The sequence below is a fragment of the Magnolia sinica genome, chromosome 15 (assembly GCF_029962835.1).
Source record: "Magnolia sinica isolate HGM2019 chromosome 15, MsV1, whole genome shotgun sequence".
In the NCBI taxonomy this organism is placed as follows: domain Eukaryota; kingdom Viridiplantae; phylum Streptophyta; class Magnoliopsida; order Magnoliales; family Magnoliaceae; genus Magnolia; species Magnolia sinica.
Genome location: NC_080587.1, coordinates 68,197,916 through 68,270,004, shown reverse-complemented (window position 1 = coordinate 68,270,004; position 72,089 = coordinate 68,197,916). Strand labels below are relative to the sequence as shown.

Genomic DNA, 72,089 nt, shown 5'->3' with positions numbered 1-72,089 from the left:
CTCGGCGTTGATCCCAATGGTGAAGCATTTTGTGATTGAGCAGCCTTCTACTTGTTGTCCTTCATATTGAAATAACACCACACATCTCTTGCTAGGCTTTCTGCATAATGATTGAAATCTCGAGCTTGAAAATGAAAGAAAGAACACATTAGAGACGAGAGAGGGGTTGATGGGGAAACTTGGAATGAAGAACTTGATTAACGTGGTTTCTCAACAACAAACTTGGATGTTGAGTGAAGGTTATCACAACATTTACAAATTTGAAATATAAGGGCCTGTTTGGATGACAGGCCAAACTCATCCCAAATGATTTTTTAGACCTGACTGGTGTCAACTTTGCCGGTGCTAGTGCATGTCATTATTCAAATGAAGAAGCCCTTCAACAATGCATCTTGACTAATGTTAGGAAACATGTGGGGTCCAACAAACAGTTTGTCAGACATGAAACTTTGGGGCCCAAATCTTTGTCGTAGGCTTGGTTGTTTATGCTTGCATTACTCCCCACAGGATGGAAGTAACTTGGCCTAAAGTTGAACGATGGTGGATCTGCCACTTCCTTGGTGGCAGTAGTTGATGGTGAAGGCCCACGTGTTGGATAGGCACCATTGGCATCGGATGGTGTTGGAGATCACACACCTCTCCTTTCGTCTTTGTGCACTTTGACTTCTATGAGTAGGCTCCCACTTCTATATTAATCTAGTTGTGAGTCTATCAGCTCAGTGTTACCCGTATCATTGGTGGACTCTGAGTTATGTGCTCTGATCGTTGTTGAGAATCTTGAGATGGGACAAACATGCCCATCTCAACTTTGAGATATACTGTAGAATGCACCTGCCAATTCAACCTTTTGAGTTATTCATCTCTTCCTCTACCAGTCTAAGCAGAGTATTCAATAATGATGACGGTGGCCATAATAGCCACCGTCAATAACATTATGATAAGGGTGGCCATAATAGCCACCGTCAATACCATTACGATAAGGGCTGTAACAGCCGTTACGCCCCCATAACAGCTGTTACAGCCATTACCAGAAAAAAAAAAAAAAACTGTGATGGCCCTGTAACAGGCTCATACGGTTATTTTTCCATAACAGGCTGTAATGGTCCCGTAAATGCATATACTATTACTGTTATGTAATGGCTGTTACATAACTGTTTTTGGATACCTTGAATCTAAGTCTAACCATAGATTCATTTTATGCTGCATCAACTAATACAGCTGTTGATTCATCTACAATCATCGATGGACTCTTTGCATCTATCTTCTTGGATTTTGGTGCTTTTGCCAATTATGTTATCCATCAGATCGTCAAGTACTTATTTTAATGAATCTTGGATTTGCTCTTTATAGTTTTTCAGGATCTTCTTAGAACTTGGGCATCTCAAGTTTTTCATCATGTGTAGTCACGATCGTCCAATTGCTCATCTCTTCTACAACAATGATGATTGAACTGAACACTGTTAGAACTGCTAACATCTGATTCCAATATGTTGCCGTATTCTTGTGCACGGCATTCTTTGATTGTGTGGACAATGTGAAATTATCTGATTGATGCAAAATCTCATGGAACATTCTCCCCATTCGAACACAAGTAATTATCCCTCCAAGACATTCCTCTCATCATTTGTCAGTGATCTCATACAAGCCCACCGATGAACTCGCTCTAATAACAATTTCATGCAGGATGTATAAGATAGAAAAGAAGGGGAGAATAACAAACTTTTGCACACACCACACAATTCAAAGGGGTCGATTATATAGGGTTTTCTCTGTTTGTAAGAGAATGCTTTACCAATTTCATGCAGGATGGATGAGCAAGAAAATAAGAAGAGGAGAAGAACCAATTTTTGCATGCACAACACAATTTGAAGGGGTTGATTCCATAGTGTTTTCTTCCTTTGCAAGAGAATGCTTTCTCCCTAATGTCACACCTGTTTTTTAATTCCGATCTTTGTTGCCTTGTGACAACTACAATGAGATATATATAAAAGACTCAATTATTCTAAATTAAGAACCACACATATATGGATCTACTTCTCTCCATTCCTTCTATTCTCTCATGCTTATCATTTTTTTTTTTTGGAAATCTTATTAAGATCTCCCCAGATGTTAACATATCTTATTAAAGATCCTTTAAGATTTTAATTTATTCCATTGAAGATTTTCTAAGGAACAACTCTCAAAATAGGAAACCATTAATGACTTAACATCCTTTTGAAGATCCTTCAATAACTTTAATAAATAAAGATCTCAAAGAATCAAGCTAGTACCACAAAATGATTCATTTCTCTTAAAAGTCTCTGAGCAAAACTCAACATGCGGGGCCCAACAAATGTGCTGTAGGAACTGCAAATTGGGCTTTTGGGTCCACATCTTAATTGCAGGCTTCTTGCAATCGTTTATGCTTGCATCAATCCACCAATGGACTGTTTGCAGGTATCTTCTTGGATTCTAGTGCTTTCGCCAAGCACATCATCTGTCAGATCTTCAAAGACTTCTTCTAATTAATCTTGGATTTGCTCTATAAAGTTTTCAGATTCTCCATAAAGTTCAGCATCTCAAGTTTTACATCATAAGTGCTGTAACAACTCATCCTCCAATCGATCATATCTTCTACAATGATGATGATTGAATTGTACACTGTTAGAACTGCTAACATGTGATTCCAAGATGCTGCCAGCTTCTCAAGCACAAGGTTGATTTTGTGTGGACACTGTCAAATTGTCTAATTAAGGGAAAATCTCATGGAGCATTCCCCCCATTCGATCATAACTCGTTACTATTCCCTTCAAGACATCCTTTCATCATCTATTGCACAAGCCCATGGAGAAACTTGCTCTAATATCAATTCAATGCAGGATAGATGAGAAAGAAAATAAAATGGAGAAGGACGGATTTTGGCACACACCACACAATTCAGACAGATTTTTGCACACACCACACAATTCAGAGGGATTTTTTTTTTTTTTTTTGGGGAGGGTTTTCCCCCTTTGCAAGAGAATGCTTTACTGATTCGATGCAAGATGGATGAAAAAGAAGATAACGAGGGGAAGAATGGATTTTTTTTTTTTTTTTTGCACTCACCATAATATTCAAAGAGGTTGATTTTATTGGGTTTTCTCCCTTTGCAAGAGAATGCTTTCTCCCTAAACTTACACTCATTTTTCATTCCAAGCTTCATTGCGCTGTGAATCTACATGACATACACATGAAGAACCAAACAGACATGTATGGACCTAAATCTCTCCCTTACTTTTATTCTCTCATGCTTATTCATTTTCTATCTTACTAAGATCTCCTGTATCTTATAAGGTTCCCTAAGATATTAGTTTATTCTATTAAAGATTTTCTAAGATACAATTATCTCAAAATAGAAAACATTAATGCATAATATCCCTTCATAGGTTTTTCAATATCTTTTCTAAATAAAGACCTCAACGAATCAAGCTAGGAAAGCTTTCCCATCTCTTAAAAATCTTTACAACTCAAAATGTGGGGCCCATGGACGGGCCGTAGTACCCACGAATTGGGCTTTCGGGGCCAACATCCTCATTGTAGGCTTCTTGCTGGTCGTTTATGCGTGCGTTCTTGTTTATGTTTCTCTAGGCAGATAATGGTTGTTTCATGGTAATATCTAGGTTTTGAACTAGGTCAAGTCAAGTCTATGTTGGTGATGGTATTTTTCTCTTAAGTTGTTTCCTTATATCTGATAACAGAAAGTTCTTGATGTAGTTTGGTTTAAGGAAAAGAAGAAACATCATGAGTTTGATCCTAGTTACATCCTTTGAAAATTTGAGACCCAACAAAGCACCCTCCCTTTCAAGGTATGCAATAATGGTTATGGCGGCCATAAGGCCAGCTTTATGCCCTTTATGTTACAGGCTGTAAAGGTCAAAATTATTTTAAAGCAAGAAATGTATCGGCCCTGTACCAGACCATTACAAACCATTTTTCCCCCCTTCAGAAAGGCTGTTACAACCCTGTATCACATAACGGCTGTTTCTTAACTGTTTTTGAATACCATGCTCCCTTTTGCCCTTTTGAAAGGTGCAGCTACCACTTCTGCTGTGTCACAAAATGTCCTGTTATTTTATAAGCCTGAATCATCCCTGGCATGACTAATACAATCCTGGATATGCAGAAGAGTTTGCCCCACACCTCCCATATTCACGAAGCAAAAACAAATGGTCCACTATTTCTTTGTTATGAAAGTAGACTATACACACATTTGTAATGGGGATATTTCTCCTTTGAAAGTGGTTGATGGTGATGATTTTATCCTTCCGACCAAATGAAACCACCCTAGGGGGCTTTTATGATGCCAAATGTGAGTCATTGGGTCCACATGCCTCTGGGCGCACCCTCCACTCTCTTACAGTGCAGGGACTTTACCGAGGTCAGCTTGCTCTTTTCTAATCCCTTCTTCTGAGCATCAGTTTCCTCCAGGCATGGGAACCTTCTATTTGGCCACTTCATGAAGCAAATGAATTCCTCAGTTTTCTCATCATTAGGGTTCTTTCAAAATATTGGAATCCACACCACCTGGTCACACAGAAGCTCGGAGCATTGGAATATCTTCACCTCTTTATGTGGCACCACCTAAAATAAATGAGGGTAAACTTGACCAAGAGTGCTCTTTTCACATCAAACATCCTTCTTGGATCCTGTTCAAGTTTCATCCATGAGTTTGTGAGTGACTCTTCTGGAGAAAGTTTCTTCCACACTTCCCACTGCTCTCCACAAACCCAAAGCATTGTACAAGGACGAGCCTTTGGTGTACCACGTTGCAACGTGGATCCTGTATTTGCTTGCAACAACTTGGCTCCAATTTCTACCGTAATTCTCCATAGCCACTTTTCAAGTATGATGTATTCATTGCTTTTAGATATTTTATTTTTAGCCCTCCCTGCTTTATTGAATGAAACCTCTCGCCACTTAACCAAATAAAACCTGTGCTTCTCTTCCCTACCTCCATAGGAAGTCTCTCTTTATTCTCTCATACATGTAAATCATGCTTTTTGTGCATTGAAATGGATCTATGATTAACATTTGGTGTTACAATTGCCATTTGCGTTTGTTATTATCCATTGGTAAGTAATATTGGTATTAGATGGAAAAACTACCATTGACCATGAATTTGATGGGAAGTACATCACTATGTTATTAAAATGGTTTTGTCAAATCAACATAAAGGAAAAACAATAGTTTCAGAATCTTTGAAGCAAAATAATGAGATTACTTATTGTATTGGCTAATATGGGCATATCCTATTTGTATAAGCTTGATAGGATACTCGATATAGGTCTGTGTTGGCCTGTATCGGTTGATACAGGCTGTATAGGAACCAATACGGCTGAAATGGGCTGATTTGGCCATTAAGGCCTAAGTTTGATGTTTCTTTGTTTTCGAAAATCATAGACAAAAGAGAGAGAGCTCTCTCTTCTCAATGTGAATATCGGACTAAGCATACATGTGAGCCAGGACCTTCCCTTAGGCCCACTCCCAGCAAGGCCTCTTGTTCAGACACAATAAGGCTTGAATAGTAGAATAAGCAGCGCTGCACTTGCATTTATTCATAGCTAGTGCTATATCACCAATGTTGCCACAACGCTGGGATTTGGTAGGGTCATGACTCTGGGACTCGTACCACCAACATTGTGTTGGGGGTTAGAGCTAGGTCTCTAGCATGGTGCCTTTAAGCCCAAGTTATACAACAACGGTTATGTAATGGTTGTTACTAATATTAACAACACGGGTCGCTATACGATATGGTGTTGTGCCTGTGACTAGTGTTGTCATGTGCGACCGCATATGTGCATATGCAATCGCATATGCGCGTATGCGATCACATATGCGCATATCCATATGCAAATCGCATATGCGATCATGGCACATATGCGATCGCATATGTGGCATATGCGAAAATATGCGATCGCATACAACATATGCGATCACATATTGGCCATGACACTTTTTTTTTTTTTTTTTTGCAGGAAAAAAACAACATTTCGCTTGTAAAAAGGTTTCCAAATCTCCTCCATTTGCAATATTCTCACTCCAAAACTCTCCTACTCTCTTATTCTCTTACATTTCTTAATTACAAATGGTCTCTCTCTCTCTCTCTCTCTCTCTCTCATATTTCCTAGTTCCAAGTGATCTTAATCTCTCTCTCTCTCTCCCCCCTACATTGCCTCTCTCTTGGAAGTTGGAAGATCAAGATTCAAGCACTTTTAAGTTTCAAGGAAGATAGCTTGTTGATTTTCTACAATAAATAAATAAATAGCTTGTTGATTTTGTTGTTACTTCTTGTTAACTATATTGTTGAATGTCAATGATTTGATGTTTAATTCATTGTTTAATTGATTTTTTCTCTCTCAAATGTATTTTAAATATGTAAAATTAGTTATCTATTAACTTGGAAAAATTCCCCTTAGTTTCTTATTTTTTTAACATTTTTTCTTTTTTTGAAAATTTCCCTATATATATATATATATAATTTTTCAACACCCACTCAAGGGTTCGAGTATCCATAGGTGGTGAAAGCCCACTACGGCGTGAGTGTGTGGGGGTGTGTGTGCATGTGTGTTAAAAAAATATATATATTTATTTTTTCAATTTTTTTTATAAAAAATATGCGGTTGCATATGCGCATAGGCGTATGCGATCCAACATGATCGCATATGCAATTCGACAACATTGCCTGTGACGTTTGAGGGCTGTTATGCGTATGTAAGTTCTCTTTTACAGTCTGTTTTTCATTTCTTCCCATTTTTCTTCTCTTTTTGATATTTTTGTTTATTGAGAATATTTCAGCCATTTTGACTAAATTCATGCATTTTTTAAAAAGATTAGAAGATAAAATTTAAGCCATTTTTTAGGAGTCGAAGATCCGAGGTTGAATACGGGGAAAATCAAAAAATACAGAAAAATTCAAATTTTTTGTTTTTTCTTGATGCAAATGTATTAATTCAACGTTACATTACCAAATCGACCCAATCTTTTTAGATGTGTCTTCGACTTAGCCATGTTTGTATACTTTTTTTTTTTCCATGTATTTCAGTTGATTTTTATATAATTTTCAGCATTTTTTTTTTTGTAAAATATTTGGAGTGTAGATTGTTCAAATACATATATGGAGTTTGGATCTACACATGCATGCATAAAATTGTTTTTTTTTTTTTCTCTTTCCTATTATTTTTTGTATTTTTGGTAATTTCGGGCCATTTTTGGGATAAATAATGTTTTTTTTTTTTTGAAAAATTTCCCTCAAAATTCTTGAGGGTAGTGATGTCAAATGCTTAGGGATATGCATTAGTAGGATGAATCCTATGAATCGCATGAATTTTGACCTATTTTGGGGGCATTCGAGTGGTCCTAAATCGGCCTGCTATTATTTATTCGAATGTAATTTTTATTTTTCTTCAAATTTCTTGAGGATAATGGTATCAAATAGTTAGGGATAAGCATTAGTGGGATAAATTGGACAACACAACTTGTATCTAAGGAAGTTCTTCGACAAGTTGGACTTTCCACATCTCGTGAGGTTTGGATTCCACAACTTGTGTGAATTTTGGGCCGTTTTGGGGAATTCAAGTGTACCCAAATTAGCCCAACACTATTCATCCAAATTTAATTTTAATTTGTTCCTCAAATTGATTGAGAGAAATGTGCCAAATAGTTAGGGACATGCATCAATGGGACAAATCCCACGAATTGCATAATTTTTGGTCAATTTTAGGAGCATTTGGGTGATCCCAAATTGACTCGACAATATTCATCCTAATTTAAATTTAAAATTCTGGTTTGTATTTGTTTGAGATTGTTGTTTTAACTTTATATGTTTATATTTTAATAGGAGTTTGAGGTTGACGACTTGAGTCACTTAACGATGTGCGCGCTTTCAACTGGTGACAACCTTCAAATGCTCCTTCTGTTGCTAAAGGAGGAAGGTCTCTCATGCCACAGACTTAGATAATGTGAATGTGGAGCAATGGAGACGTTCATATGATCCCATTTTGTTTAGAAATGAGATGGCAAAGCAGAGGAAGGCTGAAACAAATGCGGAGAAAAATTGCGGTTGAGAAGCTTGGAATGGCAACAACCAAGTCATTCATATGTGTGGCAACATAGCTCCAAATGTTAAAATGTTACAATGTCTCCCTATTGGCAAGTGGTAATAGATGTAGCAATGGAGGTAGGTGAAGGAGTTCGTGCATCCATAACTCGTGAGATTAGGGAGAAATGGACAAATGAGGAGCACAGAGATGTTTGGGCGTATGTGGCCTCTTTAGACCGATATGGCATGGTAGAGGATGTGCTATCATGTATTATGGTTGGATTGGCTGTCCAACCAGAAAGAGCATGATAAACTTTATAGTGTATTGCCACTTGGGAATAGCGTTCCAAACTATCATTGGTGCATTCGAGGAAACCACTAAACTGTGTAAATTGGGGAGGAAAACGTTATGTAAATTGTCAACGACAATAAAACATCATATAAATCAATTGAAAAAATGTTGATGGAGAAGCGAAAGCATTCTTTTAGTCACCATGTGGTGCAAACTGTATGAACCTCATATTGGAAGATGTTGGAATGAAGAAAAATGTTGTGAAATTGGTCGAAAAGGCAAGGCAAGTCACCACATTCATTTGTAAACATAACCAGGTAGTTGCCATAATGCGGAAGTTCACGAAAGGGAGAGTTATTTAGGCTTGTAGTGACTTAATTTGTTACAATTTTTGTTGCCCTTGAGAGTTTATATTAGCATTTGGGAGAATTTAGTGAGATGTTTGCTTCTTCAGAGTGACTTAACACAAAACATGGCAAACGACATTATGTACACCAGTTGTGGTTGTGGAGATCATTAAAAACAATAAATATTGGAAGAAAGTCCAAAACATCCTGTAGGTAATGAAACTACTAATGAAAGTTTGTCGTATAGAATCTGACAAGATACTTATCATGGGCTCCTTCTATGAAGCCATGATAAAGTGAAGCTTCTATTTGTTGTGATTGTGACAAGTACAAAGATTATTGGAAGATGATTGATAAATATTGAATGAATCAACTTTATCATGACCTTCATATGACAATTAATAATATAAAAGTGATGCACAATAATTAATACTCTAATAATGTCTCATTCACGTTCATTATGCACTTATTACTAAGTTATTTTTATAATATAATCATTAGTTCTTTATTATTTTCATTATTGTAAAGTCGGCTATTGTTTAAATCCGAGCTTCCAATGTGCTGCATCATTTTGTTGAGGACAAAGTGGTTCTTGTTGAGCTAAAAAGTGTGATAAAAAGATTAGATCCTGATCCTAACTTAGATATGCGAATAAGGTTGTTAAATGTAGTGAGTTGAACTCTTTAATTATTGGTCATTATTCATTAGTCATTCATTGTGTACATATTTTGTTATTTTGGTGCTTAAACAATGTGAATGTTTTAGCATATTGTCCATAATTGGAAATATAGACTTCACTGGTGTAACTTTTGATTCACTTGCAGAAAGGGTAATTTTCCAAACACTTCTGTGTAAGAAACTGAGAAACGAAAAAATTGTTTGATCAATGATGTAAAGTGGTGCATTAGACAATATATTATTATGCATATGACATAATGCTTTTTTATATTTTTATATTTTCTATTCTATATGGTTGATTGGTGCTTCATTTTGGAGACAATGCAAAGGCTCTCAAAACCACAACAATAAAAGTGTTGACTTTGACAACTTCTTCCTCTAGCTGTGAGAGGAGCCAGAGTTGTTTCGCATTAATTCATTCAACACAAAGCAATAGGTTGCAGGCTAAGACATTGGATCGACTCATGTACACACATTCTAACATGAAGTTGAGATTACGAAATGTGAAGTGTGTGATGAACCAGATTCAAGAAGGCAGCTTTTTGTCTACTAAGACTACATGTATGATGAAGATGACTCACTTTTACATTGGTTGGAGCAAAGGGAGAAATAAATAGAAGATGATAATGAGGAAGTCGATGTGTAGGACCGATCGTTATGCACAAGCCAACAAGAGAGTTGTGTAGCTATTTTGGAGAGTGTTACTGAAGATTTGACCCAAGAAAGAGTAACGGCGAAACCGAGATGGATGGTGATGCACTTGATTCTACTTTTGGTGTTACTTAGCACATGGGGGTACAATCGTCCATATAGTTTGGGGCCAATGAACATCAATGGAGTAGAGGAGGCTAGACTTATGAGTGTATCAATTCACGATACCACTAGTTAGGGGAGGTTGGCATTAGTGGCACTGGAGGAGATGGCACACCAGTAAGACATCTGATGGCTTATAGATATGGATTTTATGGACAGTTTAGGGAGGCTTCCTATGCACTTTCTTATTGGACTAGTCATGTATATGTTCCACATGGAGAAAGATATCCAGGGGAGGTCGACATTAATGGCACCGGTGGAGATGGTGCACCAGTAAGACATCAGGTGGCTTATAGAGATGAATTTTATGGATAATTTAGGGAGCTCCCTATGCACTTTCTTATCGGACTAGTCCTGGATATGTTCCACATGGAGCAAGCTATGTGAGATATAGATATCGAGATCTGAATCTGAGTCATTCTCGTAGGCATAGTTGCAATCGTAGGTACGAGCAATACCATTATGGTTATGGCTATGACTATTGCTATGCGTCTGGCACTGACTATTCTTATTCGAGTTTGACAGAGCAAATGCCTAGTGGCAGTGGTGATAATGACCAATTAGTTATCTTTGGCTTTCATTGATATGGTTTTTCCCTCTAGTTATATGGATATGCAACATCCATTCCATAGCCGAATGATGACGACATTGACATTGAGCAACCATAGGCAACATAGTTTGCTTTTTAGTGGTGACATTGTGAGTAATGTTTTTGTGTTTATGTTTGACATTCTTTTATCGCATATGAATTCTTCATAGTTCATATATTAATATTTTATGGACATAAAATGGTTGTCTTTGATAAAATAGTTATATGAATTTATAATTTTCTCATTATTAGATTTATGCTCATATAATCTTATTTATATTGAATAATTGATATTAGACATTTGGAATATTAAATATAGGAGTTTTGAAGTCGTCTAAGCCTCTTACGTTAATAACATCATTAGGCAGCCCAAGACAACATTCTACCAAAGAATGGCCCGTTACACCACCATAAACATGTTGAAAACAATAAAAGAATACATATTTGGAATCTTCTCTTTGTTTTTTTTTTTTGGAAATATTATATTATCTTTTCACATTTTTCTTTTTTAAAAAATCAACTGTCACGGGGGTAGTAATAGCTGTTACAACTCGTAATATAATAGTCCAACGCTCGGTTGGATGTGCTTCTTATACTATGGGCAGTGCTATGTCAGCATTGGCCTTTATTTTTATTTTAATCATAGAGGGAGCTTAGAAAGTCATTTTAAACTTAGATATGGACATATTTTGGATCAAAATAAAAGATTTTAGTGGGATTCAACAAATCGAAGCAAAATGATCTATTATAAGAAAAAAATCCGAAAAAGGGTAAACCATCACTTCTTCTTCTTCCTCCTTCGTGTTTTCATCTTCGTTTTATTGTATTTCAGTATAATAGGCCCAAGGCATTCCATATCGATAACAGTGGCTGTAACGGTCACCACCGTTACCGATACGATCGACCATAACGGTTGACATGGGAGTGTTACCACCGTTACGACTCCTGTTATGGTTGATTTTTTTTTTTCCTGAAAAATTCTGGAAAAATATTATAAAAATCTAGACTAGTGTAAATATTCCAAATATGTATTCATTTTTTAAAACATGTTTATGGTAGCGTAACAGTCCACTCATTGGTGAGAGTGTTGTATTTGGCTGTCAGTTGAATTTATGAACATGGTTATGTATCTTTAGTGTTTACACATATTACAATCAAGCATTAGAACAAAAAATTTGAAAAAAAGGCTTAAATACCACTTTTTTTGATTTAAAAAAAAAAAATGGCCCTCGGAGCTTATATTTGCCCAAAAGTCGCTTCAATATATGGCCTTAATCCTAAAAACTATAGTAAGAGTAGTCGAAATCTGCTGTAGAATGATTTAGGAAAGTTTTCGGAATGAGAAAAGTGGAAAAATGATGAGAAAATTAGATTTAAATAGAAAAAAGTGAGTGGGTTTCGACCATTATGGGGGTGATGGTTGTTATGGAGCATAACGGCTGTTGCAACCCCTATAATGGATGATATGGCCCAAAAAAACCAACTGCCTCGTTTCACCCCTGTATCGCATAATGGTCATGGCCGTTACCGATATCTATTGGTCTTTACAACTATATCCTAACAAATACAAAATACCTTGAATAGGCCTTAATCCATGAAATCAAGCTTGATTTATGCTCAATTAGGGTCAGTTTGGTTGACTTTTAGTAGGTCAAGTCAAACAACATTATTATGAAAGAAGGGTCTGATACACCCATTGTTTAAATTATCTCTGATAATATCGAAATATCTCTGATATTATCTCCATCTCTAGCTCGACAATACACTGATACTGATAACACTAGTAGCAATACCGATAACACTGGTAGCATTAGAAATTCCAGGTATCGGTGATGGATCGCCAATATATCGATATGGCCAACATTTTTGACTATGTAAATTTCAAGTGTCGCTTGTATTGCCAATATATCGATATCACTAATGAACTGCTAACATTTTCAACTGTGTAAATTCCAGGTGTTGCTTGTGTCGCTAGTGTATCAACGATATTTCAATATTATCGCCAAAAATCTGTTTATTAAAAAAATATTTTATTTATTTATTTATTTATTTTTATGGGCACATATTTGCATGCAGTGTTCAATTTGTCAATGATAATATTGACAACATTGTGATATTATCGTTATCGCAACATGGGCAATATCAAGACTGGAATATTTTGTTTTCTTTCTAGTTGTCGATGATTTCTCGACAAAATATCGTGTGTTGTCAATATTCCGAAATATCGATGTATGTTTGGATGGTTGGATGGATAAATGGGATGGATGAGATGGTTGGAAACTTATTATGCATGCATTCTTTTTGTAATTTTTTAATTCCTAAATATGCAAATATGTGTATTTTAACATCTCCTGAAGTTTCACTGAAAAATTCCACCGTTTTCCCAATGTTTCCCGCATTTCCGGTTACCAACGATATTATGGGCGATATCGATATTGTTTCCGTATCCCCGGCCAGCGAAACTTGTAGCGATACCGAATACTGATACTTCAAACACTAGATACACCATTAGATAAATATCCAAAACAAAGAGAAAAATATAGATTCTTGCCTTTTCTTTTTTTTTTTTTCCCATTTCTTGATATTTTTATACTAAGTTTTTCTTCAAATTTGACCGATATGGGTTGATATGGGGGTATTGTATCGGTTTTTGGCAAGGCCAATGTGCTTCCCGATACCTAGAACCTTGGTTGCATCTGACAGAAAGTATACATATACAATCAAACTTGAAAGCCACAAAAACTCTAAAGAGATGATGATTGTTTGGATGGAGTGTAGACATTATTCAGATTGGTCATTTGTGCTTATTGTCATAGTCTCATAGATTCATGTTACCATATTCAGATTTGGTCATTTGTGCTTATGGTCATAGTCTCATAGATTCATGTTCCCTCTTGACCCTGGGGTTGAGCTGGCATATACAAGAATATTATAGCTACCAGCCCATGTTACCAAATATAGCTAATCCAGACAATTCCAGACAATTGATCACCTTATCACCAAGGTCTACTTTTCTCAATTGTCTCCATAGTCACCACATCACTTTGATGGCCATTACCATTTACGACTTGTATCTTCCAAGTAATGACCTTTCCCATCGCTGCTGTGTTTGCTGGTTTCCATTGCTGCGACAGCCATTATAGTCAGTCCCATTAGAGCCATCATTAATGCCATGAATGCATTCTCTGGAGTTGTCTACCTTTTGGACCCCAATGGGTCACTCTTCCCCTTGACACCCACTCTTAGTCAGTCATTATCCGACCTTTATTCATTTAGCAGGGTTGTTTCATTGTTTACAAATAATTATTTCATTTTCTGTTAGGGAATAAAAGAATGATTATCTATTTATTAAGGTTTAGTTGTTAAACTCTACCTAAGGCAGGGTATGGCAGAAGACTGACCTACCAATAATCAAGGGAAGTTGGCTAATCCCTTGCTGATGGATTCAAAATCTCATCGGACCTTTGGATGTTGCAAACTTTTCCAAAACACCTTTATACAACCAGCCTAACCAAATGGAATTATGGCAATGGTCTAGCTTAGCTGCCACAATGCTCAAGTTGGAACAATCACGCCATTCTTGTTTGGGAATCGGATATTCGTCATGAGTGGCTTTGATAAGGGTATGCTTCCATGTAAACTTATAAGTATTGGCATTTGGTTGTAACTAATTTGCTTTCATACCATTCAATGGCCCGAGAGGTAAAGGTTTGAAAGAAGGTAATTGATTTCCTTGAATCCCATAGCAATGGGGGGTTTGTGAGTAGGTAGGATCTGTGCCTCAATGAGTAGGCTTCATTCTTTTATACTCCCGCTTGATCCTTTCAAGAGGAATGTGAACTTTTGCAGATATGTGCGCGACATAGCATTACATACAATTAATTTCTTTTCGGAGTTAAAAATATTAGAAAGCTTCGTGATTCGAATATATCACAAATTCTCAATGGATAATATAATGCCGCTGGCACTGTAACGCTTGAACAACTGCATAGATTCATCATCATAGGTAGAATAACTTTTTCATGCATCATTTAATTTCTCCCCGAAGGTGACATTGTGATCATCCTGATTAAGAACTCCAATATCCATTTGTGAGGTGTTGCAATATATCTTGAACACCTTGTTGAAGTCAGGAAGTCATAGGACTCGAGATGGGGGCTTCTGTCATCTCGACCTTAACATCTTCAAATGCTTTCATTGCCAACTTGGTCTAGGCAAAGGGGCTTGCCTTTTTGCACTCAATAATCAATGCTATGATGGCATTGAAGGTTCTAGATAAACCTCCCATGATTGTTGCTAGCCCATGAAAACTGTAGATGTTGTTATAAGCTTGGGAGGAAATGGCCTTTCCATAACAACTCGAGCCTGGTCTAGATCCACCTCGGAACCTCTTGAAGAGAATGAATCCAGAAAAACCACGCCAGGACTTATAAAGTGCACTTCTTCAAGTTGGTGTAGAGCTTCTCTTTATGTAAAATTCACGCCACTTGTTGTAGGTGACTTGAACAATCTTTGTGGGAAGGTTGTAGACAAGAATCTCATTAAATGAGACCGCAAGAAAGATGTTGATGAATGCCCATAGGAATTGTGTCATCGCACGCACTAAAGTGCATGGTGCGTTGGATCACCTAAATTCCATGAGTAACTATTGTACGACCCATCCTTCGTCTTGAAGGCGCTCTTCCACTCATCACATGGGCAACTGCGGGCCTGATGATAACTGTTTTACTAGATATATCTTTGAAAATACCATGGTGGTCATCATATATGTGTGTGTGTGAGTGTGTGTGTGGATTTTGACCAAAGTAGCCTCGTAGTACTGCCAAATGCCCAAAAGATTAATACTAAAAAAAAATGCCTTGGATAGTCCCCCTAACAGGGTTTTTTTTTTTTTTATAAAAAAATTGGAATGAAATTGCCTCTGCCTGGAGGCTAGTGCCCGTACGAACCTTCTTCTTCTTTCTTGGTTGTTTTCCTAGAACTCTTCTTTTTCCTTTTCAAACACGTCTTTCGGAACCACCCCCAACTGCATTTTCCGGCATATAGTCACCGCCATCCTCTTATTCAGTGTATGGGCACCGGCACCACCAACTACGACCCTAAAAACGAGTGTTGTTTTTGCTCTAACGACCACATTTCTTAGAGATGGAAGCCACTGATAGGTGGAAGACATTTTGAATGGATTTTTTAGTTTATTTTTATTTTTTGTAGAATAACATTTTCTTAGAGATGGAAGCCACTTTTAGTTGTGGATAGAGAGGGATTGCCGTGGTTGTTGTCGTAGGGAGAAGTGACTGTCGGAAGGAATTTGAGGTGGAGAATGGTCGTGGTTGTCATGTGGAAGACAATGAAGTAGATGGAATTTGGATTTTATAATGTATTGCCTTGGAAGACAATGAACATATATCATTTGTTAAGGGTTGAGGTTGCCATGTGTTAAGGGTCGAGGTCGTGGTTGCCATGTGTTAAGAGTCGAAGTTGTCATGTGTTAAGGGTTTGGGTCGTGGTTGTCATGTGTTAAGGGTTTGGGTTGTGGTTGTCATGTGTTAAGGGTCGAGGTTGTTAGGGTTTGGGTAGTGGTTTTCATGTGCTAAGGGTCAAGGTTGCCATGTGTTAAGGGTTTGGATCGTGGTTGTCATGTGTTGAGGGTTATGGGGCCCACCATGGGATATGTGTCGAATTCACTTCGTCCATTGGATTCAGAATTTAATTTAATGTCATGGGCCAAAGAATGAGTTACATCCAAAAATTCTATGGCCCCCAAGAAGTTTTCAATGATAGGTTTTCAATCTCACTACTTTCTATGGTGTGGTACACTTGAGCCTTTGATATGCCTCATTTTTGGGCTCATACCTTAAAATAATCTTTCAAAATGGATGGACGGCGTGGATAAAATACATACATCATAGTGGGCCCCACAACAAGGTATTCTGTATCGGCTACGGTGGTCGTAATAGTCACCACTGTTACCAATACGGGTATCGGCCACAACGGCTGATACAGGGGCGTAATGACCAATCTTTGGTTAGAGGGTTGTATTTGGTTGTTTGGTGAATTTATGAACATGGTTGTGTCTCTAATATTTACACATCACAATCAAGCATTAGAACTAGAAATTGGGAAAAAGGCACAAATACAACTTTTTCAATTTTTTGAAAAAATAGCCCAAATAGAGCTTCTATTTGCTCTAATCGCTTCAATCTACGATTTTAATCCTGAAAACTATAGTAAGAGTGGTTGAAATTTACTTTAAAATAATCTAGGAAAGTTTTTAGAATGAGAAAAGTCAAAAAATAAGAAGAAAAATGGATTTAAATAGAAAAAAGTGGTTGTCTTTCAACCGTTACGGGAGTAACAACTGTTGTGCCCTATAATGGCCGTTATGGCCCCCATAATAGCCGATACGGTCCAAAAAAACCAACTTTCCCATTTAACTCGTATCACATAACGGTCACGCTCGTTACCTATACGTATTGGCCTTTACGGCTGTATCGTAACAGATACGGAACACCCTGTCTCACAGGACTATTTGCCTCTAGATAGGTCGTGTCACGTCCCATCACATTGACATGGTTTTCGAGCAAAAGTCTTTTGCAGGAAGTTCTTGCCACCGGAAGCTATATTGGGCTAAGCGAAAACCCGATTCTCTTTCCATCCCCGAGGAGAAGCTAACACCTCATGGAAATTTCTTTCTCAGACTTGCGATTGACCTCCACATCGACGTAGCCCTATATTGCAACGGCTCCTTAGTCTACCATCCCCCTTCTCTCCCCGCTATACTTTCCTGCAACTTCCTCCTTCCGTAACACATCTTCCTCGGTACCAAATCTCCAAATCCATTTCCCTAAAAGCGCTAGCTTGTAAACTTCCTCCCATTTCATTAGATGGTACTTGCTCCTCCGCCTCTTGTCATAGAAAGTCCCATTGTAGCCTGTTCAATTTTGCCATAACGTCATTGGGGTACTTGAATAGGGACATGAAATAAAGTGGGATATTCGATAACGCCGATTTGATTTGTATTAACCTTCTGTTTGTGGATAGAAGGTGGTGTTTCCACGTTGATAATTTCCTTTATGTTCTTTCAATCATCCTACCCCACTAATGCTTAGCCGGTTTGCCGATACATAATGGTAAGCTGAAATATAAGGAGGACAGTGCCTTCCTTGCATTCAAATGTCTTAGCTAACGAGCCAATTTTCTCCTTTAAAGTTCCAATTCCCAGCATCTCACTTTTGCCGATATTGACCTTTAGACTCGACACTGCCTCAAAGCATATGATTTTCTTCCATGGTTGTCCACCTACACAGTATATGCATCGCAGAAGAAGATAACATTGTCAACAAACTAAAGATGTGAGACGCCAAATTCACCTTTATCCACCTTGAATTCACTAATGAGTCCAACCTCTACTCCTTTGTCCAATATCCTACTCAGGGATTCTGCCACCACTAAGAACAAGAATGGTGATAATGGATCTCCCTACCTAAGCCTCCTCGATGTTTGTAAAATCCTTTGGTTGACCCATTGATGAGAATAAAAAACCTTGCCGATCTCATGCACACTTACATTCATTATTCTCCATTTTCCACCGCAACGCAATCGACACGGTAGTCTAAAAAGTCCCACTCTAATTGGTCGTAAGACTTCTCAATGTCTAGCTTACATACAACTCCCGTCTTACCCTCCTTGTGGCGCAATTTGATACACTCGTGGGCTATTAGTGCCACATCCAAAATCTGTCTTCCCTCTGCGAAAGCTCATTGGACCTTGGAAATAACACACCTAAGAGCCAGCCAAAACCTTGAAGCCACAATCTTCGCTAAGATCTTCTTGGGTGCCTCGATCAAGCTAATCAGTCTGAAGTCCCTCATATTTTCTGCACCTTCAATCCTGGGAATCAGTGCAATGAAAGAAGGCCCCATCTCTGGAATGAGGTGACTATCTGCGAAAAACTCATGGATGAAGGCTGGAAGTACATTGTTTTTCACTGTCTCAAAAGATTTGCAAAAAAAAAAAAAAACAGTGAAGGGACTCCATCCGGCTTCATAGGCTTGTCCCTCTCGAGGGAATCCACTGCCTTCTTTATCTCCTCCTCGTATACTGGTCTTTTAAGAGCTTTTGCCTCCTCCTTCAATAGCGTAGAGAACGTGAGGTTGTCTAACCATGGTCTCTTCCATCTTTCCGAAGATGAGATCTTTATAGTATTGGACAATGGCTTCACAAACTTTAATCTCTCATGCCCACCACCCCTTTACCATTTCAATGAATCCCTCAATCTCTAATCATGACAGTGCAAATCTGAACGGTCGGGGGGTCCCCAATTGTCTTTGTCAACCTCCAACGAGATCGGGCAAACGATATGATGTCTGTTTTGGCAGCCCTTGCTGATAAACCAACGGGTGTTTTTTATATACATTTTGATGATACCAAGAAGCAGTCACTCTTTGACATTACCAGCCTTTCTTGTCTGTTTGACCAAGTAAATTCTTTTATCTCCCATTGGCAGATCCACTGTCTTGTTCCTCTGCACCCAGTCTGAAAAGTCTCTCATGCCTTGGGTAATTCGTCCCCTTGTCAATTTCTCAAATAAAAATCTGGTAACATAGAAATCCACCGTACTCATCATGGCAATCCCCTTTTACTGCCACCTGCATCCATTTCTTCCGACAGTTTGGCCCTCTGATTGGCTTCACACGGACCATAGCCACTGTAAATGCCCATCTTTGTCTGGATACCTTTTCCTTGAACAGTATTCTATTGATACTGAAAACTGACCATACCACCAATCCTCTGACCCATATTGAGTCATCCCATATCACCCCAACTCATGTCAAACTAGCTGTGTCCGAAGCTATCAAGTCCTTTTATCTTCCTCCTCACAATGAATCAGTAATGCTTTGTCTCTTTGACTGCATCTTGGATTCCTGTAGTGCTCTTACCTGGGTTCTGTAATGCTTGCATATATCCTTAATTTGGGCTTGTTATTTAATATCCCAAGCCCGATGACATCTAAAAATACATGTATGCATGTTCACACGCACACACAACACTACTGAAACAACAGGGACTCGGTTTTGGCGCACTCGCTTACGCTTTCCCCCAAGGCCATCCCTTCGCCACTGCTACCTCAAAGACTGGTACTCAGAGGTAAGGCAAGAAAGAGTAACAAACTAGGAGGGAATCAATGGTTGACTTACTGCAGAGAAGGCAGAAGATACTTACTGTCTACATGTGTGTGTGTATATCTATATATAGACACACATACATGTGTGTAACTGTAACCGCTAATCTCGACGTAATCTTTGCCACTAAAAGCCATTAAATCTCTGGCTTTAATCATCCCTAAAATCCCTAAAAATACTGTAGCGACACTGTAGCACATTAATGTAGGGCAGTACTTTAGTATCAACACACTTCTATTTATGGGAAGTCTAATAGATATAATCCTAAAAACTCAAAATCAGCCCCTTTCATGGACTTATTACATGTTTATTATGTGGGTCCTACTAAATGGCCCAACAGTCACCAGGTCTGGTTGTAGCCTAATTGGGCAGCATCAAGCCCTCCTACTTTGAAAGAATTCACCATTGATTTTGGATTTCCGCATGCATCCACCTCTATGGACCAACTTTTTAGTAATGAACTTTTGGCTTTTATAGTAACTAAGGATGTAGGTCTACCCATCAAATTGCTAAGACCTTTATCGGACCCTTTGTCGTACCCTTTGTTGTTGTGTGCTATTGCTATCCCCGTCTCTTTGACGCACCGAATTTGGTGTTGTTCCCTCCCTTGTACACCTAAATCTTGAACTGTCTAATTGTTCATGGAGTGGTTGATGTGTCCATATTAGCTCTGACACATACCTTATCAAATTCTTCCAATCCATCCATTGATCCCTTTATTGATACACTCATGGATCCATCACCTTCATCATCTTGTTAAGTTGTTATTGCCCGTTTGTAGTGTGATCATTGGATGCTTCTTCTATTGGAACTTTGATTTGTTCTTTGAATTTGTTAGATTCTTAGTAGAACTTGGGCATCTCAACTTTTACACCATAGATAGGAGCTCTTTGCTTAATGGATAGATGTAGTCATGGTCCTCTAGTTTGTGTGATCGTGGTCCTCCAATTGTTCGTCTCTTCTGCCATGGGGATGATTGAATGGAAAACTGCCATAATCACTACCAACAAATTCCACAATGCCGTCTCCTTGTTTGAGAGCTCCCTTTGACATTGCGTAGACAACGTCCACGTCTCCAATCTATGCAAAATCTCTTGGAGTGTTTCTTCCATTCGATCTTGTCTTGTTTCTATGTCCTACCAAGTGTTCTTTTTGTTTTAAGCCATAGGCAACAACCAAGAAGCTTGTGCATGTATAAGAAAGAAAAATCTAACGAAGACTTGTCTCTGCCACTAAACATAGCTTAATCGTAGCCCCTGACTGCTATCTTAAAAATGTGTCATAGTAAATACTGCAGCAGTATTGTAGTGATGTAGTGAATGATATAGTGTGTAGCGCCACCGCCCCCCCCCCCCCCAAAAAAAATAAAAATAAAAATAAAACATTAAAAAAAAAAAGAGAGAAGAAAAAGGAGGAACTAAAACCATTAAAACTATAAATTAGCCCCCCTATAGAACTTAGCTACATGCATATCATCGGCCCATCTAAGAGGCTGACAATCATCTGATCATGGCCCAATGGGGCCCATAAGGAGGTGGTGCAGGAATGTATTTGGTTTGCATCTTCTGCTTATGCCATGTTAAGTCATAAACAACCTCATGATCTTGTTTAATTGGTTCATCACAAGGAGCTTTGAGGATGCCTTGTCTTCAATCTTCTTTGTTGGTTTGTCATCTGTCATCAGCTTCACAATAATCCACTTATCATTGTGCAACAATGCATGTGTTGGCCTCTAGCTCTTATTTCCCCTTCCCAATTGACTGATTTTAGAGGCAATGTAATTTTTATTGTAGAAAGGAATAAAAAAAAAATACAACAAAAGCACAAAGGCTACAACTCTAGGAATGGATGATTAGGGGTCATGTGTCCTAGCTCCCAATACAACATGGTTTCTGCTCGGTGTTGTCATCTGTGATCATATAAGCGATTATGCGATTGCATGCCATTTGGAGAACATGGAGCGCATATGCCATAGGGACATGTGTTTTTTGTACCAAGGTCATTATGTGGTCGCAGAAAGAAGTATGCGACTGTAGAAGTGACAATCATGCGATGATGCCATCGCATACTAATGGCATAATGTCCCAAGGGTCAGATTTCTGACTGGTGGGACTTTTTATTATTATTCCCCTTTCCTTTTCCTTCCCCATTCACTTACAAATAGCATCCCACCCCCCAACTTTCCTCACTCTCTTACTTTTTCTCTAATACTCTCTCTCTCTCTCTCTCTCTCTCTAAAAATCCTACACTTTTAGTATTCTTACATAATTTTTTTCCTTTTTTTTTGTTCAACAAAAAAGAAATAAAGAGTTTTGGGGCTATGTGATCACATATGCACACAGCCCCCATTCGGTCACATGAGATCGCTGATTAAGTATAACTCAAACTAATCTCTCTCACCAGAAATTGCAACTTGAAACCAAACGTGGGTAAATTTAGGGTAACTTCACACACTTCTGAAATTTTGTTACAGAGTGCCTCACCAAACAGCTCTATATGGAGTCTCAAGAGTGAAGACAAGGAGAATCTATTGCAGGATAGAGATGAGAAAAAGACGGTTTTATTCATAAATCATTGAGAAATTCATTTGCCTGGCTTCATATATAAGACTAATCTAAACTCCCAACTTTCCTTATCCAAGGTTAATGTGAATTCCTACCAATCATAACTAAAACTCGACTGCTGCTAAACTAATAATTTCCAGAAACTGAATAAACTAGGACTATAGCTCGTGAAGGAAGTTATTTAACTAAATTACTAACTTCAGAAATATTCGGTGTATAAACCTTGTGGGGGCTGCAGGTCAACTGGATCCTGTGTTCTGCTACCCACCACTGATTGGTCAACTCACTTGTATTAAAAAATTTACAAATAGTAGAAACATTGTGAAGGAACTTCATAAAAAACCTTATACAATTTGATAAAAAAATGTAGGACTTTTATAATTTTTTAGATGATCTCTCAGTCGCTCCTCAGCACCTTGCATTTTAAGGAGCTAATGAGGTTGTTAGCCCTTTTTACATTTCCTAATCATGTAGACATTGGCATTCATCTTTCCAACTGTGATACCTAAATGCCGATACTAATACAGACATGCATACAAGGAAGGAAATTCCATTCTCCATTTTTCAATGTTCGGTATATGCTAGGGGTTTGAGGCAGTGCCTCCGTGTAGACAGTAGACACAGTGCAGACTTATATGAAGTTTTTGAAAATAAGATGTTTTACAGCCCCTCCTTTTTTTTTTTTTTGCGTGATTAGATTATAAGAGAGTTGTTAATAAGATTTTTTTTCCCCCATGTATGGTAACAATGGATTTTTATCAAACCAAAACAATAAGGGCTAGAAAGCCAAACTCAACAATAGAAATAAAATAAAGGATGATGGGAGATCATCCAGCCCCAAGCTGCCCATAGGCAGCACCTTAATAGGTGCGACAAGATTCTCTTTATGATATCCTGCAAAATGTTAGGACCCAAGTGCCCGTTTGATCACTTCCATCTTTTGCTCTCTGAAACGTCACTGCAGGTAAGATCTGATCTGTTATAGAAAACCCTCTTATTTCATTCCTTCTGGATCATTCAAGTCCCCGCAAGTAAAGCTATCTGTACAAAACCTTCTCACCTCCCCAAGAATACCCTGTACCAGTTCTAGTATTGTGCTATATATGATATACAAATTCTTTACTTTCAGTTGACCATGAATAGTAAAAGCAGAAAAACAAAGAATATATGCAAGGAAATAATAATATCCTTAATAATCGAAATAATCTATAACATGAAAAGACAAGACCAAGTTGGAATTTCAATTAGTCCAATGTAAGGAAGCTGAAAAATTTGAGACTCGAATAAGTCGGCTTGTATCGGTGACAGCTCTTAGTCTGTTTTGAGATCAGGTATCAATATCAAGGGCCCTATGTATTGTGGAGTGGGCCGTCAAGAAATGTGAACCGCACTGACAAGTCTTTAAAATTGATACGCTTTTGTTGGTAATCTGAGCCTCATGAGGGTCCATAGATTAGTTAGAAATTGCAAAGGTGCTTTGATGTATCGAATCTGCATTTCTTGGGTTCCCTGTCTGTTGTATCATCGTTTTACTTTTTTACTTTCTTTTTTCTCTTAACAGAATTCTTGCTATTGATAGAATATGCATGCATGTATCAAAATATTAAGAGAGATATTGAGGCCACTTACCAGAGATTGAAGAGGCCGTCTGCAGCACATGCACCAATGTGGCACATGTACATAGAATACGGGGCACTCGTCAGGTGGCGTACACTGAGATCATACCCTGGGTTGATATACAAGGTCCACTCATCAGGTAGCCCATCCCGATCCTTTGAATATATGATTGTTGGTCATACTTTTTTCCTGTCCATTTTTCTCATACACGTGGGTCCCGTAATGAGTGTGCAGACCAGATTTTTGGGCCAGGGCTATGAATGATCTAGTTCTTGCACGTGTGTTGTTGGCACTTGTGCTGTGAATCACCCATCAATTCACTTCATCTGTTAATTGTCCCATACTCCTTGATAGATTAAGGAGTTTGCGATTTTGTTTCCTCATCTCTTTCGGTTCTTTTTAACTTCTGAGCCATCTAATGACCTTATGCCAGTTTAAAGTTGCTGTTGAGCAAGATTTCACCTATGGGAACAGCGAGAGTTCGTCCCACCCAACAAACTGACGCTATGACTAATGTCAGTTTTAAGAGGTCCTGAAAATAACCAACCTAATACAAGAGGATACGGCTAGATTTATTCTGCAAGTTCCCATATGGTATTGTATTGTGTCAATACCTGCCGCCTGCTGCATATCATAATTCAAAACTTGGATACTTTAATGGTACTGAATACGAAGACCCATTAACATCTCATCATCACTTGGATTGTCATTTAAGCCCCATTCCAACTTGGCTTCACGAATCTTTTTCTGCCATTTCACTCTATCAATGACCATATCCTCAGTTAAATGACAAGTCATCGGGTCCTCTCGGGCCTTCCCCTTTTTTGGGGCTTCATGAATCTTGTTCCACCATTTCACTCTATCAATGACCATTTCCTCGGTTAAACCATGGGTCGACAGGTCCTTTTGGGCCTTACCTTTTTGGGGGCTTGGTGAATCTTGTTTTGCCATTTCACTCTATCAATGACCATATCCTTGGTTAAACCACAGGTCATCAGGTCCTCTTGAGCCTTCCCTTTTTAGGGGCTTCATGAATCTTGTTCCGCCATTTCACTCTGTCAATGACCATAACCTCAGTTAAACCACAGGTCATCAGGTCCTCTTGGGCCTTAACCTTTTTAGGGGCTTCATGAATCTTGTTCCGCCATTTCACTCTATCAATGACCATAACCTCAGTTAAACCACATGTCATCAGGTCCTCTCGCAGCCTTCCCTTTTTAGGGGCTTCATTAATCTTGTTCTGCCATTCCACTCTATCAATGACCATATCCTTGGTTAAACCACAGGTCATCAGGTCGTCTTGGGCATTCCCTTTTTAGGGCCCTCGATGGACCCAGATTGGCTACTACCCCTGCAGGTCCCTAGCTAGGAATGGATAGGGGCTCGAGGGGCCACCGTGGTGTATGGGTTTTGTCCACACCATCCATCCATTTTGTCATATCATTTAAGGATCCAATGCAAAAGGTGAGGTAGATCCAAGACTCAAGTGGACCTCACCACAGGAAGCAGCAGTGAAAGTAACACCCACCGTTGAAACCTTCCTAGCTCCCTCCTCCCACCGTGATTGTTAATTTCCATCCAACCTGTTCATAAAGTCACATGGACTTGGACGAAGGGAAAACACAAATATCAGGTTGATCCAAAACTTATGTGGCCCCCGGAAAATTTTCAAGCGGTAGGTGTTTAATCCCAATTATGTGGTCCACCTGAGCCTTGGTACTGCCTCATTTTATTTTTTTATTTTTGGCTTGTTCCCTAAACTGATATGGCAAAATGGATGGCCGATGTGGATAAAACCCATACATCACGGTGGGCCCTCAGAGCCTGGGGATAAAAGCCAAGGGGCGTCCTAAACGGATGGTATGGAGAGCATACACACATCCCGCCTGAGTTATGAATGAGGCTGGATTTTGGGTTCTAGGCCTAACACTAGGGTTTTCATCTGATGGATGGGTTTGATGGCACTCACGCATCACGTTGTGCCCAAACCGCTTGAACATGTGGTCTTACGCGTGAAGAGTTATTTGATGCTCTGGCCGTGTATGATGCTTGATAGACGGGCGCTTAGAAATTATAGATGTCGCATTTGTTAACTCAAAATAAACTGACTAAATTGTGGAAACCAGTTTGGTAGTTATTATCCAAAAATCAGGTCCGTTGAACAATTCTAATCTCTGATTTATGGACGCTCCTACGTTGAAACAAGAACATTGGGATTTTATTTTATGTAGTATTATTTTTATTTCTAGCCATCCAACAAATGTCCACCAATCTCCTAGACTTGCTCAAACAAGAACATTGGGGTTGAGCCTGACTTGAGTTGAACTTTCGCTCTCGAACCCAATTGGACCCTTAATACGTGTAATGAGAAAGAAAAAAATAATAATAATAATAATAAAAATCTACAGATTATCATTTGAAATCATCCGGATACCTAAATAAGCATTTTGTAGAAGCTCACATTCATCAGACAATCCTAACCACAAGATTATTTTTGGAGCATAGTCCTAGGCTCCTCGCTCATCCTCCGTGGTTTAGGTTCCTAAACATTCAGTCTCAAAATCTTTAGTTAAATAGACACATGTAGTACTAAAACCATACTATGTAAATTCAGGTTCAGGTTATGGGTCAAGTCAGATTGGGCCATCTGGCCGGGCTGGCCCATTAATGCCCTATAGGGGTGGATCAGGTTGCACCCAAATGGGAAGATCTTAACTGTTTATATCCATTTTTGCTGCCCGGGCTTGGCCCAATGAGAAAGTGCCACGTGGTACCTTCACACACTTGGTATACACTGAAAGTGTACTTGCACACACGGATATCTTTGTTTGATTTATCTACGGAATTACATATTTCACTTTTAATATGATGGTACAAACCCTTATGGATGTTGCTGAAAGTGTGAATCGTCGCATGACACTTGGCCACTATCAACATGCCCATTTACGGGGAAATGAATTGATCTCATCTATAAGAGACCCGCCGAGAGATCAAATCTTATATCAAATCTAGCAATGATTTTTTTTGGGGAGGCCATATCTTGCAGTGCTTCTAAAATGGAAGATTTTTCAAGATATGTTGGACGAAGTGACTTCCATTGGGTAATCTCAAGCCATCCATTGATGGGGACACAGGCAATGGGAGAGCTGGATGAGAAGATAAGATCTTGTCCGCCCATCTTCCTAGCATCCAAAGTCATCCTACAGTGAATGGTGAACATGCAAGAGGAGACCCAATCCAGACCATCCGATGCCTCTTGGTGACCTCTGGCCAATTCTGTTTAAGCAGGATGTCATTAGAAGACATGAAATGACCAAGATTAATCTAGATCTAGTCCTAGATTTAACTAAAGGGATTTCGACAGATTTTGGCCTAATGCATAATGGATCACAGACACCCCTCAACGAATCATGATCCGAGAAACCAAGGAGTTTGAGTTTAGCCAGAGTCCTCTTGCCGAATCCAAGCCACTAGTAATCAAAGGGATTTTCATATTCGAGCTGGCTATACAGGCACAAAGGATCCAGAAGCAACAAGGGTTTCATTGCCTCGATAATCTATAAAGGAGCAATTGAAGAAGAGTTCAGGGCCCAACGCTAAACACATCCGTCTATTTTTAATTTATCTTTTCCTTTTCTTAGCTTAGTTTAGCTACTGTCTAGTAGCTCTCGCTGTGTTACTTTAAGAGTAGAGTTAGTTTAGATCGTGATTCTTCTGAGTTCTAATTTGGCTGGTCACTCCCGCCTTGATTCGTCTATCCTCGATTCGTCTATTCCAATAGGTATTTAAGTTATTTATCCCTTATTATTATTTTTTATTTATTTGGTTGTCTTGTTAGTTGTCAGTTGGAATAAACGTTTATTGTATAATACTTAACGAAATTGGCAATATTTAGCCTTTATTTAATTTAAATGCATATCTTTGCTCATTTGAAAAGTGTTTTGAAAAAGTGTTGGTGAAGGAACAAGTCCTTAAAGTCATAGACCCATATATATTGTCACGAGGCAAAAATAACTTATTTGAAAGGATTAACTTACTTTCCTTTCACTAATTGCTTGAACGGAGCACAATTTTGGCGGCCAAGAGGACTTTGGATCTTCAATACTAGTTTTCAATCTGTTAGTCTTGGTGAAGGGGACACCAACAATTCAATCAAACCATAAGCTGGGCAGCCTTCAGCACGTCCACACATCCTACTTACATACACATGCATCCAATTTTTAGACCCTTGGTCACTAGAGTGGTTTTATTTGATTGAATTGGAGTGCAACACTAACTATGAAATCTTTCATCTTTTTTCCATTGGATGTGAACTGTTGGTGCATTTCTTCTTAACCATGGAAATGTTAGAGCTAGCGAATTGGTGAAGCATCTTTTGTCAACCGACATCCATGATAGGGATCACAACTTCAATGGCCTGGAGAAACCAACCATGGTCCCACACCTACAATCTGGTGCCCCCAAGGATAATCGTGCAACCCTAGTAATTAGGGGTGTCAATGCGTAGGGTCCGTCCATGAATCAATTGAGCTGACCCACTTCCAAGGTGGATCAGGGGCCAAAGCTAAACGGGCTTGGGTTAGAAATATAGATAATTTTGGGCTCATTCGGGAGCTTATAAATGAAATCTATTTTACAATTACACTCAAATCAAGTGTAAATGGAATCTTCAATTGTGTTTGGTAGTCTATAAATGAAATGTATTGAGTCTAAATATTTTATTCGGATGAGAGTACATGGAAAGAATTGAAATGCATTGAAATTCTTCAATATATTTACAAGAGCATATATAATATTCCAAATCAGCCTTAATATCCCAAATTAGTGTACATATTGGATATTTGACAGAATGATTGTAAGAAGCTTATTGAAATATATACTTTCGCAAAAAAATGAAGAAATTTTGAGCCTCAAGTGGGCGACAAAGGTAAGGATCATAAACAAGCAACTTGCCAACATTTTAAAATTGTCCATTTAGATATCCAATGTTTGGACAATTTGGATAATTCTAAGTGATGCAGTTGATGAATTGCTTTGGAGTATCATCAGCGTGTCACATGTAGGATGGATTAGTAGTGCATCGACACCTTTGTAAGGAGAAAAAAAGAACATTTCACACCAATTATTCCCAAATCCATCATCTTTATTTAAGATTTCAAATCAGTCGCATTTACTCTCAATACCATTTCCCAATGCCTCCCATTTATTCCCATTCATATAACCCCTTAAGTGAATGGGTTAGGCTGGGGTTGAACCCTACCCAACTTGAGCCGTCCATGTGGCTTATCAATAAGTTGGGCCAAATGACGCAACACTACTAGGTCCAAAACAGATTAATAGGTGCTAAGAATAGATACATACCCATGATGAATGTAAATGTGCACCCTTGACTGGGATCTGCATACCTTTTGGCACTTGTTTTCGTTGAACCCAACCCCATTACAACTAAATGCGTCAGTTTGGGCTTGTGCTTGATGAGTTTTAAGTGGGTCAAGTTGGGACGCAGGGCAATGGGTCATAGGTCGGGTTAGTCTGAATTTTAGCCCCTTTAGTAAATGGGTTGAGCTTTGGCTGACTTTGATCCAACCCAAACCGGACCCATTGCCACTCATTTAGCAACAACAACAACAACAATAGCTACAACGGCTAGAACAATAACAACAACAATGATCATAATGATAATCAAATGATTAATAAGCTTGACTACATGTAATTAAACTAATTATTACAGTTCAATGGGACATCCAAACACAATAGTTACATGACATGGACTTGTATGGCTCGAAATTTGGTTATTGACATGTGTGCATAATTTTAGATTTAGATATGCTATTGCTTGATACGGCTCATGCCTTTGACCCCAAGTGTCATGATAGATGGAGAGACGAAGATGTTGGCCATTTGGTCATCTATTCACCCACCTATAATATAGACCAGACGATTTGTGAAGAAAGGGTTTGTCCTTCTAGTAAGTTTTTTTTTTTTTTGCCTTTCAGCTGGAAGGACCTTTTCTCATTGTGATAACAGTTATCAATCGAGTAATACAACATGAGAATAATCAGAAAATGAAAAGAAATCATATTTATCAATGATAAGCACTTACAAATAAAAGAGGAATGAGAAAATCCTCGACGATCCAACAACTATGGCGTTGAGGTCGATGTCCTAAACTAGGGTCATTTAGTGACTTGAGCATTGAGGAAGAGAATTACATGATAAGTTAAATCGATCCAATGTAGCAGCACAGGCAGACTGAATTACGCTACTCATAAGCTAAAGTTGGTTTAACATAATAGTGTAGACGGACTTGATCGTAAACAAGGATTCTTTATAAGACGCCATGTGTAGATGTTTGGTAGTCCTTATTTTGCTCGAACATGTGTTGTGCATTGTAAAATCGGTCATTTGTTGTTGCCTTTACGTTGCTTCACATCTACTTGAGTGGTTTCGGCTCGTAAGGGTTTCTTTTGTATGATGCTATGGTGCATCGGCCAAATTCATTTCTAGCCATGATTGTATTTTGATTGTTACTGATGTAGAGTGAACCGCGGATATATTCTTAGAACAGCTAGACTAAAAAAACCCAAACGGAAGCAGTAACTACTAGAACTAGGCCTGTTCATACTTAGGGCATGATGTAACTAGGCACAAGGCACATCTAGTTTAAAGAAATTCATTCAAAATAGGGAGAAATTGCCATTCAAAGTGTGGACCGTAAATTTCTTGTAACTTTTGATCCAGGCATCATCATGAAACACATGACTAATCTATCTTTATGTAATGATGCTTCCGGTGCTAACTAGCCTACTATGCTAGCCGAATTTATCCGTTTCGCCAAAAAAAATGCACCCCTCCGGCTCACTAGGAAAATTTTACTAATTTTAAAATTTTTATTTTTATTTTATCTTATTATTTTTGTAATTTTAGGATTTTTAAAATTCTTTTTAAAGATTACTTGCAATAATGTCGAAAATGTCCCAATAAAGTTCATCTAAACTTTCCATTTGTGGCAAATTAAGCTTTAGAAGAATTTCACTATTTCTGGTAACTTTTAAACAAATTAGGATTTTGCTTTATAAGTAATGTAATTGGGAAGTTTAAGCATCATCTCTCAGTGCAATTTCAATTTATTAATTTTTTATTGGTCATGCGGACTCAAGGTTTTAATTACTTGAAGAAGATAATAATATTCTTCCCATTGTTTCACAATTTTTCCTATGTCAGTTATTCACTATTGTTCATGAGGTCCCTGAGGTAAGTAGTCGACTCTATTACGTGAATAAATTTTATGACATGTGTATCATGATAATAGCTAATTGAATTTACTCTCTCTCTTACTCATAACTTTTCTGATTCCAATCAGATTTGGCTATTAGAGCAGTTGAAAAGAGCGCCCTTTTGTTTCTTATCAAGATTTCACTGTCATGTTGCATCATCTTTATCACTAGATCTGACAAGATTAGATTGGGCATAAACAACATTAAAAAGAGATGCTGAGGGCTTCAATCAATTTGAATCCTACCCTTCCCACAAGCACCAATGTGGCATGTGTGCAAGAACCCCACTGCATGTATCTTGGCCTGAAAGGTCAATCTAATCATCCAATGGGCCATAAAATACAAAAGTCGGTTGAAGGAGTTGATCATCGGCACACATTAGGCAAACACATGTCGTCCCACCTGATTACTAGACTTGCCTGATGTTCAGGGAACGGCACAGATGGTGTTGTCCACTGGATGAACGGTCCATATCTCATGATCATTCAACTTTAGAACATGCAGGGAGAGTAAAATTCAGATCAGCAAAGAAAATCAGACCTACTGAAAAAAAAAAGAAAAAGAAAAAAAAGATGAAAGAACATCCAAACGCACCTTTATTTATATTTATCTTTCCATTATACATGACAAGGCCAAATGTTTTGATGCACCAAACAGGAGCATGAAGGAGTTAACGATCTCAACGGCTTGATCTTAACCGTTCATTATATAGCTAATCCGGTACTAATCATAAAGGAATGTTCGGGTACAATGCAGCACATGAGAATTCCCATGCAACGCGTGCATACGTGCCAACATCTCGCACGTCCATGACATCCAAGCTGCACAAACGGTGGGCATGGCTGCTAGGATCACCTGACCCAATTGTCAGGCTGGTCCACTGATCAGGTGGGCATACTGTACAAAATCGATGGATGGTTTAAATCAGACCCACTAATGGTTTGATTCAATGTACATATGTGCCCAGCCCACTGAGTGAACCGTCCTGATTTTCGCACCTTGCGACTCTCAAGGTGTGGTCCATCTTTTGGATGGCTCGGATGTTGAACACACCTGCTAAATTGGCACTTATGTACCCATTGCATGTTACATTCCTGAGCAATGCATTGTATGCGAACAGCCCTCTTAGTTATTTAGTACACTTCGGCAGCTTGGAGCTGTTCTACCGTCCCTTCCTCCATGATCTGCTCGAAGAGGTGGCGGATTTTCAACCCTACGATCGTCTGGAAGAGTCCTGTTCCGTTGTTACTGCCTGGAAAATCTGCATGTCTTAACATCTGCTGCGTGATCTCACCGTAGAATTTGGTAGATATGTTGCGAAGATGACTCTCGACGTAGATCAGTTCGTCCAATCTGTCGAACTGACCGTCCATTTCAAGTACAGATACCTACACCAATGGAGGAGAAGAAAGCATTGAGTAGGGTGCTATTGCACCATAAGGTTCGAAAAATCGTTAGGCTGAGTTACTGACTCAGATGAGTCGTGGATTGAGTCGACCAGGCTAGAAGTGCATGGGCTTAGTAACAACAAGGACCTCCACATGCACGTATACAGCAGGTGCACGTAACAAACTGTGGGACTTGTGCACCATCCAAGCCAATCTTTAGGTGGGCCCACCATGCTGACGCCATCAACATGGTGGGTCCCATCCAATAAGCAGACTCGCTGGAAACGGATTGGCTACTCCCCCTGCTACCTGCCAATGGCTGATGGTAGGTGCTCTGTGGGCCCCACCATGATCTATGTGTTTCATCCATGCCGTCCATCTATTTTTCTAGATCATTTTATGATATGAGACCAAAATTGAGATATATCCCAATCTCAAGTGGACAACATTACAGGAAACAGTGTTGAATGAACGTCAACCATTAAAAACTTTTGGGGGGCCATAAAAGTTTTGGATCAAGATGATCTTTATTTTTCCCTTTATCTGGGTCTGTATGACCTAATCAATAGATTTGATGTCAAATAAACAGTACAGTGGGCCTTAGGAGGATTTTAATGGTGGATATCCAATCACTATTGTTTTCCTGTGGTGTGGTCCACCTGAGATTTACATCCCTCTCATTTTTGGGATCAAGCCTAAAATGATCTGTGAAAATGGATGAACAGAATGGATGAAACACATACATCATGGTGGGGCCCACAGAGCACCGACCATCAGCCACCGGGCTGGTGGCGGGGGAGTACCCAATACGTCTCCAGACTCGAGGGACGTGGAAGCGGATTGTGTACTGAGTTAACTCTGTGGGCTGACCGTGATGTATGTGTCTGATCCAAGCCGTTCATACGTTTTATCAGCTCATGTCAGGGCATGAGCTCAAAATTGAAACATATCTACAGTTCAAGTGGACCACACCATAGGAAGCAGTGTGACTTGAACACCTACTGTTGAAAACTTCTTGGGGGGCCACAGAAGTTGTGGATCAAGCAGATATTTGTGTTTTTCCTTCATCCATGTCTGTATGACCATATGAACGGATTGGATGACAAATAAATATCATTATTGGAATGGCTATATGATCGATCGATCTAGGCCATTTACTGCCTCATTTTTGGACTCAAATCCAAACATGAGCTAGTGAAACTGATGAACGGAGTGGATATTACACGGACATCAACGTGGGCCCCACATAGCTTCCACCTATAGGTACTTCACCTGCGTGTAGGTGTGTACATGGGATTTATGCACCTCATTTAGAAGTGGACCATGACTCGCCGAGTCAACTCGGCTATATGAGTCCTAGTTGAAGCGAGTTATATGGACTGAGTTACAATGATCACCTCGGAGGAGTAATACGTATCTGGACCGTAGAAGAACTTAATGCCTGGATATGAGCATGTCAGCTTCCGTCCACAAGGGATCCATGAAATGGTGGACCCCTCATCAAAAAGATAGACGGGATTGAAGTACTTGACCCCTTCTTTCATCACCATCCGGACCCTTAAAATCTTCCCTTCATTGTCATCTAGAATTAGCTGAGTAGGCAAGACTTCAATCACTGCATCCGCAAACTGCTTCTGTGGGTCTGTATGTATGGGACAAAACACAAAAATTTCATTGATTCCTGTGGTTTGTAACTGATACTGGTAGAGGGGTAAAATGGTTTTATCACTTAAAAACTATGATGTAATAACACCAACTAATAAATATGTATTAACACGGGACACGTGTGTGAGATTTAGACCATTGATCAAGTGGATCCCTCCATGGCCCCAAAATCAAGCTAGTTCAATATTGGGTGGACCACATGTGTTTGTGAAAGATAGACAACTTACGCAATTTGACACTTCAGATTAGGATGTGATGATACCAATTTCTAGAGATGTACCAACATGGCACGTATGTGCGAGATTTAGGCCATTCATCAAGTGCATCCCTCCATGGCCCCAAAATCAAGCTAGTCCAATCATTGGGTGGGCTACATGTGTTTGTAAAAGATAGACAATTACACAAATTTAATACTTAAAACTAAGATATTGTGATAACACCAATTACTAAAGATATACCACTATGGCACATATGTGCGAGATTTAGGCCATTGATCAAGTGCATCCCTCTATGGCCCCAAAATCAAGCTGGTCCAGTCATTAGGTGGGCCACACATGTGTTTGTAAAAGATAGACAATTACATAAATTTAATGCTTGAAACTAAGATGTGATAACACCAATTACTAAAGATATACCACTATGGCACATATGTGCGAGATTTAGGCCATTGATCAGGTGCATCCCTCCATGGCCCCAAAATCAAGCTAGTCCAATCATTGGGTGGGCCACATGTGTTTGTAAAAGATAGACAATTACACAAATTTAACAGTTAAAAGTTAAAACTAAGATGTGATAACACCAATTACTAAAGATGTACCACTATGCCACATATGTACGAGATTTAGGCCATTGATCAAGTGGATCCCTCCATGGCCCCAAAATCAAGTTAGTTCGATCATTGGCTAGGGCACATGTGTTTGTGAAAGATGGAAAATTTGACGATTCGACACTTACTACTAAAACATGATAACACCAATTGCTAAGGATCTACTAACATGGCACACATTGTGAGATTTAGGCCATTGATCAAGTGGATCCCTCTGTGGCCCTAAAATCAAGCTAGTTTGATCATTGGTTGGGCCACATCTGTTTGTGAAAGATGGAAAATTTGACAATTCGATACTTGCTACTAAAGCATGATAACACCAATTACTAAAGATGTACCAACATGGCACGTATTGTGAGATTTAGGCCATTGATCAAGTGGATCCCTCCATGGCCCCAAAATCAAGCTACTTTGATAATTGGCTGGGCCACATGTGTTTATGAAAGATGTAAAATTTGATAATTTACAACTTACTTCTAAAGCATGATAACGCCAATTACTAAAGATGTATCAACATGGCACACATTGTGATATTTAGGCCATTGATCAAGTGGATCCCTCCATGGCCCCAAAATCATGCTAGTCCAATCATTAGCTGGGCCACATGTGTTTGTGAAAGGTTGAAATTTTGACAATTTGAAAATCATTTTGACGCTTATAAGTATTACTAAAGATGTACCAACATGGCACACTTGTGTGAGATTTGGGCCATGGATCAAGTCAATCCCTACATGGTCTCAAAAACAAGCTAATCCAATCATTGGGTGCGCCACATGTTTTTGTGAAGGATAGACACAATTACACAATTTGACACTTTACAACTAAGACATGATAACACCAATTAGTAAAGATGTATCAACATGGGACGTGTTGTGAGATTTAGACCATTTATCAAGTGGATCCCTCCATGGCCCAAAATTCAAGCTAGTCCAATCATAAAATGGGTAACATGTGTTTGTGAAAGATAGACAATCAGCCAATTTGACACTTACAACTAAGATGCAATAACTCCAATTACATACTAAAGATGTACCAACATGGCATTCAATATTTATGCAAGATTTAAGCAATGTACTTTGAATCTGCATTCTCTAGTTAAAATCATTTAAAATTGAGTGACTTTATGGGAGAGTATAAAGATCTATGTCCATTAAGCTCGCCTCTAGATGATTTAATATATTAATAATAGTTTAGGAGATACTTTTATTGATGAACATAGGCCCGTGGGATCCACTTGTGGGCAATCATTAGTAGGTGGGTCACATGAGGTTTAACATCTTTTTTATTAATTTGTTTTCTTTCTTTCGTCATAATTACAAATTTAACTTTAAAAGAAAATTTAGATAAGGAGATAAAGATAATAGTCGATAATTTTTTGTCTCATCCAAACTCTTCATCATTCCTTATAATTGATAAGTTCTCTAGTAAAAATCATATCAATAAACAACAACATTACACATAGAAAATTGAGAGATTAATATTTGTCTATCTATCTTGTCCCTTAAACGACCTAAGCCATAAATTGTAATCCGAGGTCATTTATACTATAGAATTAGATGAGTGATTAGACTCATTTACTTTAATAGTAATTAGTTGGACCGTTCATTCTCAACTTTGTGGAGGTCCTATATCAGGTAAACCGTTAGATCCAGAGAGATTGTTGGACGTAGACCATTTATAATTTTCTTTACATTGGGCAGGTGCATGATAATAATAATGATAATTATAATTTTTGAAAATTGTAATTTTAACAAAATTCAAAAAAAAATCATAAGATAGGATCGAAGAAAGATCTCTTCATTCCAGGACCATACAAAAGAACCCCATTTAATGATTTCTAAAAATTACGCTAAAAGTAAAAAATTCCAAAAATACAAACTATATTTTCTCCATTTCCAAATCACCACAAGCTAAACACAGCTAGAAATTCAATAAGTTAGAACATAAACGTACATTTACTTACCAATGTATGTATCAAAATCAGGCTTCCTTGCTCCAATACTGGCTTTTATGCTTTCTAGACTGTGGCCGCGTTCCGCCATATCCCTCTACCACATCAAAAACATAAAACAGAACCGAAAAGGTAAAAATGTTAATATAGACATTGACAATAAGAAACAATAAAAGGGATTTGCCAAAATATATCAAAATTTCTGGTTTTTTTTTTTTCCAGATCATCTTGGACTTAAGGTAATTTCTTAAACAATCTTTTCAAAGGTTGAAATAACTAAAATACCTTTCATCTATTCTTTTTCTAAGTTTTTTAGTCAAGCGATTCTGTTTTTTTTTCAAGAAAAGCTTGGACTAATGGTAATTTCTAAAACATCTTTTCAAAGGTTGAAATAACTAAAATACCTTTCACCTATTCTTTTTCTAAGTTTTTTAGTCAAGCATTTTGGGGCCCTCATGGTGAATATGACATTCAATCCATCCAACAGTTGCACTCGACCAGGATGATTAAATGCTCTAAAAAAACACGGCTATCCAATAGTCAGGTAAGCTACACTATAGAAAACCATGTACATGCAACACCCAAAACTTCAGGTGGTCTGTGGCACAACTGATGATTTCAGTTGGCATGAGTTTTGGTTGATCATCATGGTGGACCGTAATTAGTTGGACAGTTAGATGTTAGCTCCTATAATGCTCGACTCCACTATTATCATGGAGAGAGAGGAAATAAAATTTGAAAGGTCAACCTTTAGTGGCCCATCCATGTCTAAAGTACCTTGATTGGATGATCCAAACCATTGTTAGATTAAAATAAGTGTTAAAAATAATTTGAAAATTTTAAAAAAAATTAAATTTTATCTTTGTTAATTAACTTGCTTTAATTGTATTTAGTTTTGTCCTGCATTAAAAAAAGTTGTTAAGAAAACTCAGCCTTTATATTAAAATCTTTCATTAATATTTTATATTTGAAAACAAAGGTATGTAATGGGAGCAACTTTGCATGCGCACACGGGGTCACAGCGCGATGTGTTTTTTATTCGACACTTTTGATTTTCTCGGCATATATTCTATACTCATGCACATAAAAAGATATTTATTGTACACTTACCTAAAATTAATGTGCTGGCACACGCTGAAATGCATTTATTACATTGTTGGCATGTGCCTCGAGCTTTAACATCTACATACATTTCCTTTATAAAGACATATCATCTATATTATAAAATCATTCAAAAATTTCATCTTCTCTGAATTTTCCTTCAGCGTTCTTTCTGAAGATGTTGAGATTTGTGGTTTTTTGAAAAAGTATTTCAAATATTTCAAAATTTTGTCGCCAAAACGATTTTTGGGAATTTCAAATAGAAAAGTGCGGTGTGTGTTATTGTCCTACAATGGAAATGATAAGAGAAGATTTAAGGTTTATATGTGGATGTGTGTAGTATTCTTACTTGGAGCTTTAGAGATTAAGATGCTTGGATTGCATGTTCCAGTGCATAGCACTGGAATGCACGCATACGCTCAGGCTCGGGCACGGGCGTAGGCAGTGTGGTTGTAGTGGCGCTAGTTGGTGCACTTTGCACCTCGTGAATTGGTGCGATGGATCTGAAATGAGCCAGGGCTTTATAGGCGACTGAGAATGGTTGGATTTTTAATTCGAAACGGTCAACCGTTTCTGAAAATGACTAGCTGGCTTAAAAGCCACAACGGTTCGAAAACGGACAGGCCATGATGATCAAACGATTAGATCTTTCGATCCGACGACCAGAAATGGTTAAAATTAATGATCAACGGTCAGAAACGTTTTTCAAACGTTCTAAATCATTGATGGCTACCAAGCAACGGTCTACTCCTTGGTGCCTATATAAACTGGACTATTCCGTTCCAAATTTCATCAACTCAAACATAAATATCTTCCCTTCCATCAGATCCTCCATATAACATCTCCTTTATATAATATTGTAAACGCATCCACTGTTTAATTCTACCAAAAGATCTACTACGTTGAATTGTTTCTAAGTGAACCCATTGTGATTGCTGCACGCCGGATGTAGATAGACTTGTTTTATTATGAAAACAATTCGTCTATAATCCATCAACAATTGATAAGGGGGCGAATCACGCTTTAAGGACGGTGTATATTTTTTTACGTGATTCAACCTAGTGAAATGAAATAATCAAACTTTATTTCATTTTATTTTTATTTTTCAGTACTTCCAACACATTTTTCCAACAGAAGAGTGCACCAAATCTAAGCTATTCCTTTTAGAGGAGAGTTGTTATATCTCGAGAGTAAACTTATTGGCACTAGTGCATGAGGAATTGAATTGTCTTTCCATGTCTACAGAGGCATATTTGTCTTTGAGGCAGCCACATCAATATGCCTTAGCTCTCTATTCTTCTTTATTATTCTAGTTTATTGTTCCATAATGTTTTGTTTGCTATATATATATATATATATATATATATATATATATATATATATTTGTTTTTTGAGAACCAACAACCGTTTTATGTGGTGGCTTAGAGTATAGGCAATCCATTTTAATTATACTAGATAAGGTTCAATCATTCATCTTATCTGGCCGTCCATCATGTGTGACCACCTTTGATGGGCCATCCCTTTCAAAAATCATTTTGCCGAATGCTCCTGACCATCAGATGAATGGTTTGGAGCATTGGATGATCCTGACTGAGTACACTAGAAAAGGTCTTATTACTGAAAAAAAAAAAATGTTCAGATGTGCAGCCCACCTTTGATGGTCCATCCTCGTAGAAAAGCATTTCGATTGGATGATCCTAACCATCCAATGAATTACAGAGAGTTCATAGTTCATATTGATTCTGCTAAAAAGGTGCGATCACTAATCTGGACCACAAATCATGTGTGGTCCACCTTGATAGCACATCATTTTCAAAAATCACTTTAAAATCCTAGCATTTGATCAATGGATCAGAAATTGGACACTCCATATCAATTGTAATATAAAAGTTCTGATCATTGATCTGCACCATCCAATTTGTGAGGCCCACCTTTGATGGACCATCCTTTTCAAAAAATCATTTTGATTGGATGGTCCATATGATTTTTTCCCAACCACATTATCAATGACTAGAACGGAAGTTCCACATTAATTATAATAGAAAAGGTCCGATCATCCATATATTAATATGGCCCATCCGTCATGTGCTCCCACCGTTGATAGTCCATCACTTACAAAAATCACATTGATGAGTTGATCCCCCTCCATTACATTAATTTGGCAAATTTAACCATTCAATTAATTAATCTTTAATATGAACGGTCAAGATCACCTAAAAATCGGTCCAATCAACAAGTTGATCCATCTATTTGTTAGACACCATCATGGCTTGCTTAGGATTCTTAGGAATCAGTTTCGTTAAGCAATCATAGCCATCCCAACCATAGGTTAGGAAAATGGACGGCTACAAAAAAATAAAGCCAAATCAAGATTGGATTGGATCAATCGATCACTACAATGCTGACCCCACATTTTGAACTTTTAGTGGGGTCCACTTACGTTGATCCATGTTTTAATCCATTTGGGTGTCTTGCATGTGTGACACGTGTACGGTAGAAATGCCCGGTCCGATGCATGAGCATCGTCGAGCCAGATCTGAATCCATACGGTGACATCTTACGTGCTGCTACTTGCACCGTAAAATCCTCTCCTACAACTTTTGCAGATGGCCCACAGATAGAGGGGCCCACTTTTTTAATCTTATGTGGTTTGTAGTACATGTGATCCACGCGGACGGTAGAGATGTGTTCTTTTTAAAAGACACAGACCTGAATTTTCCAAGCGAATTTCACGTCGTTGCTGATGTCGAGGTATATGCTGAAATCCAGAAGCTCCCTCACACGAGGATCGAACCTGCAGTTACTTGCACGTGTCACAGCCTTACACGTGGCAGTTCGATGGTTACGAAGCTCTCGTCACACTAAAACCGTTGCGATTCCAGACAAGTGCCATCAATGCCTACAACATAATCATTTAGGTATTGACTGCTGCGGTTCTTCATCGCTAAAATGGTGGTGACTCTTCCACCTCACACGTGGCGTAATAATAGCAACATCATGACCGTCCAAATCGTTAACCTAACTTCAGATGGAGCAATATATCAAAAAGATCATCTCATTTTCTTATAGGGATTTATACCGCTAACCATTTTACTATCTTGACCATCCATTTGATAAAAACCAATTAAACGGTTAGGATTGCTTGAACAGTGTGATTTTAAACATACCTTACCTACACGATATGCCCTCAAATTTGGATGGTCTGGATGGACGTAAATGAGTTCCACATGCGAGGAGTACGAGTCACAACCACTTTTAAGTGGTGCTTAACTATCATAATAGTCTCCTCTCATAACCTTATGGGACACAAATTACAAAAGTACCCTCATAGTCCAACCATTTGCAATCCTCCAGGGGCATATTTTGGTAATTTGGGATGCACTTACATGGGATGTAGACCTTCAATGACCAGGATCTTGGGTGGCTTGATGAGTTCTGGTGAATCCATCAGACCTGTTACATGGTTATAGATGGGCTTCTCTACTGCAATTCCTTCCTTCAGAGATTTCACCTGAATTCAAAAGCCCCCACCCAAAAAAAAAAAAAAAAAAAGATATATAAGTTTTGTATACACTGAAATTCGGTGTATCATCCATTTGATGAACAATCACCATCATTTTTAATTTTCCATTGATGGGTCTTTACTTACATAGTAGTTGCACTGATCTAGTGAATCTAACCGTTGGATCAATGCAGTTCTATGTTAGTTGCACTGCTTCTATTAATCATCCACATACAAGGTATTGAATGGATGATTATCGACGTTCAATTAATGTAATTTTTAGGCTAGATTAAAACCTAGGGATGGGCCAATTGAATTGGACGGTACGGATCAATGTACATGTACACTAAATGGACGTTAGATAATGTAATACACCAAATTTCTATGTATATTCCTACACATGCACTACCATACCTGTTGATACATGAGATCAAAGTTATTGGCTCTAGGATCTAGGGCTGTGATTCCTTTCTCCTTCCTCCCATATCGATCCAACGAATGATAATCGTCCAAACATATGACAGTGGTGGTGTCGCTGATGAGTGTGTTGGAGTCCGGATTCCCTCCTTTGGGTGGCTCAGCTGCACCTCCAAAAACACTCGTTAGTCGACGCATGAAAGTGCTTTTACCACACCCAGAATCCGCTGCTAGGCCAATCACCACCGTTCTATCGACGGCTGAGATTGCCGGGCATTTGCCAGTGAATTGCATCGGGGGAGGCACGTAACCGGACGGCAATCTCGATGGACGGTGATAAGGGAAGGTTTCTTGATTAGTGGACACGAAGTGGCCCATTGCACAAACCTTAGAGTATGCCATTTTTTCTTCTTTGGGTGAAGAGAAGGAGAGAATGGAGAAAAGGAGTTTCTCTTTGTTATGGGGGCTTAATTTATATGGTGGTGTAGGAGAGGTTGGTGGGCTTTCTTATTTTTATGTGTATATCCGCCCTCAGATACAATCATCCAGCGACGACGATAATACAAAGGTTTTCCTTCTTGAGGTCGAGAGAGGTGTGTGTTTGAAACGGATAGATGATTTTTAATTTCAATCTAGACCGTCTAAATCTTGGGTCCTGTTGTGGATGGAGTATGGACAGAAAATCAGAATAAACGGAATATTTTTTCATCCACTTGGAGGTCATCAAATGAATGGTTGATGGAAACTGGTTAGGGTTAGAAGTAATCTGTGGATGAAATCGGATTGTTTAGATTGCCTAATCTGGGAAGTTTTTTCTGGGGTAATGTCTATTTACGATTGGATTTTAATTTAGACGGTTGGGATTGATGTACATCTTCGACAGAGTATGGTGGATGAGTTGCTGTAGTGTAGTAAAATGGGACTCGGATTGGGTCGTGACCCCAACACCATCTAGCTAGCTGGTGGAAAAGCTCTGTGGGCCCATTATAATGTATTTGTTTTTATCCACGCTGTCCATCCATTTTTCCAACTTATTTTAGGGCATGAACCAAAAAATGAGACTGATCTAAATCTCAAATGAACCACACCAAAGGAAATGGTAGGGATAATGACATCCATCGTTGAAACCTTCCTAAGGCCCACCATGATGTTTATTTGCCATCTAACATTTTTGTAAGGTCATACAGACCTGGATGAAGGGAAATATAAAAATCAGCTTCATCCAAAACTTCTGTGGTCCCTAAGAAGCTCTCAACTGCAAGCATTCAATCCCCACTATTTCCTGGGTGTGGTCCACTTGAACTTTGGATCTGTCTCAATTTTTGGTTTGTGTCCTAAAATGATCTAAAGAAATGGATGGACGGTGTGGATAAAACAAATACATCATGGTTAGGCTCACAGGGCTTTTCCACCAGCTAGCTAGGTAGCGTTGGGGTCACCACCCAATCCGAGTCAAGTAAGGGCATATACCGAAGGCACGCTTTAGTCCGACCACGTTTACGATGTATTGTACAGTGCTCGGTAAGTCAGGTACTGGATCATTGGGGCCTTCAGTTTGGAAAGTTGGGACCAAATTGTGAAAATCTCAACCGTTGATATCATGGGTCTGAAATTGGATGCCCTAAGCACCGAAAATCATCCACAGTGGAAACATCTAAAGCTTCAATAGGTGCCAAGAAATAGACGGTCAAGGAAGAAGAAACAGAAAATGCTAAAATATTCATAAGTAAGGACTTTTCAATTCTTGTGTATATCTAATCAAAGATTAGGCCCATCATATAAACGGTTTCGATCATTGAAATATTACCCGGATTTAAAGAAAAAATTCCCGATTTATTCTGCATGGTATGTCGAGACGTACTGTTAACTGAATGACAGTTGTTCTTTACTTCCTTTGGAAGCACAGGGAGAAGGGACAATTTCTGTTCGTGGCAACAGGCAAGGCAGTTATGTGATACTCTGGCAGCATATAATGCTTGATATGCAGGCACTCAGAGGTTATACACGTGGCATCCATTAAATCAAGCTGAACTGACTAATCTTTGGAACCCACTGACTCCAAGTCACGATACCAACATCAGATTGATTGAACGATCGTAACTGTTTCGTGGACACTTACTGATTGAATTGGGACCATTGGAATCTTTCATTTTCAACCGTCCAATAAAATGTCCACCAATGCGATAGTTAGATTATCAAATAGGCATACCTTCTATATTAATGGTACATATAAACTTTGAAACTTAGTTTATTTGACTAACTTCAATGCCAAGTATGCAATTTTTAGGTAATTTGGGAGTGTCGGCCTTCCTATCATCAATCACACTGTGAAAGAGTATCAAGGTTTTACTCTCCTGACGCCTCCGTTTCTGGTCTAAATAGCCAAGTATTGTGACACAACAAGGTACGAGCAGGTTATTTCAAAACTTTAAGTTTTTCTATCCCCGAAGCTACATTTTTATTTTTTATAGGATGAAAATGTCCTTTTACTAGAGCTGCCCCTTGTGAGTTAAGTTCTCATCTCGAGAGGAGAAACATATTTTTTAAAATAGACATATGCCCCATAAAAAATTTAAATTCAACCCACCCATTGGTCGATCTGAACCATTCATTTTAATCGGACAACCGTAAACCCATAAAATGATTTTTTCTGTTTTTTGTTTGAAGTATTCCATAGCCTACAAATACATTGTTGTGCATTAATTCTGAACTATTTAATTCCGTGTGGTCCATTTGTGATGAATTTTGCCCTTAAACTTTGATGATGACATGAAATTAAAACCCCTTACATGTGGATGGGTTAGAACCCAGTGGGTCCCACATAAGATGTGGATGAGTTCAAAATATGGGGCCCTTCTGCACAAAGCCCATTTTGCCGTTTCCTTCTTCCTTAATTTTTTTCATAAGAGAGGAGGATAGTGTTTTTTCCCCCTTCTTTCTTCCTTGGTTTTCTTTATAGTTATTTTTTAGATTTTTTTTTATTTTGTATGTGAATGGTGGGAGTTTCTAAAAGAGAAGAGGGTTTGGAAGAATATTGTAATGGATGAATTTTTATATAATGGAACGATGTTGTAATGGAAGAATGTTATAATGCATAGATTTTGTAATGAGAGAATGTTGTAATGGATAAATATAATGAATATCGGAATAGATAAATATTGTAATGGATGATTGTTGTAATGGATGAATTTTTTGCAATGGAAGAATGTTGAGATGGAAGTTTGTTGTATAGTGGATTATTGATATTTACTATGGATCGCTTATATTCATTAATTATGAATCGCTGACATTTTCATTGTGGATTGCCGATATTTAATGTAGAATATCGATATTCACTATGGACCACCGACATTAAGAGTGGACCACCAATATTCACCATGTACTATTGATATTTTTACTGTGGATCGTTGATCCCATGAAAATGACCATAACTCCCTCATTTCAAGTCCGATTTTAGGTGATCTTATGCTCATTGCAAATATAATTTGATTAACTTTCAAATGAATTCAAAATTATTTTATTTGGACACTTTTCTTAAAATTGGGCCTAAAGTTTATCATTCACGATCACTGATATTCACTATGGGCCACCGATCTGACGAAAACTGTTATAACTCTCTCGTTACATGCATGTCTGATTTGGGTGATCTTGTACTCGTTGGAAAGATAATTTGATAAAATTTAAAATGGTTTTGAAATAATCTTATTTTGACATCATTTGATTGCCTAAAAGTGGGCCTAAATTTCATCTGTGATTCATAATAAATGATAAAATTTGGGCCCACTTTTAGACAATTAAATGGTGTCTGAATGAGATGATTTTAAAGTCATTTGAAAGTTTATCAAATTAACTTTTCAACGAGTATAAGATCACCAAAATCAGATATGTAACAAGGAATTATGACTATTTTCATGGGATTAGCAACCCATATAGTGAATATCTGCGGTCCACAGTAAATGATGAACTTTGGGCTCACTTTTGAGTAATCAAGTGTCCAAATGAGATAATTTTAAATTTATTTGAAAGTTCATCAAATTAGGTTTACAATGAGTACAAGATCAACCAAATTAAAAATGTAATAAGGGAGTTATAGCCGTTTTTGTGAGATTAACGACTCGTAATGAATATATGCAGTCCATAGTGAATGATGAACTTTAGGCCGTCAATATCTGTCGTCCATAGTAAATAATAAACTTTGGGCCCAATTTTAGTTAATTAAATGATGTAAAAAATGATATTATTCTAAATTCTTTTGAAAGTTCATCAAATTACCTTTCCCAACAAGCATAAGATCACCCAAATCGGACATATAACAAGGGAGTTATAGTTGTTTTTGTCAGATCGATGATCAAATGAGAATATCTACAATCCACAGTGAAGATATCAGCGGTCCATAGTGAATATCAATGGTTCGCAGTGAATATCATCGGTCCACTATTAATATCAGTGGTCCACAGTGAATTTCAATAGTCCACTGTTAATATTAGCGGTCCTCAATGAATATCAATGATCCTTAATATCACGGTCCACAGTGAATATCAGCAGTTCTCTATTAATATTGGCGATCCACTGTTAATATTAGCAGTGCACAGTGAATATATGCGGTCCACTGTTAATATCAGCAGTCCACAGTGAATATCAACATTTTACCTTTCATGCATTCCAACATTCATCGCATTCATCAATTACAATATTCTTCCATTATAAAATTAATCAATTACAACATTCTTCTATTATAAAATTTATCTATTACATCATTCATCAACACCCTCCTCTATCTTACAAACTCCCACCATTTATACAAATAAAAAACTTTAAAAAAAAAAAAAACTATAAAGAGAACCACCATGCATACCCAACAAAAAACTAAAAAATAATTATAAAAGAAACCGATGAAGAAGGAAGAGAGAAGAAAGAAGGAAACTAAAAAAATACAATCATCGCTTTCACACCCTCCTCCCCTCCCATGAAAAAAGGTAAGGAAGGAAGAAGGAAACGGCCAAATGGCCCTTGTGCATCAAGAGCCACATGTTTTAAACTCATCCATATCTTATGTGGCATCCAATGAGTTATTATGAAGTGAACCTATCCAATGAGCTGTTATGAAGTGAACCTATCCCATCCGCATATAAGAGGTTTTAATTTTATGTATCCAGCCCAAGTTTGAAGGCAAAACTCATCACAGATGTACCACATAAGAGAAAATAGTTCAGAATTAATGCACAACATTAGTTTAGTTGTGGGCCACAAAAAACTTCAAAGAGAAAACTGAAAAATAAAATTTTACTTTGAGTTCATGGTTATCCAATTAAAATGAACAAATTAGATCGGTCAAGGACTGGATCGAATCCTTGCTTTTTGTGGGGCTCATGTCCTTCTAAAAAGAAACTTTTCTCTTTTGAGACAAGAGCCCTCTGTATGAGGGCCAGTTGTGGTAGAGAGGCATTTTCAACTTCCAAAATTTAATAAAATAATTTCAGGGCTAGAAAAACTTAAGTTTGAAAAGGACGTGCTCCTACCATGACTACGTCACAATACAGAGCTATTTGAACCAAAAACCCGATTTTGGAAGTTAAGGACTTGTATATTAAAGTACAAGTATTTGGTGTTTTTAGACTCCATAAGGAATTGTGTACCCCCAAGCAGACTACACAAGTGTCATGTGCAGTGTTCAGAATTGCATGCCTCATGGGCCCTACTTATTTTATGTGACCAATATATGGTTCTGCCAAAGGGTTACAACTTTGGTCATCTCTACCATAAACACTAATTGGAAATGGGTCCAATCATAATTTAGGGTGTGAATCGTGAGTTACATAATCTGACCATTGTAAGATTGGTAATTTCCAAGGTACACATGGTACACTCATGTAATGATCAAGGCTTGCTAGCTAATGGGCCATTACTAAAAATAAGGTTGTCAATATAGAGGCTGGGCTGGGCTCATGCTGCCTAATTCCTACCCAAAATCTTCTAAGCTAGCTCATGCTCCACCCTGTACTAGAAAAAATAAAAACTCATTTTACCATCCCAGCTCATATAATAATTTATGTATGGGCTTCCCAGCTCATTATTTATGTATTACCCTTCATATATGTCGAGGTGATCTTATGAACAGGTTGGATGGTTAGATACACATTCTTGTGGGCCCTAATAATGTTTTAATTTTGAATTGTGAATGACATTAAACTCCTTGTTTCTTGTGGTGTGGTCCAATTATGCTTTTAATTTGCCTTATTTTTGGGCTCATGCCCCAAAATGAGAGGGTAAACTGGCTGAAAGGTGTGTATCACACATATACATCACTTTGGGACCCATAGATTATAACAGTACCTAGTCCCTCTTTAATTTCATGCATTTGAAGTTATTTTCAAGGTATAATTACCTGGTTTCCTGTCAAACAAACACCCCTCAAAAGGTGTTATTAACTATTTAACCATTTACATATGTAATTGAAAAAATGAACACCCTCTAAAATTAAAATGAAAATCTCAAGTTATTTTGGTATAATTTTAATGAATAAAACTACATAAGCCAATTATGTATCTTATATCTTATATCACCAACATACATTTGTGTGTGTGTGTATGTGTGTGTGTGTGTGTGTGACTTGAAAAGGCGATAAATTCATTGTGAGATACTCAAGAAAGGGCTTCTAGCAAATTGTATGCCTCTCTTTCATATATTCATTTTAATTAAATGGTTGCCAGGAGTTCACTTATGTATGGGTTTGGGCTATAGATAGCTCAAGCTTTGCCCAAAATTATTCAAGTTTTTTTTTTTTCTAAGTCTACTGGCCAGTTCATCCCATTAACAGTCATGACTAAAAATTGAGTACCACAAAATGATACATGAGGAAGGCTCCATTAATCCCGTGTTTAAATGATTAATGATTAGGATTACGATAGTCATGTTCCATTCAAGATTTGTACAAGGGGTGTCATACCCTAAATTTTAGTGCCTAAGTTGGCCAGACTCGGCTCCAAATCCTAGGTCGTGATTGAATTTTAAACATTCATAACAACAATTAATAATAATAAAATTATTACAATATTAAATAAACATTCATCCAATAAAATATTTAACTATAACAATCTAAACCCACTTCTACATTTATACTATATATAATTTTCAAATATAAATAGAAAGATAATTACTACTAAGCTGATAGCTAGATCTTCTTTTCGCTTCGCCACTCTGATTAAACTCTAAGCCCTGAAACACTATTATTACGGGTGTGAGCATAACAACTCGTGGGTTCATATCTAAACCAAATATGGAATTTTTAGATTTATATCAAAGATGATATGGATGCAATGCTGGAATTGTAAAGATATTATGAATGCTACACTTTTCATGAATTTCATAAATAATAAAATTAAATAACCATCATCTCTTACAACACCGTACTCAAGTGGATGACCACATTACATCAATGATTATATACCAGCTCGTGGTGTGGGATTCATTTATATATTAGCTGGTCAAACTACTACTTCAGTTGTACGTCTGATGTATGTCTATGCACACAATTGTACTCATATGTCATACTCAAAGAAAACTTTGAATGATCTAATGAGTTTTAGGGTCTTTCAACCAAGGGACACAATTACCCTACTTACTAGTTTTATATACGGTCTTTTACCTAAGAGACAAAATTGCCTTACCTACTACTACCTTTAAGGTCTTTCACCCAAGTGACACAATTGCCCTACTTGCTTATACCATTCTTTCTTTTTTCTTTTCTTTTCTCTCTTTCCACAATCGCATAATTAATAGAAATGCATGTATGTCATGAATTATTCCAAATTCAGCAACAAAATGATTTAATAAATTAAATTTCTATACCATAATGCAGGTTTTATATAAAATTGTATAATTTTGATGCTGTTAAAATTCAGTCCCTAAAATTTGCTGAAACATCAGGCTATTTTCTATAACAATGCTAAAATTTTAAATAGGAACCCCTAGACAATGCTTAAATACCATTCTTGTCGAAAAATATCATTTTTTGAATTTATTTAATTATTTATAGATATAAACTGATTATTTTATTCTAATATTTATTTTCATTTAATAATTTATAGAAAATGTTTATCTTGACTTTATATTTAGATATATATTTTTTTAAAATTTACATTTTTAATTTAAACTAGAGTTTGCATTAGTATAAAATTAAAAATTTTAATTTAATATCATATTTAAAATTCCAACTTAAATACTTGATTAACCATATAAATCAAAATTTATACTAATCATTAAATGCCAACTTATTGTAATTTTAATTAACTTTCAATTTCTGAATATATTAAGAATTATTTCAAATGTAAATCTAATTCATTTATTTTTATTTAATTTATGTTAGAATTAAGTTTAGATTTCAATTTAGCGTTAAGCTAATTTTCATCAGTCCTGATTTCATAAACAAGTCACAATATAAACCTAATAATTTAATTATAATCACCTTAATTAAATCAAGATCTTAGTGAATTAATTAAATCATCTAAAATTTTGAGTTTAATTATAATTGGTTTATCTTCATATTTAATGAAATTAACTTAAATCGATTATTCTATTATTTTTTCACATTAAATTTAAATTCTAAAATTGAAAACATGATTAAAGTCACTATTTTTAATTATATACATTAAATCGGATTAAATTTTTTTAAAATTTCAAATTTGATAGGTTTGAATTAATTTACCGGTTTTGATTTAATAAATAAGAAAATATGAAGAATTTAACTAAGCTTAAATTTAAATAAAACATTTAATTCCAAATAATTTAAATCAAATATCAATCTTACTCGACAAATGATTTAAATTTAATCTAAAAAATATTAACATCATTAGTTTAAGGGATTAAATCAAGTTATAACAAATATTAATTTCGATATGTCATAATTTGAATCAATTTTAAACTTAAAGTAAAAATTTTCATAAATCAAATCTAAAACAACTAAGAATTCAAAATTTTCAAAGTTGAGATGGATGACCCACCTATTGTGTTTGGATGTGATTGATTCGAATATAGTTTGATTCAACTTGAACTACCCGATCACAACCCCACATGGCCCGAAGTTGAACCCGACCAAAACTTGACTTGGACTTATCCCCAACGTGCATAGCATGCGCATTAGATCTCTCTCTCTCTCTCTCTCTCTCTCTCTCTCTCTCTATCTATCTATCTATCTAGAACCTCTATGCTTAACTACAACAATATGAGTTGCTTTATAACACACCTACAACGAGTGCAATTCACGCTCTCATCAGTTTAGACTAATATAGCCTTCTATTTATAAAGGAGAACTTTGAAGAGAATAGAAGAATGCTGATTTTTTGTTGTATTGCTTCTTCATAATTGAAAATGAATACATATACATATTTATAGACTTTTAGGTACATTCAACAGATAAAAGCTACTTAATAGGTGCATCAAAAACTAAGAGACATTTGCCTTTTCAATTAAGAGACATGCACCTTTTCACAAATTTCTAAGCACGAATACATCCATGTTCAAAACTTTTTGCATTTTTCGCATGCATGTATTTGAATAAATGCATGTATTCCATAAAGTATATGTATTGGAATACACAAAGTAATCAAGAAGGCTATGGGCCTAATACAATAAACTGGAACTATGTCATGACCGCTCCACAATTACATCTGAGTGACTGACTCTTACATCAATTATGGGCGCCCTCCACCTGTAGATGGGGTGTCAAACCCTGTGTGACTGGACTGTGTCATCCGGGTTCTTAGTAATCGGTCGAGCCAGTGTTAGGCCCACATTGATTGGAGCATTGTCGTCTGGGTGACAAATCTCAATACGGATCAAGGGACATAGGTAAGGAACTGCTTTGGCCACCCCGAGCCTCATGATCTAGTAAGACCACGATAAAATAAGGGTACCCTAGCTTTCCAATATGTTGGATGAATGAACCTTAATAACTACTTGGCTAACATGCATATGCACTGCATTGCATTAGATAGGATATTGCAATTAAGCAGGGTGTCGCTTGTGAGGAAGTGTTATCATATGTGAAATAGGCATTGAAGTTGTTTGTGAGGGAATATTGTTTGGAAAGAGCATGCATCATGGCATACCTTCATATGTGCATTTAACAAGAGTATCTATGAATTGTTTGATTTCTTGATTATCATTACATGCATTGATTGGCTTGATTAACATGCGTAACTTTAAACTAATGAAACCATTGAGTTGATCACTCACTCTCACATGGGATGGTGTTTTAAAACACCAACCAGATGGTATTACTGATGCAGGTATCACCAAGACCGATAATTAACCGAGACATAATGGACCTTGTTAATAGTGCTCTGTACTTCTAGTTGTCGGATGAGCAAGCTCAGGCGGAGTGTCCTGCTTCTATTCTTTTCATACATTTTGAGAATTGGTATTTTGGAGTCCCCAGCTGGGGGATTCAATTACTTGTGTTTTTGAATGTTTATTGTGACTTGTGTAGCTCCCATTCGGGCGAACACCACTTTTGAAACTGTATGTTTTGAACACTAGTCATATATTTCTAGGTTTAATTATTTCTACTTAACTTTTAATGCTGCTGATTTAAAGCTACTCTTATTATTAACCATATGTGAATATTGTGCGGGGAATGTCAATGCTGACGGTTTTTAGCCGTCGGCATTGCCCTATTTTTTGATAGTGGGTTAATGGAAGGCTGGGGTTCAATTGGAGGTAGAGGCCAAGAGGTGAATAGGACTTTCTCGCCTAGTTTCTTTTACCAAATTTTATATTATCGACAACGTTTGCTGCCGAATAACTAAAAACACATTCGACGGCAAACGTCGTTAAATATTTCACATCATCAAATATTTCGGTGGTTTTCACGTATTGTGCAATTGGAAGAGGAGCTAACAAGATGAAAGGTCTCGATTACTGATTAGACTCCTTTTCCCTACAATCAGTTGGCTTCCAACATCCTAACCAACCCAACGCTTGATGGTCTTCGAATCTGCAAATGGCTGGGCGTCCACAGGTTGGGGTGGAAAGTGAGTGTTCCTTAATTACGGGTGGTCTTTTGTCCGAATCAGAGGGCCATGCCAGGAACTACGTGAAGCTCTCTAGTAGAGCTTTATGCAAATGTGTGTCATACAGAGAGAACAATGAGGCAGCAGATTGCTAGCCTTCTAGAAAGGAGAGCTTTGGAGCTCCTGATAGGATTTTTCGACTCTATCAGCCATCTACGTGGGAAGTAAAGACGGAAAATCATCTTAAATAGGTCCAAAATTGTAAATCTTCGGATCTCTTAAGTTGTAGATGTTTGCTTGCTATATATGCCAGGGCATTTTGTTTTTAGCACTTGTTGGATCTTGTGTAGCAGGTTTTAGTGGGGTTATCTTCCTTGGTATATGGGCGTTGTTTAATGGCTTTCTCTATGGGTCAGGTTCCGAAATCAATGCATTTCAGGTGGTAGGTGGTATGATCCCACCATTAGAAGAAAAGAGAGAGAGAGAGAGAGAGAGAGAGAGAGAGAGATTCACGGAGAAGCTAATCGAAAGCTTAAGATTATTTGCCAAAGTGCTTCACGAGGGTTAAATAGTATAAGAGTGAGGCCCACATGGTGGATGTTCCATGTTGATTATTAAACTTTGGTCGGATATTTCGCTTTGCATATATCGTTAGGTGAGGTAGGGTATTTTTGTGGAGTCCAATTTAACCAAAGTTACAGGTGGGTGGCGTGCTCCCACCTTTCTAAAAAAATATCCATTTTCCTAGCCATTGATGGAACAGGTGAAGGATGATTTGATCAAATTGATTCATGAGAGAACACTGCAATAAAAATGGGCCACATGATGGATGCTTCGTATTCATGATCAGTCAGTTCATTTACAAAGAATCTCAACCATCCGTTTTCTTAACCATTGGTCTAATGGTTATGTTGATGTAATCAATTTCATTCACGAGAGAGATGTGCAATCCAAGCAGGACCGCAAAGTTGACTATCCAAATTGATTATTCAATTGATTAATCCATTTGCTATAATTAAGGTGGACCGTTTATTTTGTTGGACATGATCAAATGTTAGAACCTTACACCAAAATGTGATTATTATGAGATGATCAGTGGTTTATACACATTTTTATGGCATCAACCAAACAGTATATAAAAAACTATGTACAATTTTACAAACTAAAAAAGAGCATAATAAATACATACAATTAAAATTCAAAGTCAAAATATCACAAACTATCTTAATAAGACATCCAAACGCATTAATTCTAATACTAAGTACCATGCATGTTGTGAAAATCATCGCATTGAAACTCAACCTTCTCTCATTATACTAAAAGTCCAATCAAAAAGTAAAAGAGGAAAAAAAAAACCCATTATACAAAGAAGACAAAATTAAAAATAAAATAAAAATCCAAGAGAAACAAGACGTGCTTTTGTTTACAAATCCTTCAAATGGTCATTAAATTCCTCTAATTTTTAGGCACCTCAATGGCATTGTACTATAATAGCATTAGATTCTTTGGTTGTTCCTGCAAATGCAAAAACCCATTCAAATTCCCATTACTACCAACATCCAAACAGGCTCCAAAATCATTTACAAAATCTTTCTTCCCTCCTCCAATTCCCTTCCCTTCTTCCACTCCTCCGTCCTCCAATTCATCATTAAAAACTTCCCAGTTCTCCGTAATGACTGTCCTCAATGACTTCTTGGAATCCTTCTGTTCTCCTTCCCACTGCCTCCTGCTGGGCCGTGCATTCTCCGATTCTATAGAACCCAATTTTTGATTTCCCTGAACACTGCGTATAATGCATTCGATATCGTAAATGTCTTCTTCTGGAATCTGCTCGATGGGCGGGAATTCTGTCGCATTCAATACCCCCATGTTCCTACAAACAGCAAAATAGGCTGAGAGCTGGGAATTCTGCGTCGCCACCCTCTTTAGAATCTTCAGCGCCATGGGTGCTTGAGGGTTCCTTACTGAAAATATCCCAGAGAGAACATACACGACCTCATTGCAAATTCCACTATAGACTTCAAAGATTTCAATTACAACACAATCCATCGCTTCGACAACAAGGCCCACTTCCATGCCATCCCCATATGGCTTGATCTGCAACAAAAGATCTAGCAACGTTTGGAGTTGGTGCAATCTTGATAGAGACCTCTCCATAGATTTTCCTCCCCTTGGCATCTCTTCTTCTTCTTGTTCGCACTTGCAGCTCAAGAAGCTGGAATGCTGATCAAGGAATGCATAGTAGGCCCGAACAAAGGCGCTGAAGCCCCACGCCCTGGCGGAGTTGGAATAGCGGTCATGGAAATTGGAGAGATCGAATGGGAGCCGTCCAATCTTCTTGATGGTGGGGATTTTTGTGCAGAAGACGCCATGGATGAGCATTAGGCCTTTGAGGGTGACAACCCAGCTATGAGTTTTTTCGATGCGCTTCGTGAGGGACCAAAAGAAGGGTCTGAGGAAAGTGGGGGAGGTCTTGATCCAGTTGAAGACACGGTTAGCATTCTTGTAATCCATGGTGGATTCGTCATGGCTGGTGGCTTTGATGATGGCAGCCTCGAGGCTGGGGTTTCGAAGGCCTTTCTTTCCTGAGATCTTGATGAGGTAGAGACTTCTTTGGTCTTTCATCACCCCAGCTGCCTTTCGTAAGAGCTTTGTGGGCATTATGTGTATTTGTTTTCGTTATTTCTGCTCTTGAACTTCTTCTCCTATTCCTTTTCTTCCACTTATCGTCGCCTTCTTATTTTTGCTCTTTTTCTTGTTTCTCTTATTATCTTCTTTGTATCTTTGATCTTCTTCTTCTTCTTCTTCTTCTTCTTCTATTTTGCTTTCTGAATCCTCTTCTTCTTCTTCTTCTTCCCTCACTTTCTTCTTCTTCTACTTCTTCCAATGGAAAGCAATCAGAATGAGAATGAGTCAATGGTGTTTGTCTGACTTTCTTCTTCGTGTTTGAATTTTCTTGGAGAGAGACAGAGAGGGAGGAAGGGAGAGATGGTGTGTCTAATTTCTTGTGTCTGTATTTTTCTTGTGTCTGTATTTTCTGTGAGAAAGAGAGAGAGAGAGAGAGAGGGTATGCCTGATTTCTTGTGTTTGTATTTTGTGTGTGAGAGAGAGAGAGAGACTATGACATTTGGGTGCGTTTGGAGGGAGTTTTGGTGGAAATGTGAGAAGGACGATGGGCAGAGGCCGGCCGCCTTCTTTCTCCTCTTCCTTCGCTTTTTTTTTTTTTTTTTGTTTCTCTGTTCTGAAATTTCGCTTCTCTGTCGCATCGTTCCACCAAGACTCGGTCAAAGTCGTTATTCCATTAGTTTGTTAACCCAAGAGTCGACACGTGTCACCTTCTGATTAAAGAATGGAAAAATGGTGGGCCATCTTTTATGTCCTACCTTCTCTACTGATCCGGACCGTCTATTTCAAGGTCCATGGTGCAACAGTACTTGTAAAAGCATGATGATCTTGTTCTCTACATGGGCCAATTTAACACGTACACATGTAAGATCCAGGACGTTGGTCAGGTGGACCCATATGCATTGACTTTGGACGCCGATTGGGTGCTATCCGGACGCGGAATTTCCTGCGCAGGAATTTCCTGAGCTGGGATGCAAAGTGAGCTCCACCTTGGTGTTTCCTAGAAATCCAACCCGTCCATCCATTTCTAGAGCTCATTTTAGGGCATGCGACCAAAAAGGAGAAGGATCCAAAAACGCAAGTGGGCCATACTAGATGAAACAGTGGGGAAAGAAATGTCTATCGTTGAAACCATCCTAATCTCCACTTTGATGTTTATATGTCATTCTAAGCCTTTATAAGGTCATTTTCATTGGGATGAAGCGACAATAGCAAAAACTTATAGCAGTACAAAACTTTTGTGGCAGTATAAACGTTTCAACGATGACCACAAAATCCCAAGATTTTTCTCTCACGTGGCCCATTTGATTTTTAGATCCACCTTATTTTTGGTAGAATGGCTTAAAAATGATCTTGAAAAACGAATGGATAGGGTGGATTTCTCTAAAACATCACCTGCAATGGGAACCTAAGTGGGCCATGTTTAATCCACCTTTTCCATTCGTTGTGTGAGATCAAGTTAGGACATGAGAACCTAAGTGGGCCATTTTTTCTGAAATCCATATTGTTCATCCGTTTTGTGACCTCATTTTAAGACATGAGGACAGATATAAACCGGATCCAATAGTTGAGTGGGCTGAAAAACGTGAGGAATGGACTTCCACAATTGAAATATTCGTCGGGCCACGGAAGTTGTAAATCAAGCTCTTTTTTATTTATTTTTGGTTCATTCCAATAGGAATGACCTTATAAATTATATGGATGGCATGTAAAAATCATCATCAATCCCACGCAGGTTTCAACAGTAGAAATTTCCCTACCTACCTTTAGTGCAGCCTACTTAAGTCTTAGATCCTGTTAATTTTTGGTCTCATGTTCTAAAATAATCTCAAAAAATGGATGGACGGATGGATTTCTCACAAACATCATGGTGAGCCCCACCTAGGTTTTCAGTGAAGAACTTCCAATGGAAGGCTTTCATATCATTTTAGGATTAGTACCAAAGCTCAAGTGTACCACACAATGGAGATTAAATAACTAAGTTGAAAACTTCGTGGGGCCAATGAAGTTTTTGATGAGAACGATATTTGTGTTTTCCCTTCACGGTAGGTGTCATTATCACCTCTGTTTCCACTTGAACCTTGGATCTACATTTTATTTTATTTTATTTTATTTACTTATACCTAAAATGAGACACGTCCCCGTGGGGGACGAGGACTGCGTCCTACCCACTGTCCGGGCAGGGCTCCGTGGGATCCACCGTGATGTAAGTACTTTATCCAGGCCGTTCATTGTTTTTCTTATATCATTTTAAGGCATGATCCAAAAAGTGGGGCAGGTTCAGGGCTTAAGTGGACTATAAAATGGGGATTGAACATGCACCATTAAAAACTTCTTAAGAGCCCGAGAAGTTTCTGATCAAGCTGATATTTGTGTTGTCACTTCATCCACATCTACGTGACCTTATGAATAAGTTGGATGGTTAAAAAAAAAAACATCACAGTGGCCCTTAGAAAGGTTTCAACAGTGGATGTCTTTATCACTGTAGCTTCCTTTGGTGTGTTCCACTGGTGTTGTGGACCAGCTTTATTTTTAGGATAACAGCTTAAAATGGCCTGGATCTCACGTACATGCACGCGACATAACAAGTAGACGTGAAGGAATAATAAAGTACTGCATGGAAAACGCCTGACATAGCGCTAGCTACCTACCATGTTCCTTTCTCTCACGTGGGAAAACGACTTAAAATGCAAGAAATTCACCAACCCCTTTTTAGGCATTGATCCCCAAATCAGGCTGATACAACACTTAGGTGGGCCACCCTAAAAAATTATACCTAAAACCTGCAAATTCACGTTGTATGACCTACCTGAGATTTCATATACTGTGAATTTGGTTTAATATTTCATCCGATAAGGCACATCTGATGAATGGATTGGATGGAATATAAATACCACGGTAGGCCCTACACGGGACAAATGGTAAACGTTCCATCCAAAATTTCCGATGGAGTGACCTACCTTAGTTTCGAGTGTTATGGAAAATGTTTTGATTAAAAAATAATTTTTAAAAATTATATCTTGTTATGGGTAAAAATGGACTGGCTCAATAGAAGAGTTCAAAGTCGGACATCTCTGTGGGTAGAGGTGTACACGAGTCAAACCTAGTCGAGCTTGGCACAACTCCACTCGGCTCGGCCACTTGCTGACTCCAGCTCAAACTCGGCTCGGCTCAGTCCTCGAGCCTAACTGGCCAACTTGGATCGGTTCAGTCAGTTGCTCGGGCCAGTTAGAGCCAACATCAAGCCGAGTTCGCCTATGTAGCATTAATTTTCACAAACATATGAGCTGCACCTTCAAAATCTCACTACATGTAAAACACAAGCAGTGGTTTTACAGGTATTTCATCAAACACCTTGTAAGGAACATAAAAATCAAGAAAAAAAATGGTATTTGTTTCATATACTTATCTTCCTTGCCACCAGCCACACTTCGTCGAGTCATTTCATCAAACACTTGGTGAGCAACAGCAATATCAAAGAAACAGAGTCACCAAACTGGTCCAATCTGAGTTTGATTTGAGTTGGGTTCGATCCGAGTCGAGTCGAGCTCGGGCAAGCTCGAACTCGGTTCGAAATTTTTTCGAGCTAAAAAAATCAGCTTGACTCAACTCGAACTCAGTTTCGAACCGAGTCAAATTGAGCCTTTTCGAGTCGAGTCGAGCGAGCTAACTGAGCTAACTCTACTCATGTATAGCCCTATCTGTGGGACACGAGGTCGGCTAGCATCAGTCATGACCAATGAGCTCCTCAATGGCCAAGGAAGATCTTCTCCGCCGAAGAAAGGCCAGTCATCTACTATGTATGAAGGTAGGTCGACAGGTCGGTCATCTACCCAATGATAAGGGGAGGCTCAAAGCTCATCCGAGCATCCAGGTCGGTCAAGACCACCTCAAATTCTTGAGCTCGACCCCCACAACATATTTCATCCGAATTCTATTAAGGAAATGAGCTCAGCTTCATTGCCCTAACACAAAGTATAAGGGCAGGTCGGTAGGTCAAAAATCTACATGACACAAAGAGAAGGGTTAGGGCTTGCCAGAGAGTTCAGGTCAGCATATCTAATGGTGAAAGGTACACAAAATCTCTCACCCAAAACCCCTCGATTCTACCAGACCTAAATTCTTAGCTTGACATTAGCATCGGAGGGTCCCCTACTCTAGACAGGGTCTCTTTTATCTTCTTCCTTTACAAGTACTCGAAGGTTTAAAAAGGGTGGACAAGATTTTTGCATCAATAGTTTGGCGTCGTCTGTGGGAACTACATAAAATTCATTCCTGATTTACTAGAAAATTACAATGGCGAAAGGATTGTTGCAACCATCTCAACTCTTCCTGAATCATCAGGCGAGTGGGGTGCCCAGTCCTACCAGCAACGGGCCGACTCTACTCTCGCAGCGCCGACTCCTCGATCCCACACCCGAGGCGGTTGATTAGTCTCCTTGGAGAACCGAGTCGAAGCCCTAAATAAAAATATGGATCGACTCATGCAACTCCTAGAGAGACAAAATTCACCCTTGGTCGTGATGCAGAGGAGGGTGCTACCACTGCATCACCTCAAGCACCGATCAACTCACAAAGAAACAAGACCAACAACTCCTAAGTTGCCCACCCAGGCTCTTTCCCATACTTTGGGAGTAGCCACGCTCGCAAACTTCGACTTGTGCCCCACACCAGGGAGGAAGAGTTGTAGAAAAGCTCCCAAAGCAATGGCCGAGAACGAGGACCCTTGGGAGGTAGATCTCAGGAAAATTCAAGGGCAGATCAACGACATCGGACAAGCCTACCGTGCCTGAGTGCCGACCTCAGTAGAGGTTATGTTAGGGGAAACCAAATCATCATTCACCGATGACATTACGACATCTCCACTTCCACCTAGGTTCATGACGTTGCAGATGACCCCTTATTTTGGAACTGTCGATCCGACTGAGAACCTTGAGTCCTTCAAAGCCTGGATGGAGTTTCATGGCGCCTCGGGTCCCGTAATATGATTTGTATCGATTAGTTTGACATAATTAACCACTTTATAAGGTGGCAAGACAAGATAAAGTTTCTCATAACGGCATTAAAGATTTACTACATCTTAGATCCTAATCTTCAGCTACTGCCTGAGGCAACCGATGAGTACTTACTTGAGTAAATTAATGCACGTAACAAACGAGCTGAAGATAAACTATTATGTCGTAGACACATTTTGAACGTATTTTTTAACCGGCTGTATAACTGTACACATAAACTACATCTGTAAAAGAAATTTGGACCGCTTAGAGTTTAAATACAAGGCCGAAGAATAGGGTACCAACAAGTTCTTAATAGCTACGTACTTCAATTTTAACATGGTAGAAAATAAACTGTTGTTACCATAATTTCAAGAATTACAGTTAATTGTAAAAAAAATTAAGACCCTTAAAATTGATCTCCTTAAATCATTCCAAGTCAGGGCTATTATCGTAAAATTTCCCCCGATGTGGAAATACTTCAACAACAAGTTGTTGCATAAGACCAAGGATTAAACTCTAGAACAAATCTTGAAACATTTGAGAATTGAGAAAGAATTTCGCAACCGCGATAAGAAATCTGAAAATGAAAATTCATCATCCAAGGTACAAGCAGTACAAAAGACCCAAAACAAGAATCCTAAGAAGGACAATTTCTTGAAATCCAATAAAGAGAAATTCAAAAAAACATATAAGAATAACAGAAAGTTCAAAGGTCATTGCCATGTATGTAGAAAAACTGGGTATTGTGCTCAATTTTGTCGATTTTACAAATCAAAGAAAGAAGCAAGATGAAATAGTTGTAATGATCACCGAGGTTGACATGATCCAAGGAAAAATCTCCGGTTGGTGGTACGATACAGCTGCCACGGTCCATATCCGCTACGACAAGTTAGCCATCAAAACCTATGAAGATGTGACCAATGGTCAACAAATCCAAATGAGTAATGAAGTCCAGTCGAAGGTCGTGAGCAAATGAACCGTTAATTTGGTATTTACCTCTAGTAAGAAGGTGATCTTGACTAATGTATTGCACGTCCCAAACATAAGGCGAAACTTAGTTTCTGGATATTTTCTGGGAAAACCTGAAATACGGGTAGTGTACAAATCGAGCAAGCTAATTTTATTAAAGAATGAGAATTTTGTCCGAAAGAGATATCCTTGTAACAGATTGATTAAGTTTTCATTAAATGAAAGTAACACTTTTGTGTGTATGATTAAATCTGTAATATTATAGCATGGTAGATTGGCACATAAAGGATATAGTACCTTAAAATTCATGGCTAAGAATGGTCCAATCTCATATACTGATAATGAGAACAGTAAGTGTGAAATGTGCATATGGTCTAAAATGATAAAAAAAAACCGTTTACAAGTATCGACAGATCATCTCAAGTATTGAATCTTGTGCACATTGATATCTGTGAGTTGAACAGTATTCTTACTCATGAATGTAAAAGGTACTTTATGACATTTATTGATGATTGCTCTAGATACGTATATGTATACCTTCTAAGGAGCAAAGATGAAGGCTAAGTATGTTCAAAGTATATAAAGAGGAAATAGAAAATCAAGTAAAGAAGAAAACAAAAATTCTCCATAGTGACAGAGAGGAAGAATACTTATCGAGTAAATTCTCCAACTTTTATGAAGAACACGATTTAGTACACTAGGGCACTACAACGTACACACCACAACAAAATAGTGTAGCAGAAAGAAAAAACATGACCTTAGTAGAGATAGTCAACTCAATGCTAATACAAGAAAAGTTGCCACTAAGTTTATGGGATAAAGCATTGTTTGTAGTATACCACATCCTAAATAGAATTCTTTATAAGAAAAGTAAAACTTCACCATATGAGATATGGAAGGGTAGGAAACATAACATAGGATATCTTAAAGTATAGGGGGTGTCTCACATATTGTAGGACACTTGATCGTAAAAGAACCAAATTAGGACTCAGAGCTATCAAGTGCGTCTTTGTAGGATATACACAAAATAACAAAGTCTACAGACTCCTAGACTTAGAATCTAACACTATTATAGAATTTAGAAATGTTAAATTATTTAATAACTCACTATCCTTGGAGTCAAAAGATAAAGAAATCTCAAACTCTCATAAGGGAACCTATGAGTAAAACTCCACAAGAGGTCGAAGCTCCAAGTAAAACTCATAGGAGCTAGTTGGGTAAGACTAGAAAAGAGTCTTGACTCTGAACATATACTCTTAGTGTATCTTTTTTCATCTCATACAATGTGATAAAGAGAATGTTATCAGGAAAATATATATAGTAAAATGGTTATAAAAGATTACCATAAAACCTTTAGTGAGGCTGTCGTCTAAAGACTTGGCTTTTTGGAAGGAAGTCATTGACGATGAGATGGAATCAATAGTTTCAAATCAAACGTAAGAACTAGTGGAGTTAGCTACGTGTTCTAAACCCATAGGGTGTAATTGGGTATTTAGGGAAGATATATCGCATTGATGGGAATATCCAAACCTTTAAAACTAGATTAGTAGCCAAGAGGTTTAGACAAAAAAGAATGGATAGCTTATTTTAACACATATTCTCAAGTAATTAGAATAACGTCCATTAGGATTTTATTGCGCTAGCATCCATACATCATCTTCACATCCACCAAATGGATGTAATGACAGTTTTTCTTAATAGTGACCTTAATGATGAGGTATACATGGAACAACCTAAAGGGTTCGTTCTACCAGGAAACGAGAAGAAAGTTTGTAAACTGGTTAAATATTTGTATGGACTAGAATAAGCACCCAAACAGTGATATGAGAAGTCTGATTCAAAAATACTATCTCATAGTTTTATGCATAATGTTGTTGACAAATGTATATATTTTAAAGTTAGTGGTGACTGTATAACTATTATTTGTTTGTATATTAATAACATGTTAATAATAAGTAATAAAATGGAAGGTGTAATTGGAACAAAGAAGTTTTTGTCATCTATATTCAAAATGAAGAATCTTAAACAAGTAGATATCATCCTATGTATTAAAGTTAAGAAACATAGTGGGGGTTATGCGTTATGCCAATCTCATTACATTGAGAAGATACTAAATAAGTTTAACCATCTAAAAATAAAAGATGCAAAAACCCCATTTGATCCAAGTATCAAGCTAAATAATAATAATGGAAGAGTAGTTACATAACTTAAATATGTAAGTTTTATAGGCAGTCTAACATATGTTATTCAATGCACTAAACTAGACATTGCATATGTTGTGAGTAAACTTAATAAATTTACTAGCAACCCTAGTATGAAACACTAGATGCAATCAATAGAGTTCTTTATTACTTAAAGCAATCAAAGACTTAAGGTTATTTTACTCAAAGTTTCCTGCCGTATTAGAAGAATATACCAATGCGAGTTGGATATCAAGTGTAGGGGACAACAAGTCCACTACATGGCAGGTCTTCACCATAGTAGGTACAGTTGTGTCTTGCTAATCCAAGAAATAAACTTGCATAACTCACTCGATTATAGAGTTTGAGTTCATAGCCCTGCTGCGACAAGCAAAGAAACTAAGTGGCCAAGGGATCTATTATTAGAAATCACTTTCTATGTTAAGCCTTTACCGCTTGTTTTACTACATTGTGATAGTGAAGCTGCATTAGGTAGAACCTACAACAGTACTTATCCACATTAGCTAGAGCTTACAGTGGTACTTATAATGGAAAGTCTAGATAAATAAGTTTACAACATGACTATGCGAGACAATTGATTCAAGATGAAATCATTGCAATTTTCTATTTAAAATCAAATAATAACTTAGTTGATTATTTTACTAAACCTCTAACGAAAGAAGTAGTAAGGACAACATAAGAGTGATGAGGTTCAAACTCTTCAATCAAAGTTCCACCAATGATGGAAACCCAATCCAAAATTTAAAAAATCTCTAAATTCGAGTTCAATTGGTAAAAATAAGTTACTAATATGTGAAAAGTTTCAGCACTAGGTTATATTAAACCTCATCCAAAATAAATAGTGTTAGGTGTTATAGATAGAAGGTTGAGTCTTAGATTTCTTAATGAAATCCAGTCTAAAAGGACTACTGTCTTACTAGTAACGGAGACGCTAGAAGGATTTCACCTATATGAACATAGATGTGGTTTCATCTCTCATGAGCATTAGAGTTTCTCTTGTGATCGTTCATAAAACAGGATAAGTACATGACCATTAATTATGTTGAACAAGATTTACGGGAACTCAAATAACACAAAGTTTATGTGTGGTACCTCTGGCTATGTTACCTAGGGATAACTGGTTTAAAGCTGTGGCTATCAGGAATTCCGATAGAACTTTGAGATACTTATACTAAAGAAATATTCAAATTGAAATATATTTTTCTTTATGCATATAAGTTGTATCTAGTCAGGTAGGTGATTTTTCTTTGAAATAATTCTCAATCAAGTGGAGGATTGTTATGGAAAATGTTTTGATTAAAAATATTTTTAAAAAATTATATATAATTATATAAAATGTATGTGAAAAAACTCTATTCTTTATGTTTGGGAATAGTCCCATTTCGAAAGGAGAGAAGAATTTTTTTTCTTAATAAGTAGGGTGTTGAGTACCTTACTATTTGCTTGGTGAATCAGAGAAGTACTAAAACTTGTGTTTTTCAATATGATCTGAATAATGAATAATTAAAAAGAAAAACCTTAAGTTAATTGGATGTGGAATAAACTCATCTCACCCTAACTTTAGAATCAATGTTTATAAAGAAGATTGTTGGTTGACTAAGTTGTCTTAAAGTTTAGAATCGATGTTGCAACTCAATATGTCTGTTGCTACAACAGTGGCAAATTTTTTTTAGGGAGAGGGCTAGAGGGGGAGGAACACGAAACTCCATTGGGGGATTAGCACCCTGTGAACACTCTCCATATATTATTCGGGTCTAACAAGGGTTTGATCATTAAAAGGCATGAGGAAGGAATTAAATCGGTAGGATCAGTTGATGAAATATGGCAAGACTAGTAAGAAGCTAGGCACTTGGTCCAAGCTAAATTGTCCAAAAATAATCATGTGATGTCCAAGAGAAAGAAAATCAATGGGTCAGAATGGGAGTGCGAACACTAACTCTTGACAATCTTAAGAGGGGTCTCAAAACACAACGCTGGATTTGGCCACTAGGAACCAGTGGCAGTTAAGGAATTGGTTGATTTTGAATATAGCGGAAGATAGGCAATAACCTCTAATTTAGAAGGAATTCGCAATGGCGATAGAAGACATCAGTCGTTTATTTTGGTAAATTTGTTTGCCTTAATAGTTTTGTATGATAAGTACTTGCTAATGGTGTTATATAATACAATATGCGCAATCTATCTAGAACTTAGCAGACTAGTTCACTAGGGGACTGACAATGGATATTGTTAGCAGAACATAAAGAGAAATATGACTTAAACTAATTTCACAGACACTAAATGAGGAAAGCCCAACGTAATTAATAGGTTCAATGGACAAATTACCTCATAGGAAATGGCTAAAGTAACGTTGTGCATTTTTTAGGTCTTATTCTTAAATGTATGAATGATATTAGGTACTTATAACAATTAAAAGGAGAATGAGTATTAGCCCTTAATGAGTTTTTTCAAGTATGTTATTTTTATAGAGACATTCATAATGATCCACCTATATGAGTATTGGAATTTAAATGGTTTCTGTTGTTAAAAGATGTCTTAAATATGGAAAAGTTCGACTAGCCCTGAGAAAGTTCGGTTCGAAGTCCAGCAACAATTTATTCGGAATTCCCGAGATCTTCAACTAGTCGAAGGTTACGCAGATGGTGCGCGTTTTGTGCGCGGACTGCGTAAATTTGAGACGGTTTCTAGGGATGTGCGTAAGTGGGAGTTCTCCATCTATAAATAGGACTCCCTAAGGCCATTCGAAGGAATCCTAAGGCTTTTTAAAGGTATTCCAAGGGTTTCTAAAAGGGTTCTAGGGTTTTCAAAGAGTGTAGCAAGGGTGAGATTCAAGGTTGTTCGAATCTGGTAAGTCCTCTCTCTTCGCAATTTATGCTTTCATAGTGGATTTCTGTCGCTTTGTGCCGTGGTTAATTTTTTTCCCGAAAGGGTTTTCTACGTTAAATATTTGTATTCTCTTGTGTTTGCTTAGTGCTCTTAGATTGCTATCCTAGATCCATCTCTGTGTGATTCCATAGAATAAATCCCAAGTAGTATCAGATCAATCGTTGGGGCACAGATTTGAATCTGTTGGATTAGCATCAATGGGAAGCATTAGGTATGATATTGAGAAGTAGTCAGAAAAAAATAACTTTGAGTTATAAAAGATCAAAATGATCAGTTCCTTAACCAAGCAAGGTGAAGATGGTACTCTTGAGGAGTGAAAGCCGACTATGAAACATGATGATTGGAATACTCTTAATAAGAAGGCCTTATCCTCGATCCGTTTATGTCTCACGGATGAGGTTCTCTATAATGTTTTGAGGGAGAAAACTACGGCTAGTTTATGGGCGAAGTTAGAGGATATCTATGTGAAACAATTATCTGAAAATCGCCTACAGTTGAAGATACAATGGTATAACTTCAATATGGTAGAGGGTGGAGATCTGGAAGCTCACATCAGCAACTTTAATAAATTGGTTTGCAAACTGCTAGATATGAAGGAAGTAATCAAAGATGAGGAACAAGCATGTATGTTATTGAATTTTCTTCCGGTATCGTATAAGTCATTCAAGGACACAATGTGCACCGCAAATAAAATCCTGAGTGTCGATACCGTTATTTTGGTCCTTCAAGGGAAGGTCATGAGAAAGCTAAATGGCAACATGGGGATATCTTCCAATGCACTGTTTATGAAGGGAAGAAATACTGAGCAAGGTACAAGATCTTCAAGATCTAGATCCAAATCTAAGAGCAATGGCAAAAGAAAACTAAAGTGTTGGAACTGTAGGATGGCTGAACACATGAAGAAAGATTGTACTAATCTTAAATCGAAAAGAGAAGACTTTGAGGCTTCTTCCAGGGAGGTCAATGTTGTCACTCTGATGAAGAGACAAGCATAGGTGATATATAGTCTGCGTCTATGATCGAACACTTGTTCGATGATCATAAAGACGAGTGGATCCTTGACACGGGGGTGTCATATCACATAACTCCTTATCAGAGTTAGTTCACCAGTTATAGAGAGTGCGACAGTGGATATGTTTTTATATGGCATTGCTTGTAATATTATGGCTATTTGTACGGTGCACAATAAGATATTTGATAGGGTGGAGTGTACCTTGACTGATGTTAGGCATGTTCCTGATTTGAAGAAGAATCTGATTTCTCTTGGGGTACTTAAGGGAATGGACTGCAAGTTCACTAGATTTGATGGTGTCCTTAAAGTATCTAAGGGGACACTCGTAATCATGAAAGCGCAACGACTCAGTAACATTTATAGGTTGATCGGGAGCACTTCAATAGGTGGAGCTGCAATAGTTGTAGCGGATTCCACCTCTGCACGTGTGTGGAGCAGGTGGAGTAGCTACCTGTGAGAAGAATCACACCACATAATAGCAGGTAACCGGCAAGGTACATGGACGACTCCAATATCGCATATGCTCTCGTTACAGACGAGGAGATCCGTCTACTATTCATATGGCTTTAGGTGAGCCTGGTGCTAAGAAGTAAAAGGTGACTATGGACAATGTGATGGACTCGTTGTACCAGATCGACACATGAGAGCTGGTGGAGCTTCCAGTAGGCCAAAAAATGATTGGATGCAAGTGGATCTTCAAAAGGATACAACATAGATACATAGCGGGGCTGGTAGCGAATGGTCATGCTTAGAGAGAAGGGATCAACTTCTTAGAGATATTCGTGCCAGCGGTATAACATGTGTCTATTATATCTGTATTGGCGCTGGTTGCCCAATGCGATATTGAGCTGGAACGGATGGATGTGGAGACTGCACTTCTATATGAGAAATTGAAAGTGTTGTTATTTGTGAAGCAATCAGAGCGGGTCGAACTTAAAAGGATAGAGAACAAGGTTTGCAGGAGGTCATTGGTATATAAATATGATTCTTCATGTTGAGTCAGAAATTTTCTAAGAGTAAATACAATCACTGTGTCTATTGCAAGACGCTGAGTGATGGCACATTCATCATCCTGTAATTGTATGTTGATGATATGTTGATCGTCAGTCGTGATATGTCTGAAAATAACGTACTAAAGACTCGGTTAACAAGGACATTTGAGATGAAGGATCTGGGAGCTGCAAAAATGGTTCTCGGCATTAATATTCATAAAGACTGGAAGAGGTGAAGGCTTTGGTTATCACAGGCAAAATACCTTGAGTAAATACAGATCAAGTATGCGATGGACTAGGTAAAGCCGGTGAGCATTTCCTATACGGCTCACTTCAAGCTTTCATCAGGACAATTTCTAAAACAGATGAGGAAAAGCAAAATATGTCTCATAAGCCTTATTCAAATGCGGTTGGCAGTGCATGCCATGGTTTGTATTAGACTGGTTATTTCACAGGCAATTAGTGTTGTGACCAAATACCCCTGTAAGAAACATTGGGAGGCGGTGAGATTGTTACTTCAATACATTCAAGGTACAGAAGACTACTTCTTAACTTTTGAGAAGACGGGAGCAAAGTTGGTAGGGTATGTGGATTCAGACTACGCAAGCAGTGTGAATTTCAAAAAGTCAACTTCAGATTACTCGTTTGTACTAGTAGATGGAGCAATTAGTTGGATGTCGAAGCTTTAGTTCGTAGTGGCTCTTTCCACGACCGAAGCAAAATATTTGGCAGTAACAGAAGCGTTTAAGGAAGGTGTTTGGTAAAGAGGCATGGTAAATCAGTTGAAGCTTCAGCAGGAGGTCATGCCATTAATTATGACAGCAAGAGCACTATCAATTTGGCTAGAAATTCTGTTTATCACTCACGTACTAAACACATTGATATTCGTCACCACTTTATTTGACAGGTGCTTGAAGTAGGTGTAACTTTAAAGAAGATTCACATCAGTATGAATCCAGCAAACATGCTCACCAAGGTCGTTCCTATAGAGAAGTTCAACTTCTGTGCAACTTCTCTAGGCTTGGCGATGGCGTAAAAGAAGGATAAAGTGTGCACGAGAAGCATTGATTGAAGTTATGATGCAAAGCAGAGATAAGATAAGAGGGCACGAAGCTACACATTTGAAGATTGAAGACATGGTGGAGATTGTTGTTAAAAGATGTCTTAAATCTAGAAAAGTTCGACTAGCCTTGAGAAAGTTCGACTCGAAGTTCAACAACAATGTATTTGGAATTCCCGAGGTCCTTGACCAGTCGAAGGACAGGTTCGACTAGTTGAAGGTGCCCTTTAACCGGTCGAAGCCCTGCTTCAACCAGTCAAAGGTTACGTAAATGGTGCGCAGTTTGTGCGCGAACTGCGTAAATTTAAAACGGTTTCTAGGGATGTGCGTAAGTGGGAGTTTTCCATCTATAACTAAGAGTCCCTAGGGCTATTCAAAGGTATCCTAAGGCTTTCTAAAGTTATTCTAAGAGTTTCTAAAGGGGTTCTAGGGTTTTCAAAGGGTGTAGTAAATGTGAGATTCGAGATTGTTCCAATCGGGTAAGTCCTCTCTCTTTGTAATTTATGATTTCATAGTGGATTTCTGTTGCTTTGTGTCATAGTTTTTTTTCGAAAGGATTTTCCACGTCAAATTTTTGTGTTCTCTTATGTTTGCTTGATGCTCTTGGATTGCTATCCTAGATCCATGTCTATGTGATTCCATAGAACAAATCCCAACAGTTTCCTGATATTTAAGCCTTTTGGCTATTCTCGTGAACTCATAGACCCAGGATAGAACATAAGGCTGTAGAAGCTAGGGGGTATATTATAGAAATTTCAAGGGGTAAGTTGCATATACTAAAACATTCAGGCTTTATTGTGAAAAGTAAGGAAAATAGGGGTGTACATTACCGAAGTGTGTTTAGGGTGTTTTCAGTTTTGCATGCTGAAGCCAACATTTCTCCAGTTCTGAAGAAGAGGCTTATTGTATTCTAAAGGTGGATTTACTATAACCCTCTTACAAACTGATTTAAACACCGATAAAATGCAAATATCACCTTAAAGATATAGACAATGTAATGCATCTTAAGTCTATTTTTAAGTGTATTTACTTTTATTTTCATCTCTTTTATATACTCATCTCCTCTTTCATTCCATAATACTCATATTGACAAAATAGCTTCTGAATTACAAATACATTTTTTTCCATTTGGTTTTGTAAATGTAAACAAAGTGGTATCTAGGCAACTACCCTCTCCATCTTCAATTAAGAAAATCAGATAGAGGTTATACTAATTTACATTTACAGTTTTTTTAAAAGCACGTAATGACTGCTTGTATTTTATAATATTTGTTTTGGTAGTACCATCAAATCTCTTTTAAAAAGAGTCATGATTCAATAGTCCCATGAGGGGCAAATGCATGTAAGAGTTATTAGTGCATGTTAGGGTTATTCATGAAATCATACTGTTAAGGTGCGCGTATAAAAAATAAAAATAAAATGGCCTTGCTTCCACTTAATTTAGTTGATGAGTACTAGGCCTATTAAATAATTTCAATTTATTTTAAAAAATTCATTTAATTTATTTTGGAGGATTCACTTTAATTTCCACCTTACGCGCGTTAGTAGCATATCATTCCAGTAACTATTAAAACATAACATTTCACACACATGTTAGCACATGTCACCATTCATCTTCAAATGTCTCACATGTGCGACATGCATTAACAACAATCTTCCAACACCTCACATGTGCCAATGTGCACGTTTGCCATCAAGGACCCACTTCCACATTTAAAGTCCAAGGGCTGAGCCCGGGCCCAAGCCGGGCATGGGCCTACCTAGCACTACGGCCCGGGAAATTTGGTAGATTCTATACCGAATCTAACCGGGCCCAGCCCAGTCTGAAATTTGATAAAATCCCTCTCACTTGAATGTTCCTAATCCATCCATTGATCAAGTAGGCGACACAATCACAAATAATGAAATCAACATTCTATATTTCAATTATTAGAACGGCATATTTATATTTACAGGATATAAGAAATGTTCTAGTGGGGCCAACCTGGGCTGGGCCGGGCTATCACAGCTTGAGCCCAAGAACCAGGACCCAAGCCCAGTTGAATGCTGGGTCAGGCTCATTGGGCCGGCCAT

General features: G+C 37.8%; 2 protein-coding genes across 2 annotated transcripts; both read right to left on the bottom strand.

Annotated features, from left to right (window-relative positions):
- Positions 1-31,989: 31,989 nt before the first annotated feature.
- LOC131227839 (phosphoribulokinase, chloroplastic-like) lies at positions 31,990-42,774 on the bottom strand. The gene is made up of 6 exons (XM_058223651.1): positions 42,263-42,774; positions 41,733-41,857; positions 41,056-41,140; positions 37,258-37,342; positions 34,201-34,445; positions 31,990-32,803 (listed from the first exon to the last, which is right to left on the bottom strand). Exons 1-6 carry the CDS (start codon positions 42,665-42,667, stop codon positions 32,549-32,551), a joined length of 1,200 nt encoding a protein of 399 aa, XP_058079634.1. The 5' UTR covers positions 42,668-42,774; the 3' UTR covers positions 31,990-32,548.
- An 11,180-nt stretch (positions 42,775-53,954) lies between these two features.
- On the bottom strand, positions 53,955-56,289 carry LOC131227918 (putative clathrin assembly protein At1g25240). Its single transcript, XM_058223748.1, has 2 exons — positions 56,137-56,289; positions 53,955-56,087 (listed from the first exon to the last, which is right to left on the bottom strand). The coding sequence occupies exon 2, from the start codon at positions 55,933-55,935 to the stop codon at positions 54,760-54,762; it is 1,176 nt and encodes a 391-aa protein (XP_058079731.1). The 5' UTR covers positions 55,936-56,087; positions 56,137-56,289; the 3' UTR covers positions 53,955-54,759.
- Between the last annotated feature and the right edge of the window lie 15,800 nt (positions 56,290-72,089).

What these genes read in the sequence shown, in the direction of transcription:
- LOC131227918 (XM_058223748.1), bottom strand. Translation starts at nt 55,935, where the DNA reads ATGCCCACAAAGCTCTTACGAAAGGCAGCTGGGGTGATGAAAGACCAA.
- LOC131227839 (XM_058223651.1), bottom strand. Translation starts at nt 42,667, where the DNA reads ATGGCATACTCTAAGGTTTGTGCAATGGGCCACTTCGTGTCCACTAAT. An exon ending in TTGATCTCATGTATCAACAG is followed by an intron (nt 41,858 to 42,262) that starts GTATGGTAGTGC and finishes TTTTGAATTCAG; the next exon opens with GTGAAATCTCTGAAGGAAGG. An exon ending in ATACGTATTACTCCTCCGAG is followed by an intron (nt 32,804 to 34,200) that starts GTGATCATTGTA and finishes CCATTGGTGTAG; the next exon opens with GTATCTGTACTTGAAATGGA.